Consider the following 72089-nt stretch of genomic DNA (forward strand, 5'->3'; position numbering starts at 1 on the left):
TTAAAATTAAAATGAATCTTGTATCTAAATTAGAAGAGAGAATCAATAAATGATAAGATAAAAAAAAATAGTAATTTTTAATAAATTTTAACCAATCATAAGAATAATATTAAAAAAGAGTGTTAGAGAGAGTTGTTGAGAACATTTTTCATATTAGTAATATGTTTTATTAAAAAAATTATGAGGTGATTTATAATTACTAACGCCTTTTCTCCACCAATTGAGTTAAATATGATAATAATTAATAATAAGAAATAAAAAAAAGAATGATTCAGAATTTCATTGTTGCTAAATTAATTAATAATAAATAGCTTGAAAGGCTTTCTTATTTGCGTTTGTCCTCCTACAGAGTTGACACGTATGAGGTGGAGCTGTTGTGTAACATTTTATTTTTAAATTATCAGAGCCTTGAACTGCTAAAAAAATAAAAACGTGTCAACAATTCTTTTGGTTTTGGGCACTCTTGGCCGGATGAACTTGATATACGTTTGCAAAAGGTCTAAATTACCCTCCATTGTGCCAAATCCAAATTATTGTTTTTTTTTGTTCATAATTTTTTAGACTGATTTTAGTTTTTTAACATTTTTTTCTTCCTATTTTTAGTCTCACAAGTAAAGATAATTAGTCAAATTTGTCTATAAAAATATAATATAGTGACAAATTAGTTTATTGAAAAATGAAAAATATAAATTTAATCATTAAATATATAAAAATGTGACAAATTAGTTTTGTCATTAAATTTATGTGATAATTTGTCATTAAGTTTTAATGTTTAATGATAAATTTAACAATAAATTATATTTTTTAGGATCAATTGAATATTAAATTACAAAATTTAAAGATCAATTTTGTCATTAAATTATTTGTCGGATTAATTTGCCTTATTTTTACATATTCAATGACTAAATTTAAATTTTTTTATCTTTCAAGAATTAAATTATCAACCTCTCACATTTTCAAAAATCAATGTGACTAATTATCCTAAAAAATTAAGAAATACTAATCACATAAGAAAGACCAGAGACTAAAAATAAAAAAAATTAAGAACTTAACTTGGTGAGAATTACTCCTAACTTATATAGTTTATCTTGACACTATTTTCATTCGATGTGAGACTTATGTCCTATCTTTTTTCATGATTATCCGTCATGTGAGACTTTTCAACACACGTCTCTATCTAGGTGTAATCACACCTCCCCTCACGTGTCTAAAGCGTGACAAACATATGAATTTATTTATAATAGACTCTGATACCATGTCACAAAAGTGGATTTTTCATCTTTGGTGCTATTGCTGTTTAGAGGCGTGCAAGAAGTTCGTGTTCCCCCTCTAACTTCCACTTCTGAACCACCTTCTCTCTTTGACAGAGCCACTAGATGCTTCTTTTTCTTCCATTCTGTTTCTAATTCCGATGTATTTTCTTAATTTTTAATTTTTGGATTTTTCTTCTAGGTTGTACATCAGTTATATTTTTCCTTATGCGCAGCGTGTTTGGATTGCTTGGAACTATAAGGTTGTTTCCGTGTTCTGTCCTATTCCTCTTTGATGAATTACCTATTCAGTATTCAACTTATTTTTTATTCATCCATTAGTTTTATGACTAAGATTGTGCAACTTTAGACGATCAATTTGAAATTTACTCTCTAATTTATTGTATCTTGAGACATAGGTTGTTCTCTTTCATGATTGATTTGGTTATACTGCAGGGACTATAAGACAAGATGAAACTGGTTCTTATTGACCTTCAAAATAGGTATGCTTGGTATAACTTCTTGCACAAGTGCTATTGTCCCAAATCACCAATGTGGACTCTTTTTTTGCTTAAAATATATCGTTTTCATGCTATGAACTTATGATGTCATTTGCATACTGTCCATTGTTTGTTGTGTTGCTATTGCATTGTAAGACTTGATGCTTAAATTGGTTTGGTAAGGACACGAAAGATATTGACTCGGTCCTACTCGAGGTATGCTGGATATTGATTTCGTAGCCACTGTACTTTTTGAGGTACTAGAATCAGTAGATCTAGTGAAATTGATCATGAACCTGTTTGTGAGTGCATTATTATTTAGCGTAATGCAACCAAATCTGAGAGACAGAAATCATATCCAATCAAATATATAAATGAGACAAAATCGAAGTGTCATCTTATGATAAATAATAGGAACGCATTTTCTTACATACACTTTCCATACACTTTACTAAAAAAACTTCGTACCCCATTGCTCGGAGGCTCTTCGCTATGCGAATATCAAGCAAAATTCCTGTGAGTATCACTCCGCATGTAGTGAGTCTTACTCTCAAACTAGTGGAAGCCACATGAAATTCAACCAATAAAAAAAATGTATATGAAAGACTATCATTTCTAGTTTAATACACCACTACTTTCTTTCATTTGTTTTTGTTTTATATTTTCTATCCAAGAACCACAGATCAGTACTTACCATTAAGCACATCTTGTCCAAAAGTGCATTGGCCAGGATTGTGAGGTTCATGAGAAACTTTGGAAATCAACATTTTCTTAACAATTAGCTTGGAAATTGCATTCAACACATTCCTGTAAGTTGATTTAACAATTTGCTCGTCTGGGGCAGGACGAAACTGCTGAGTTTGTCTTATTTGCTTGGATAATTTGTTGTTCCCATTGTACTTGTTTTATAAGTATTTAAAACTGAAATAACAATAATCATACTAGAATAGAGTTTGAATAATATGTTAATAAAAATAATAAATTTTTTAAATATGTTTATCACGGATTTAGACAAATATATAAATGTGATAAGTTGTCTGCTGAATAGAGAATAAGTTATGATCAAGCCAAATTTTATTGTCTAGTTGTCTAGTAACTGAGTAAAATATTTTTAAAATAATTTTTCAAGTAGTTACTTGGAAAGAAAAGGATGATAGAAAATGTTAAAAGAATGCTCAATATACCGTCGAGGAGAGAAGTAGAAACATTTGATTTATACTGATTAACTCAAATTAAGTTACATTTAGTTCTTTTATATAGAACAGGAAAGGGTGAGTTCTACTTCAAACACAGTATTTATTTGTTATGTATGTAGTATCAAATGAAATCACATCTCCAAACAATGAACATTTTTTCTAGAAGCACCATCTGCCCAAAAAACACATTTGAGTTAATCTTCAACATCCACTTATATGCAAAATAACATGATGGATTCAATTCACGCTTCTTGTTGAAGTTATCAATAAATACATATGCATCTGAGTTTTTAAGAGATGTCTTTAGATCTCTCAAATAATTTTGTAGATCACTTCATGTGCACCCAACATTTTCATAACCACCAACACATCCTTTGATTAAGTCATGTGTTTTTGAAGGCCCAATACTTGCTCTACCATATGTATACAATAAATTCTTATGAACAATACTCATTTTTCTTGTTGATCTAAGAAATTGTCTCTTAGTGGGTGATGCAAGTTGATGTGAATGACCTTCATAGAATTGAGCAAGCTCATATTTACCCTCCTTTGATAGTTTGAATCCAACATAAGCATCACATACATGTCTAATAAGACGTTGTCTTCTAGTTTTAGTTGAACCACCATCTTTTGCTTTATCTAGGGTGTAACTTTCTTTGTGACAAATAAAATACTTCCAAATCACTATTTCATTATTTTAGCTACTGATGACGAACACACACTAAATTCGACACTAATTGCATAATTAGTGTAAAAAAAAATTTCATCTTTCAAAGTATCAAATAATTGTTCAATCTTTGGCTTTGACTCTTCGTCACAATATGACAGTCATTCATCTCCTTGTAAGAAATAAAAAATATTTTTAAACATATTTTGATACTCTACTATCAAACTACATGTTGATAAAAGCATAGGGCTCAAATAGAAAATGTACTAATCATTTCCGATATACTAATTTGGAAGGACATCTAAGACAAATGCTGGGAGTCTCTAGATCGAAAACAGAAAGAGATATTGTGCAGGTACTTTGGTGTTCAATTATTTTTGGTATCTGGAAACGTAGGAATATGATTATCTTTTATAATGCTCATATGGACACGATAGCCCTGGTTGAAGCAATAAAATATCAAGCATAGTCATGGAAGCAACACAAACTATGGAGCTTTAATTGTCCCTATGAATTATGGGCAAGGAATCCCGAGGCTTGTATTGGTGGGAATGATTAATGGTATTGGCAATTGCCATGTGAAGAATGATGAAGGGAATGGTATATGCGGGTGTCCTTCACAAATCAAGTTTTGGTATTGTGGTGGTCTGGTCAGGGGAAGATTCATTAAAATTACATTAAAAAAGTTAACATATTACCTTATATGATTGTTGCGTGAGTGTCCTCTTCCTCCATGGCATCAACTTCAACTTTATCATTTTGATTATCATTGATACTTAATTAAATGAATAGAAGAAAACAGTACAAATATCAAAATTTACAAGTAAAAACTAAATATTGAGAACTAATATAAATCAATAAAAACAAGAAATTACACAAGATAAATTAAAACAAAAAAAAAAGAGTGAAGAAGAATGTAATGATAAATTAAAACAAAAAAAGAGTGAAGAAGAATGTAATGAAAATTTTCTAAAATTGTAGGGCTGATTAGAAGGAAAGGAAATGAGATTGAAAGACAAGAGATCATACCTTCTCATTAGTGAATACGTTCAAAGAGCAGAGCTAAGAAGACAAATAAAAATTGGAATGAAAAGGAGAACAAGAAGACGTGAACCCAACAGAATTGTACCACGATTCAGCTCAATTCCTAAGCCGCAGTCTGCATGAAGCAACGTGAATAGCAGCAACAACAACGTATCATGAACGTAAGAGGGAGAGAAGGACACGTGATTTACTAGAATTTGGGATTTTTAATCTCAACCCTTGATTCTTTTTAATTATATTCTAAATTATTTTTTTTTTCATTTCTCATTTGAAACATCCACACACATATATATGTCTCACATCTAAAAATCATTTCGATAGCTGTTTTTTTTTCTTAATCCGTTTTGATAGCTTTCTTTTAAGGCATAATGATACTCACCTACAGAAATGACAAAAGGAATCCAATAAAGAAGGTATGTTTATGAACAGTTGAAAGAAGCAGTAGATATATGATAAAAAGCTTAAGGAATCGTTAGACAATTTACAAATTTAGAAAATTTACATCATAATTAAATTAAAGTTGCATAATTAAATGTTATGTATATACTAATGTTATGTTTTTTAGAGTGAAAATGAACTCGAGTTCTTTAAACAAAATTTTAAGTTTGAATTTTTTGAATAATTTTTTTGAAAAGAAAGACCTAACTATGAGTAATTAGTCAAGTTATCTAACGTAAATTAATTATTAATAAAGTTAATAAATATTTGGTTCTTATAATATAATAAAAAAAATTATATACCTACTTTCAATTCTCTAGAATTGTCACGATGCAAAGAGTGGAAAATCAATTAAACTCTAATAGTGGAAACGACATAAGATGCAGCAGCTCCAGTGACAAGATTCGACCAGATAAGAAAATTGTCTTAGGAAACTTTATTCTCATTTCTCACCCTATTTGGCCAACCAAAAAGGAGAATTGATTACACCTTTATATTAAACTTTTGTAATGGGTTTTTGAGTTATTTAAAAAGAGAAAGTGAAATGTCTATTTTTTTGGTATAACATTAACACAATTCGTCAGGTAAGTATCATATGAAAACTGTTATTTGTAAAATTTCAATTGAAAACAAATACAGAAAAAAGAATGACACAAACATATAATTTTTTTTTAAATTATTGGTGTTAGGGGATGAACAGTTTGCAAATGCAATTTTCAAGAAGTTGGTGAATTTCACTTTCTCCCTGTTAGGGGTCGTTGAAAAGAAATTAAAGATCATTAGTTTACAATTGTGATAAAAAAAATTCTTCTTGGAAGGTAAGAACTAAGAATGAATAATGTTGATTGACTCGTTGGTAAAGGAACATCGATCGCCTCCCACCTTTTAAAATATGTTCACTATCTTTTAATGACGTAAATGGTACTTCAATGATATGTTTATTTGACACCTAAATCTTCATGATGTAGAATCTAATATTCGTGTTGTGACTTTAAGATAGCGTCTTCAGCATTACTGAACTGAATATGTTGTGTTTTACAAGTTCATGTTGAATATGTTACAGGAAATTTAACTAATAAGTATGATACTTCCCAATGGCTGTTAACTTGTTATTGATAATTAATTATCATATTTGATGATCAATTGTTTTGACGCAAATCAATTTTGAGTTAAGATAACCGGTTATCATCACGCAATTTCTTTTAATTTTTCTCTTTCCTACTTCTCACATCAAACATGTTATTTTCCAATCTATTTTCACTTATTTTAATTCACTTTATTTTTATTTTCTATATTTTCATTGACTTTATTTCTCATCTATTTTTTCTTTTTTCTTTTAGCAACCACAATGAGATATTAGTGTAAATATAAAACAAAACGTCTTCTGAAAAATCCCGCATTCAATTTTAAAAGAATACTAAATTAGCTCTTAGAAATATTTTATTTTTATGTGTCCTTTGACAATAAATACGAACTATTAAGTTTGAAGTTGTTCTGTTTTATTTGGAACCTAAAATTTAGGGTAGATTCTGGTTATTGAATTTGTTAGACGCAGATGGTTAGGTTCTTGGAAGATAAAATTAAAATTTTATCTCTGAATTTGTTAAAATGTGTGTGTGACAAATTAATTATATCTGTAATTTTTTCCATTAACTCAAATGTTATGTGACACTTTTGGATGATTATCATGTGTTAAAAATTAATTTTTTATTTGGTTTCTCAACTTAATAATTTATTGTGGTTTTATACTATATATAAATTGTTAGTATAATGATAATAAATGATATTTTTTTATGGTGATAATAACTATTTATGATGCTAAAAATTAAGTAAAAAATTATTGTCAAGTATAGAAATAAGAAGTATTATATTTTATAGTTGAAATCACTATTAATTTATTTATTATATTTTATTAACTTAAAATTCTAACAAATAATATTATATCAATAACAAGTAACAATATAATTGAATTGAAAATAAATAAACATATAAAAATTAAATTAATTTTTCATAAGAATCAAATTAAAAATGTGTATTATGTAAATATATAGATACTAGTAAATAATTTATTTTTAAAAGTCAGTATATTTATTTAATTTAGGAGGAAATTAAAAAATAAAGAGATGTAAAATGAACTATTTTATTCAATCAAAATTTAAGATGAAATTAGATATTTTTGTTTTTTCATCTTTTATTTTATTTTATTTGGTGTATTTCAACATTACTAATATAACGAGTGAATTATATTTTATATTTTTATTTTGTAGGTTGTATATATTGTATACTTTAACTTGACAAATGACAACTACTTTTTTCAATTGAGAGTATAATGAGTGAATTATATTTTTTGTTTAATTTTATAGGTCATATATTTTTAACTTTAATTGATCATGTTCTCTAATATTCAAAACAACGATGTGAAAACTTCAAAAGGGTATAAAAAATGATTTTAACACTTTTATTTTTAATATCCTATTATACTTAATTGTTATAATAGGTCAAGTTTTTTTTAATATCTTTTTGTCATCAATATTATTTCATTAAATATATTAATTAATTAATTAATCTAATATAATTAATTTAATATTCTACACATATTAATAACATATAAAATAATAATTTAATTTGAGTAGAATATCTGATTTAAAATCTTACAAAATCTTATTAGTAATGTTCTAAATTTAACACTTATTATTGTGATTTAATTACTCATAAATTAATTTCATATTTATAGTTTAAATAATAGAATTACAGGAAGAACATGAGTTAAAGACTTAATTAAAGACTTAATTGAAAACTTAAAAGTGTTTTCAAGAAACAAAATAATAATACCTGTTAAGTTCAAATATCAAAATATTAATAAATAATTAAGTTCAACACTAAAATGACAGCAAGTCCCCTTCGCAAAAGTTGTATTATTTTTAGCATCTATCAGAAAACGATTTGCGTGGGTGTAGGTGAAAAAATTAAGCTAAAAAACTCATTCATTTTTTCATGTTTTAATTCTTTAAGCTTTAGACAAAAGTTCTGAGTAACTCTTGTCCGTTTATATATAGGAACCGTGTTAATTTCAGAGGCCAAGCTCCCAAAAGACAATTTGTACCATTGGCTATTGCTTAAGTGAAATAATCACTTAAAATTGTTAACCAGTATACTAAATACATTGATTATAAAATTTAAAATAGAAATATTTTATTAAAATTATCATTAATAAACTTTTGTTATGATTTTCAATACAGTCCTAACATGAATTACAATAAAAAAAATCTATTTTAAATTTCTTTACTATTGTCCTTAAGATACTGAAGATCCATAATCACATTAAAGATATTTAGTGCATATACTAGGCCCACAAACTTCTTCACACTTCATACTAATTTATCTACCTAAAGGTTTTTACTTTTGTACCACTGTTTTTTTTTTTAAAACAATATCATTCCCTTTTTTTAACTACTATTTTAAAATTAACCTTGTTTAATATTAAAAGTTTTATAAATTACTTTCAGAAATTTAATTCCGAATTAGTTTATAAACCACTTCTGAAAATTTAATTCAAAATGTTAAATTGTCTTTTAAAAATTTAATTCTGGAACATATCAAACCCTCTTTCAAAATTAAAATTTGGAAGTGATTTGTAAAACATTTCCAAAATTAAATTTCTAGAAGGGAGTTTATAAATAATCACTTTCAACTAATTTTTCGAACGTTAAATTAATAAATTCTAAAATTAAAATTTCAAAAGAAATGACATGCTCTTCTTATTTAAATAGAGATAATTTTAAAACAATAGTTAAAATAAGAAGTGATACCATTATATAAAAAAAAAAGTAGTGCAAAAATCACCCTACCTAAATAAGTTTATGCACAGGCTTTTGTCCTTTATGGTCCATGAAATAGATAACATATCCAAAATAGTTTCACACGCCGTTCGTTCGGCAATTCTTTAATGCACCCCATTTTTCGTTTGGTACACCCCATAATTAAAAATCGTGACCCCAAACAGACGTAAATGCCCTTACTCCCTTCACTGAACCCTTTCCTCTCTCTCAGCCAACCCTAGCTCCCCATTCCATTGATTGCGTTGTACCTGGTGGAACCGTGGTCCACCTTTGTTGTACCTGGTTGCACCAGATCTGGTTGTGAATCTGTGGATGCCTCAACAACGTGATGAAATCTGATGACGGTGGTGACTGCATGCCTCGAAGTCGTGCGTGCGGATCTGGGTCTTGGAGGTGACGGCGAGCACAAGAGGGGTTGTCCAAACACTTAAAAAATAAATGTAGCCAGCTTCAACGAATCCTAAAAAATAAAGCACTTAAAAAAATATAGGTTACAAATTATGTAATCCATAATGCAAATATATTACCGATCAATTCGTTACATTACATGTTTTTTTTTATAGTAAAACGCATTGACCAATCTGTAATATATTTGCATTATGAATTGATACACATTGACCAATCCGCGATATATTTACATTATGAATTGATACACATTGACCATCCAATCCATAATATATATTTTTATATTACGGATTGCTGAATTCAAAATACAAAAGAATGTATTATAAATTGATCAATATTCAATTTGTAATATATTAGAGGTATTTTGGTTTGTAGGGAAGTCGAGATGAGTGGTTGTGAGCATAGCCAAGGGCATGGATATGGGGTGGAGTGGTCGCACAATCTTGGTTTGAAGTGGTTCTGTGGTGAGTGGTGGTGGTCTGCACACGACTGATGGAGGTGGTGGGAGAGAGGAAGAAGAAGAATAGAAGGGGAATATCTGAAAATTAAGGGGTACCAAGCAAAGAATGGGGTGCATTAAAGAATTGCCCGTTCGTTTATTTATTAGCATTGACGTATTTGTATTTTGTAGGCTCAGGAGTACAGAACATTGCCGATCAGATTTTGTGCTTCATTTAATTTTAATATAGAATAGTCATATATCACATATACTAATGTCTTCGATGATTTTCAGTTATTCACTGATTTACTTTTTGTTGGGTATCTAATTGTCCATTCATTTGATCCACGGAATATGAAAATTTCCACTCAATCATCTACACTCAAATTTTGAATTGAACCCTCAGTTTTTTTCTTAAGCACAGTTCTAAGTGTCAAACTTGCTTACAGTTAAAATGATAAACAAACCCTCAACATTAGTAAATAAAATCACATTAGTATTAATAAAGGCCGGAAAGAAAGTGTATTTTATTACTAATAATGGCTACCGTTACTTTAATAAAGAGGCCTAAATATTTAAATTTTATTTATTTATAGTTGTTTCAGACAAAAATAATGCATTTGGTCCCTCTACAAGGACTAAATTACATGATTTTTGTATTTTATGAAGGTCTAAAAACAAATAAAATTTAAAAACCAAAAACATTTTCAAGTAATAAAAAATGAGACAGGAGTTGAATACTATTTTCCTAGAGAACTGGCTTGTCTATGGAACGGCCAAAGGTTAACGAGACGGTCAAGCACGGATTTAGAGAAATAGCCAGAGAATGCTGCAGGTGTTGCTGGAGGAAAGTCTTCTGCGGGCATAGCAAATGGCCGAATCATCTCCTCCATAGTTTCTAATGTCAGATATGATCCTATTTCTTGCAGCCTCTCTGGACCCATTATAGGCAGTGTGTGCTCCTGATGCAATGAAGTAGCTGCACTACCTTTCTTCTGCCAACCATATATATTAGCTGTTGAAAACACAAGTTCTCCAGTAACGTAATGGAATTCACATGGATTGGATATGATTACCTCCAGGGGAGATAAATCGGCACCACGGCTGTAGGTCAGCTCTATGCGGTACCTTTTAGGATCTTCTAAAGCCACCTGCGATTTTAAACTCAAAACAAAGTTCAATAAGTACATTACATAACTCAAGACAACCGCTAATGACTCTCAAGGTAGCTTTCAATTGGATAACTAGTTATTTTATTTCCCAAAACAAGTCAATCTCGTGTTAAGCTTCAGGTATTACATTAATACTTGGTTCTATATACCCTCATTTGCACTCAGCTGAACTCCTGAGGGAACAATCATTTTGCATAGTTCAGTGCAACACTTAAAAACGATGATCAGTGTTATAAATTTTGCACTTAGGAATCATCAAATGGCATCCAGAGGTCCATGTCAGGCATGGTAAACTATACTACTAGAAACTAAGGAACTGCAATAACTTAACCTATTCATGTAATGCCAAACACTTACGAATAATTAGTAATTCTACAGGTAAATGGCCAAAATGACTCACCTCTGTGTTCTCGAACATCCTAAGCACAATATGGCTCATATAGTCAAGCTCCTTTGTTTTACATAGTCTCTCTAGAGCATTACGGCAAACAAGACTCTCTTCTTGAAGGGATTCTTCCAAATTACAATAACGAAGAACATTCATGAGAGAATGAATATGAGATTCCTGTCAACAAAATACGGCAAGTGAAACAGAGTAAGAATAACAAATTTACAGAGCAATTCTAAGCCACAAAATCTTGTGAATCAGTCTGCTTGAGTGTATCCATTTAGATAAATGTATTTGAAGTTGAGATTTCAATATAACTAAATAACTTGACTAGTTAAAATTAGTTGTCATATGATCTTTGTTATTTTTGTTCTGTTTAAGATACAATATAATGAATCAATACAATATGAACCAAATAACTTCAACCAAATGGATTCATACTACGGAGACATCATGTAAAACAAAAATTCTGCTTAACTTCAAAGTAAGAATGTCACTGCAGAATTTCAGAACAAGGACAGGAAACATCTTCAGAAATTTTTCTAAAACAATTTGCCTCTATATAATAAAGGAAATAGAATTATAGGAATATGAGTGAAATTACCCTTTTGTAAGTGTCACATGCCAATTTTCCAAAATGCTTAAGCCTGTTTGGTGATAGCCTAGCAATGATTTTATATACCTAAATATCTCTAACACACCCTGTCAGGTAAGATACCTTTAAGCTTGAAGCTTGAATAATGCAGAGGCCCAATATACATCGTATTAACATTTCAATTTAATTATGAAGATGGGGGCAGCAAGGATTGATCACTTGATCATAAGATGCCTTTATACCATGCAAGACCAACTCTCCTAAAAGCTCAAGTTTTTATGAGGAGACCCAACAATGATTTTATATATCTAGACATCATGTATAAATCTCATCCACTATAATAAGTTTAATATTAAGATTTATAACTGGGCTGCCTTTTCATCTTGAGAAAATTGTGTAGATAAATTTATAAATATTTGATAATAAAATGATTTCCATATCTTCACCAAAGAGGAAATACAAAGGCATTTAAAGAATGAACCAAGCCTAAAAACATCTGCTAAACTTTCTCCCAAGTCCTAGTTAGTATCCCCCAATTTTCTCCTAATTAATATCCCTTAATTTTTTTACCTAATTAAAATCATTCACACAAGGTATAGGTGCGTGTGGATACAACACTTACTGATGTGAAGTAGAGGCGTGTTCGCACATGGCGCTCAGGTGTCTTCACATTTGCATACCTGGTGCAAAACAATAAGATTAGAATAGATCATAATAATGTAGAAAATCAGATGAGGACCCGATGTTCACTTTGGATCTAAACGATATTTGGTCTCTTTATCATCATCATCATCTTGATCTATTTCATCATTCTTATGGAATAGTTTTGACTTGGCCTCTGCATCTTCCTTCTCAATATTTATGGATAATGAATGGTCATGGTTATTCTTCAGCTCAGCAACAGTAATGGCTTCCTCTCGAGTGTTTCTCAGATCAATTAAAAGTTTTCCCAATAACCGACGAGCAATCTGAATTGAAACAGTAAAAACAATGTAATCAGGTGGCTAGACTTTTAAGTACATATGTAGAGCAATGCATTTAATTTGTGTACTGAGTTCAGTTATTCATCAAACAATATAAACTGCATGAAACTGAAGATGAAGTTATAAAAGGTTTCTTACTTCTCTTTGGGGATGGAGGATGGTAACAACATTTAGATCATCAATGTGGATATAATATGACTAAAGAAAGTTATGGTGCTATTAATTTTTATAATCAAGGAGTCACAACATGGTATTGTGATAACCCTAATAAAGCAGAAGTTGAACCTTTTGAGGTATTTCTCTAATTACTGGAAGAAGTAAATAACAGATTCCCATGCTTATCATATCTAAGACATTCAACCCCTGCTTGCTTTTGCAGTTTGCACAACATTTCGAAGATTCAAATTAAATAAATTCCACAAGATTTATGAAACATTATGACTTCTGCTTTCTTCCTTTTCTTCCTCAAAACAGAAAGCATAAAACCCAGAATGCTAGAAAACACGGTGCCAGGGCTCAGATAATCTGATCCTGAAATTCACAGTGGAACAAACAGAAATACATTATTCACAAAGAATATCAATAATATTTTAAGTGTATCATGGGCCTTCAGGGGTATGAGAGAGATCTCTGGAGGTGTCTCATTTACAATTAGCATCTGGAGGATGCTGAAGTTTTTAGAAAAAAATTTCATTGCAAGTTTTTGAGATTCAATCTGGTATTCATATCAAATTGGATAAGAATGACTCAGTGGATGTCAATGATGATATTGAATTTTGATTTCCTTATCTTGTTGGCTGGTTGTATGATTTTGCAGTGGCCATACAGAATAAAATATTATGTAGAAGGGAAGACTAAGATAACAGTATAAAGATTTGTAATGTAAAATGAAAATTGAGATTATCCTTACAACAGGAGCTTACCTTTGAGCCAATCTTCAGCTTCTGCTTTGGACTAATTCCATATTCATTTGGAATTACACCATCAGCAAGCATCTGCAAACAAATTAGCTGAGCAATTAGGAAAGCAATGAGATTGAACTCATCAGTCAATATACAAAGAAAAGTAGTACATATAGGGGTTTTATTTCTGCAGGGAATATGTTAAGTAATAAATTCTAGTCGTTTAATTATATAGTTCCTTTCCTATAGGTTAAACCCAACACTGTTCGGAATTTGCTTGTGATAGGTTTACTGTGATGAGTGCTCACAGGGCACTTATGGCTACTGCATTCTTATTGCTGATAATCTGATTTCCTGAAATAGCAAGAAACAGATTGTTGCAAAATCAATTGGAGTATCAAAATATCGAGCCATGGCCCTAGCCACTTGTGAACTAATCTAGCTCGAACAGTTGCTCAAAGAACTGAGGTTTGGGGAAGACCCTCATATGTGACAATCAAGCAGCCCCCATATTGCCTCAAATCTAGTATTTCATGAGAGGACCAAACACATAAAGAAAGGTTGCCAAAAGATCTTATCCAAAGGCACCACCACTGCATTATTTGTTAATTCAAATAATCAACTAGAAGATGTCCTCACAAAGTCGTTGAGAGGTCCTTGAATTAGTTATCTATGTAACAAGCTTCTTGCATATATGCTTTATATGCTCTAGCTGGGAGTGTTAGAGATTAGGTAAATATTTTAATAAGGGATATTATGAGATATTGTGAATTGTATTTATAATCCATCATAAATAAGAGCTTCCATTGTGGAAATTACACACAGAATTCATTCAATGTATTCTCTCTCTCTCTCAACATTACAAATAGATCATCAAACCTCATCTCTCTCTCTTTGATCTCGATTTCATTCTCTCTCATCTCTCTTCAAATCAAATCATTTTTTAGTTGGACAGAATTTTCCCTAACACGCTTCTACATACCTGAGCAACTTTGAAAAGCTCATGAAGTCCTTCTAGATTAAGATGTGCATTGTGCAAGAGATCATATCTGCAATAAGTAAACATTAAATTCGTCAGAAAAGAATAAAAATCACATAGTTTAAATGAAACCTCCAGGGCATCTAGTGGGACAAGGCTTGGTTGTTGAATCCTTGTTATTGTGGTGATATTAAAGATTTAACTTCAATAATTGAAAAGTGTCATCATAAAATTGAATTCAAGGATCATATACCTTGATTCCTATTTGCTTATATCTTTACAAAAATTTTGTCATAAACATAATTTTTCATTGTAGAGTTTCAAGCCAAAAGATAAGGTGCATGCACATTGAGAATTGAATCTTTTTATCATTAAGGTTTAGGTGGTTTAAATGCAAAGTGAAAGATTGTATTTTATTAGATGAACCTTAGTTGAATGAATGCATTGGAAGTTGTTTTTGTTTCAACTTCCAAGAACTTATTTATTATAAGAGAATTTGTAAAGAAACAACACATGAAGAGAGAATGTGTGAGAAGAGAGATTGTAAAACAAAGTCACTTTGTTGAGAGAAAAATGTTTGTGTGAGTGTTATCATTTCTTGTAACCATTGAGTGGGATACTCGGGTTTGTAGATTGATACACTATTTGGGGTGAGTTACAATCTTGTAATCATTTTTGTGATAGTGAAATACTTTTGAGACGGTTCCGTGGATGTAGGCAAGATGTGTCGAACCACGTTAGATTCTTGTATTTGTTATTATTTTTTTACAGTGTAATCTTTATTGTGTTCTCACGATCTTTTGTGGGTATGAGTAATTTTATTTGTGAAAGCGTTGATTACCCAACACCCATTGAAATCTATATGAACAAGCTCCCAGAAATTGATAGTCATGAAAACAGCTTTTTTTAATTTATTTAAATTACATCACACAATGATAGAGTTCCGACAAAGAATCATAATCTACACCAATAACTGCAATGTTGCACAAATATTATTGTAGAGTTGGAAATGAGCTACTTATCATAAAAGCGTAAGATAAAAGAGATGACTTACTTGCATGAATCATAAACACCAGGAATTTGGGTGATATCAAAGCGTCTGTGCATGTAAAAACATTGTCAGTGTGTGTCTGCTGATCCAACACACACACATAACCAGAAAAATAGAAGTCCATTGGCAACACATGTAAGGTACAGGAATTCATGACATTGTAAGTGAAATTGTCATTGGAAAATGTTATCTAAAAACATTTAAAAACATTTTAATCAACGAAAGGCAAGTCATATATTCTAAATGATTTTTTTTTTCCACTTATTTAACATGCTACAAGATACAACTAACATTAAAACAAACTATATTATTATGGACAGAAAAAATGATTTAGATGAGATTATTTAATAGTAAGATGTATGTATTTAAAAATAATTTCATCAATGGAATAGGGAAAAATATAGATAATGTCATTATAAATTATGTAATGAGTTTTAACTTCCCAAATAAGAAATAATTAGTTTCAAAAAATTCTGGTGTGATTTTGGTCATGTATGTAACTAATTTTTCTGTCTAATATAAAAAATAAGGTAAGGTTAAAACAAAGCAACAAGATTAAGCCAAACAATGGAAAATGCTTACTCCTTGCGTTCATTATACAAATCCGTTTCAAGCTTTTTCCATCGAGCATACATTAATAGAAATCCTTCACTACCACAAGGTAATCCAGCAGCTATTCGGTCAACATCAATATTTGTCTTACCAAGTGCTGTTGCTTGGTCATAAGGAGGAATTACATCATATAAGCTTCTTTCTGCAAGTTTCTCATTTTCATCCTGTGCAAGTAATCTTACTTGTTTGGTAACCTTCTTAGTCAACTTTACCTATTGACAATGTGCATAGGAAAATTGAGAAATTAAATAAAACATGATTAACAATTAGCCATTTTGCTACACAGTAGACAGGCTTTACTTGCATTTTCACAAGAATAATTTAACATTTTATTGATAGAAGAAGAGGCAATTAGAAGCAATAACTAATGGTGAGAACTCAGGAAAATTTTAATTGTATCTTAATTGTACCTTTATTTTCAGGATCGCTGCTAACCAAATCGGTAGTGATTTTTTTTTCTATGATTTCTTGTAATCATTAGCTTTCCTAGTTACTATAATTAGGACAACGATTTAGGCTTTCCTAGTTACCGTATTTAGGACAATGATTTAGACTTTCCTAATTATCGTAATTAGGACAATCATTTAGGTTTTCCTAGTTACCATAATGATAAAATCAATTAGAATTTGTTATTTTCTTTTTACTCAGATTTTTTTTTTTGAGAAAAATGTAAATTATATTAAACCTAAAATGATACAACAATAAACGGGACATACCCCGCAGCTAGAGAAAATCAAAAGCCCCCCTAATACAAGAAGGTCTATATCAAGATATTAAAACAAATGCAAGAGGTGTGCTTGTCTATATATAAGAAACATAATCTTGTTAATAACCTCTATTACAGAAAATTGAAAATCTTCAACAATCAGTTTGTTCCTAGATAGTCAGATGCAGTAGACTGTAATTACTATAGTCAGACAACAAAATTTTCCTTGAACACCTGATGTAGATCTGCCCCTAATTAAAGAGTCAATAATGCGCTGCAAAGAAGTGAAACGCCTGTGGAAAGGAGTCAAATCACGAATGTGAGCCCAAACTTGGAGAGATTTCCTGCAAGAAAAGAACAAATGAACATTTGACTCAGCCTCATTTGAACATAAAGAGCAGAGAGAACCCTTGTTCAAAAAAACAGCTTTGTCAAGAGTAAGCAGCCGGTTCCTTTTAGCAAACCATAGAATGAAAGACATCTTAGGGGGGATTGCTGGGTTCCATATAATAGAATACCAACTAACAGTAGGTTTGACACCTCTAATGTATTCATAGACTTTGTCAACAAGCAATTGTTCATTGGTGCTCCAAGATTGAATCCTCTTTTTGACCTCTTCCATACTTAGCTCTTTGGAGATAATAAAGTCCCTTATTTGAATGATTTTTTTTTATCAAAACTGAATCTGATGAAGAAGTATTGTAATTCCATACATCGCTCCCTCTGAAATAGTAATGGTGAACCCATCGAACCCATAGAGAATCTTTTTTACAATGAAAGTCCCACAGGATACGGGAAAGAAGCACAAAGTTCCAGTCCTTGAGATTAAAAAGGCCTAAACCCCCTTCTTTTTTCGGATAACAAACTACTGACCAAGCAACCAAGGACTTGTTTTTGCCAATATCCGCTTTACCCCACAGAAAATTACGACATGAAGCGTTGATCCGGTCCAGAACAGATTAAGGCAAAGGAAAAATCCCCATTCAGAAATTCACAATTCCTTGAATAACTGCTCTGATCAACTCCAGCTTACCTGCATAAGATAAAGACTTCCTGCTCCATCCCTGAATCAGGCCAGTAATCTTGAAAAGTAAGGGAGCATAGTGGCATACATTTAATCTAGATGATAAAAAGGGAACACCCAAGTATCTAAAAGGGAAGCCACCCAAGCTAAATCCAGTAAGCTGTTGAGTATGAGAAAGCTTATGAGGCCTAATACCGACTGAGTATATGGCAGATTTATCACAGCTGATGGAAAGCCCTGAAACCCTACAGAAGTACTGAAGCTTGGCAAACATAGTTGATACAGAAGGGATATCTCCTCTAGATAGAAGCATAATATCATTTGCAAAAACCAAATGAGATAGCTGAATACCTGCACAGTTGAGATGAAATTTAAAATTGGCATCATCCTTGAGGCTGCTTATATCTCTGGAAAAGAACTCCAAACAAAGCACAAACAGATAAGGGGAGAAATGATCCCCTTGTCTAAGACCCCGCTGCCCTTTGAAGTGGCCATAAATGGATCCATTGACTGCCACACTAAAGGAAGTGGAAAAAACACATTCCATGATCCAAGTACAGAACTGGACTGGGAAGCCAATGGACTTAAGTATCCAATCCAAGAATTTCCAGGAAATGGAATCATAAGCTTTATGCAAGTCAATTTTCAGGAGGCATCTCGGAGAGGATCTTTTCCGTGCATATTTGCGCAAAATCTCTTGAACTAGGAAGATGTTGTCCGTCATCTTTCTGTTCTTAATGAAGGCAGTTTGAGTTTCCCCAATAATAGTCTCAAGCACTGGGGCTATGCAGTTTGATAAAATTTTAGACACAATCTTGTATAACAAATTACAGCAAGATATGGGTCTAAAATGATTAACCTGGGAGGCCTGATGATGCTTAGGAATAAGCGAAATAATAGCATGGTTAATCTGCTTTAAAATTTTTCCAGTTGTAAAGAATTCATTAATCGCCTCAAAGATATCATCACCAATGATATTCAAAGCCTTCTTGAAGAATAAAGCATTGAAACCATCTGACCCTGGAGCTTTATTGTTATCCATCACAAAAATAACATTCCAAACCTCTTGCTTAGAAGTAGGGCAAAGTAAGGCCACAAAGCAATCGGTGGGAACCTTAGGATCCCTGTTGCAGATCGAAATGGAAGGAGTTTGGGTCAACTCATGAGCACTAAACAAATTCGTAAAGTGATTCACAAAAGCAAGGGCAATTTTATCTTGGGAGGAAGTGTTATGCCCATCCTCTAGCCTTATGACAGCAATAAACCGGCTGTGTCTGTTGCGCTTGATTAAAGCATGAAAAAATTTGGAGCATTTATCAGCTTGCAGGAGATATCTGTTTTTGATGAGCTAAGCGAACTTCATAGACTCCGCTTTTCTAAGCATAATGGTCTGTCCTCTAGTGTGATTTGCTAGAGCAAGAAGGGAATGGTCCTGAGGATTTTGCTTTAGAGAATTAAACACACTGTTATATTCAGCCTCAGCTAACTCCACTCAGTTGGAGATGTTGCTGAACTCCTGCTTAAAAACATTCTTCAAGGGAGCTTTAAGAGCTTTCAATTTCTTACAGACCTTGAACATGCTACAGCCATGAATATTTTGCTTCCAGCCATCTGCAACAATTCTTGAGAAATTTGGATGATCCACAATAGCATTGTTGAATTTAAATGGAGAATTATCTCTAGGCACTACCAACTCAGTGGTGACAACTAGAGGAGTATGGTCTGAAATAGAAATAAACTCCATAACTTCATAAGCAAAATTTCCAAAGGAATTGAACCATACCTAATTACATAAAGCTCTGTCCAGTTTGCTCCACACCCTGCCATTAGTCCACGTGTACAAGGGGTCATGAGAGTTGATGCTCCCCAACCCCAGGTCAGAACAACAATCAACAAAATCTTGCAACTCATAAGCATTGGGCTCAGCTTTATTGAAACGGTCGGTGAGAGACAGAATGGAGTTGAAGTCACCAATGAGGAGCCAGGGACAATTCATATTAGCATTGGTACTATTTAGATTTATCCAAAGAGATCTTACCACAATGGAGTGAAGACCGTAGATGAATGAAACTTGAAAGCGCTTGGCAGTGGTTTTACAATCAATAGCACAATGAATCAATTGGGCATTTGACTCCAAAACAGAAAGATGGATCTTATCCTGCTTCTAGAGGATAAGAATTCTGCCAACATTATGAGAAGTGAAATTATGGATGAAGTGCCAGTCACCAAACTTTCTTCTCATGATTTCCTCAATTGACCTTATTCAACTTAGTTTCCAACACAACCATGACGTTAGCATGATGCTTCAGAGGCAAATTAAAGCCTCTGATGTTCCAAGAGGCAATGATCATAGATTTGGACAGAAGGAAGCCTCCCTGACCCTAGTTACAGCTTTATGATTTCTTCCTCTTTGGACATCAGCGTGCATATCCTCAGTACGGGTTGTCTTTATGAGTTGCACTTTTTTACCATTTTTCTGGTGTTTTGTTTTCACCTGAACAAACCCCTCTTCTATAGGATCACCAAACTCAGTGTTCCCTGTTTCTTTGAGGTCAGAAGAATTATGAAGGATAGGAACATGATTTGCAACCAGAACATATTTTCTGTGTGTGAAGAGGGACAGACAAATTAGTCTGAACAGTCTTTGGATTATCAGAGGGGCCTGCTGTATTGGTATGTGGGGGCATTGCTGAATCACCCACTTGTGGCTGATCCAAGGTGGGGGAGGTTGTGATGAGAGCAGACTTATTCGCAGTGACAGTTTTACAATTAGTGAGGCGGTGCCTAATCATCTTGCAGTGAGTGCAAAAAGAAGGTCTATTTTCATACTCAATCTTTTGTACAAAAGTATTCCCTGTAGGAAGTCTAAATCGCACTTCATCGATGAGCTCCAAAGAAGCATCAACCTCAACTAAAGCTCTAACAAAAGAAATAGACCCCTTAGAAGCAGTAAGATGGTCAGATCGAATGGGCGAACCAATCTTGGACAGGATTTTCCCTAAGGCTTGAGGATTTCAAAGCTCAGAGGAAGATTTCTGAGTTTAACCCAAACAGGGATCTTGTTGAGCTCCTCATTGCCAAAGTCAAAGAAGGCTGGCATAACCTTCAACAGTAAGGGTTTTTGAAATATGAAGTAAGGGCCTGCAGAGAGGACTTAGTTCAAATCGTCCTCAGACTCAAATTTAAACACCAGCCAACCACTTTCATGAACTGAGAATGAAAACTTGACTCCCCATTTTTGGCAACAATCCAGCAGAGCTTTCTTTCCTGGGAAGCAATCAGCCACATAGCCATTAAGGCTATGTCCCCAAGCCTCTTCCAAGGGTTGTAAATCAGTTTCTTCCAACAACACTTCATCATCAGAGGGTGGAAGGGAGAACTTCATTCCAAAATCTTTGGAAGGGTTTCTGTTATCTTTGAACAGATTGACTCAAGGAGTGGAAGCCTTATTGTCGTCTAGCTGCGGTGATGACTTAGAGCCATAGGAGTGAGATGAATCATCATCAGTAGTTGAATCATTGTCCCCTAAGGTGCAAGAAACCTCTGGGGAAGATTCAGATTCAGCCCTGCATTCCGACAAATTATCAAACACTTGGTGTGCGACATCATCAGTTTTTGCAGAACTTGTCTCTGCTTTTTTTACCAGCACCTTGCCTACAAGATTATCCTGTGCATTCTGATTTGCTTGGACAACATCCAAGCAACCAGCCAGACCAGAAGTAGCAGATGTTTGGGATTTACCTGACCCTGAGGTAATACCCTTCACCATAATTTGCTTTGCAGCTGAGTGCGATTGACGACTCTTGTTCTTCCTCATCGGGAACAGTTCAAGCTGGCTATTGCAAGTAGTAACGAACTACTTCATAGCCCAAGATGAGAAAAAGTGATAGGGCACGCGATTGGAAAAAATAAGGAAATGTTTTGGAGACCGAGACAGTCAGAACTCCCAAGGATCGAAGAAGGAACCCTAGCGTTTGTAGAGAGCAAAGATCCACTCCGTCGGTGGCCAAACCACTGGACAACACCCAAGGACGGAAGGAACATAGGTTAATTCAATGGCTTCTTTTTTGCACGCACACTTTCTGACAGATATCTTTATGTCATTTTACTCAGACTTTACTTGTATATAAATGTACATAACTATGTGAATATTAGTGGGAGAAATAATCATTTCTTCCATCTCAATATTCAGAGAACCGGATTGTTCCCCTAATTTTATCCTTCCCTCCAAATTATGAGGAAAGTGGTTTAAGGAACTATGCTTGAGAGCAACATTTACAAAACATTACCAAATTGGCAAGTAATTCTGATGCATTGGGTGGCAATCCTGCTCCATCAACCATCCAAGGAAATTCAGGTGATCCATTGCTATCAACTGTATTTGCATTAGATGTAATAATTTCATTCAACCAAGCCTACAAAATAAGATAAAAGGTATATTAACATTCTAGTGACATCCCCAAATCTTACTAAAGTGTATGAACCGTGAAGTGCTTAAGCACTAAGCATCAGTTATTAGAAATTTGGACTTGTCATTTTGTCACTTGCAGATTGGCCCCTTCTCTAGTTAATTTTCCAGTAAACAACTTGAGACAAAGATCCAATGTTTTTATACAGTGTTATATATGTCAAACAATAAATTTTAGACACTTGGCATAAAATAAAAAGATATTAAAATTTCTTTCAAATTTTGTCATCTTTACAGAGTTGTGGACCTTGTGGTCTCATAATGCTAAATGTTTTCATCAGAGGTTCCCTCCCATACATAGCCTTGCAGAACTCCTATTTCTATTTTTTTTCTCTTGATTGTTGATAAATTTTAGGATTTATCCCTAATTCTTTAGCATAATTATTATAACTATTTTATTCTCAACATTCCAAACTATGTAATATTAATGACATCTTGTTTCTTATGCCTCAAAAAGACTAAATAGTAAAATAATTTTCATGTTAAGCAATTAAACATAAATGAAACATATAAAATATTAGATGAAATTACAAAGTCTGGTAACAAGTTCTCCAACTCTTACTCGAAAAATAATTTTATGAATTTGCAAAAGAATCATGAGCAAAATTATTGATCAAATTTGACTAAACGGTTACTCTCCAGTAAAGGTGAGGCATGCCATTTAGATTCACCCATCACCAGCGGCTATTATTTAGCTCCTCAAGACCACAAAAATGATAAACCTAGTCCAAATTTGTTAATGAATTCTGTTGGTTGTGGGATTCAATGCAGTAAATGATAGAGAAACAAAACGAAAAACAAGTATTGCTTCCAATATCCATCCATCTCTTAAATGTTGAGCAATAAACCTCTATATTTTTCCAACCACAATCCACTTTCACCACTATTGAAATGCCTATAATATAGAAGGCAATATAAATATCCAGAGAGATTACAAAGTACAAACCTTGGCTTCTTTCATTTCAGAACTTGCATTTTCAAGCCCATCCAACATGGAGTAGTCCTTGCTAACAAGGGAAACCTTCAAAAAAGATAACCAAATCAGTCAAACATATTCGATAAAAAAACAGACCAAATATTTTTTTCAGGGGAAAGACCACAAACCAGGATTGGAGTTAGCTGCCCCTCTAGGTCAAGAAGACCTTTGGCAAAAGCAGCTGCAGACATCTGTTTAATATGGGTCATGAAAAAATGGCTCACATATGATGCCAAAGGACAAATTAGGCTTATAAACAATGCCTAGACATCAAACACTTCCAAAATGTATAAAAATGTAGCAACCAATAATGAAAACCACTTAGCCTTCTTATGATTAAGGTGAGCACAACTTTAGGCCATACCTGCACACGACCCTCATCAGAGCTGTAAATCTTGAGATCATGACGGTATGTACTATGGAGGCGAAGAAGCCCTGTACCTTCTCCTGCAATTTTAAACCACACAAAAATTTGCCTTTATACATACTACAAGACACTGTCAAGTTGATGTTACATGTAATAAGAATGCATGATCCTGTATGAAACATATTTTACACAGACTAAAACACAAATAAGTACTAGGATGACCAATTTCCTTATTTTTAGTCAATTACTTGATGTAATTTCGTAAAAAAAAAGGAATCACTGTACAGTCTAAATATCAACCATATTCCTCATATTTCAACTATTTATGTCATTTGCTTGAAGAAAAGCTATTTGAATTTTACCTGGATACATTTTATTCCGAAAATATCTTCCCAGTTCTTCTGCCTGCAAAAGGAGAAAGTAATTCATACAACTAGGAAAGAAGCTTTTAAATGAAAAATTATTTTTTATTCTCAACAATAATAGCAGTATAATAAAATTCAGTGTCAAACTGCGCAGAAACATTTGTATCTTATATGTCTGTTAATCAGAACCTGCTTTCTGCCAGCATGTGTAAGAACACCACCATATTTAAGAACCATAAGAGCTTCAACAGGTTGTTCTTCAACTTCACCATTGCCTTTTGTCACTTTGACCCACTTTAGTGGCTTTAGTTGAACTTTCCTATAGATGCCAGAGAAATGTCCTCCCTGATAATGTGAAGAAAAGGAAAAGAAATGAAACAATTTAAGACTTTGGTTAAAAAAGATGTAAAAATAGCAATTTTACAGGCTTTAAAAGGACACTCAAGCGTATCAGTATGAATTGGCATGTCTCAGCTGACAGACAATATTCTGTATTATGCACATCAGAGAAACATCATTAATTTCATTTTTGATGATTGAAATCCCAGGTAGGAAAGTGTTTCCAGTTTTTCTTATTCTTGCCTAATCTCAACAAGTCATGGGCTTCAGCCATGTAGGAAGGCATTGCATCAGCCATATAGCTTAATCAATATTATGGAAAAAAAAATTATTCACTCATAAGAGCATGTGTCCCAATCTCCAAAATGACTATGAATTAGAAAAGTTTTCCAAGTAGAGCTGTACCTGACAGCTAATATAGAACTGAAATTTCATTTAACATCTAAAAAGTAACCCAACCAAAGGATTTAAGTTAATGCAGAGAAGTTATAAGAAAAATTAAATTTATGATACAAGGAAATTTAATTTTCAAATTTCAATTACTAGTAGGTTCATAATACAAAACATATTCATATCATAGAAAAAACAGTGTCAAGAGAATTAATAACCTCCTCAAGAACTGCTTTAACTTGACGAAGCTTTTCAGCATGCTCAACATCTTCAGCCTCACTATCGCTTTCTCGATCTGGTCTAAATATATACAAAGATAAAGTTAATTCAAAACTCTGGATTAGCATATACATATATAGACTAAAAAACTGGTGGCAACTATTACTAGTACGTAGAAATGGCAAAGTATACATGTAATAGAGGTTGAGAGAATTTGAGAGAGAAGAGAAGAGATAAGATTGAGGAATGTGAATATTATTCAACACAAGTGTAATGTAATTATGAGTCTGTTTATATAGTTGTACTAACTGTCATACACTAACAGTCTAAACTACTAACTGATAACAGACTAACTACTAACTACAGTAGTTAGTCTATCAGTTAACTATTAGAAGCAAAAGTTACATTGTGAGTAATGTATACTCTTATACCCCCCTCAAGCTCATAAGGGGTTGGAAGAATGTCTTTCAACTACTCTGAGCTTGGATCTGAATGAAAGAAAGAAGATAGACCATGCTGATTTCTCAAAATTCTTGCAATCAGCGTCATGTATCTGCACATGGCCTGTGCTGCTCAAGAGCCAATATTTGAAATCAGCGTCACCAATTCTCGTAGAAGGCCATGTTGACCTAGCATGAACCATGCTAACTCAGCACAGCCCGTGCTAACTTCCACATTGCAGTTTTATTTTCCTTAGTAAAAACAGAAAACTGGAGGCTTTTTAGGTCAGTTTTTATTCAAATTTTGCCCAACAAGAATTTTTAAGAGAGAGAGAGCTACACCGGGGATAATTGGGGTCTTAATCTGTAAGGTTTTCGATCTCTTTTATTCTCAATGCAATTGTGTATGTTGTTTGGCTATATTGTAACCATAATTGGCTAAACCCATAGAACAAACTGGGATTATGATGTAGCTGTACCCATGTGCTATAGTTCCTTATTTTAATATCGTTCTTTGATGTTATTCATTTGATTGTGTTGTTCTACTGTTTTCCCTGTTATATTGGAATTCATCACTCTAATTCATAGTTAATTGCATGGTAGTGGTCATCTACTCATTTTTAACTGACCTGTAGAATGATAGGGTTCATAAAACTTACATGACCAAACTGGTGGCATGAATTCCCTTTTATAAACCTCTTGGTAATTCATCCTTAACCCTAAATTAAATCCCAAATGACCAATTGAGGATTAAGTTAGGGGGAAAGAGTATTTTCAGACGGGGCTGACAATTAAATTAAAAGGTATTAGGCAATTAATTGATAACTAAGGGTTCTTAATTATAATAGGAATTAGGAAAAAACGGGTACATAGAAACTCATAATCTGGGCTTGTCTTCGTTCATACATTTCTTTCTCTAAAACTGTTTGCTTAGCTTAATTTACATTTATTTGACACAATTGGTGAAACAATCTAAAACACATGATAAAACGCCAAAATTATTTAGTTTATACAAATTGAATTATTTAGGAACACAATTGATCTTTAGGGTACGATATTCAAACTTTCGAGTCCACGATAATACTACGTAGGATACACTTGCTTTTGTACAAACATATTTTACACATCATTGTTCTATGGATTCAAAGGATATTAAGAATTTTTTAAAAAATTGTATTTAGCTTCACAAGAGGAAATCTTCCTAAAGGAAGAAGATTTCCCATGTACAATTATTGGCTCTAAGCCCTATACCTGTTATGCCTCTTCAATGGGATGAAATTGACTTTAGCACTTTTATGGTGTTAGCCAATAGGATACTCAAATGATTCTCTCCTGTAGCATGATTGGCAAGCTTAGCTTTAATAACGTGCTTTTCAATTTGATATTCTTCACTTCATGTCTCCTTTTAAGAGAATATCTTGACTGCTATCTCTGTTTCTCCTCTTTTATAATAAAAATTATAAAATTCTTTATTTTAAGAGAAAGAGAAAAGAAAAATAAAAATATTTCTCTTACAATTTCATTGGTTAAAAGTTTGCATAATAACATTCATGTGAAAATAGAAAGTTGGTCAAACCATGTTCTAGTTTAAAGCAAAGAAACTATCAAGATAAAAGGTTTTAAGAATGTATCAGACCAATCACAATTTTTGAGATTTCATTAATATTGGGTGTAAAATTGGCAATGAGTTGCGTGAGACACTAATGCGATCAATATTTATGCAGGTGACCTACCTAGTGCGAGGCACCAGCATCCGTGTGGCATCTAACAGATCTTGCAGCTGAACAGCACTTTTAAGTTTTGTCTGCAAACATAAGATCAATAGATCAATCACAGAAGATTAAGATTTCAGTAGCTCAAATAAAAATTAATAAACACTACTGAAGGACTTTTAAGTTTTGTCTGTAAATATAAGACCAATAGATCAACCACACAGACGATTAAAAATTCAGCAATTCAAATAAAATTTTTAATATTCATTACTGAAGGACCACAAAATAGTATTACCTCAGATCTAGGCCGGCCACCATTGTATTTCAACATTAAGTTCAGCAGCTTTTCCTCAGTAATCTTTAGCTTCACCTTCTGTTTTGGAGTTCTATCACCACTGCCAAAAGAGAAGAGTATATAGGAAACAACACATTTAACTAACCAAATAAAAAAAGGGAATAGAACATACTGACGAATAACAGCAATTACACAACGCAGTTCCTCAGAATCTCCAAAACTGCCATTAATACCACTACCCTGACGAGTTAGTGGCTCAGAAGGTTGGACTAGTTCATTTACTTTCCATGGTAAAGTTGGCGGAATTGCTGAAGAAAGATGAGGTGCTTTTGCATCTAACAACATCTTCCGCAGAACACAGGCAGAATCATCATAATACCTTCAGTAGCAACAGAATGTGATTTTCACCAGCACAAAAAGTTGAGGAACAACGTATAGTATTTATTAGTATAAAATAAAATATTTGCAGAAAATATAGTTTGTATAAGAGTTTATTTCTAATCATCAGCACAAGAAAAATTTCTATGAAACAAGTTTTTTTTTTCTTTGCAGTGTGACAACATTTTTATAAGAGTTCCAAATTTCTAATCTGTCACAGTACACATTGAAAAGGGGAATTAATTTTTTTTTGGTGAAATTGAAAAGGGGAATTAAGTTTCCTAGAACCAACTTTCATCACTTAGTAATGACTATGACACAAAAGGAAAGTACATAATAAAAATGTAGCTTAGATAGAATGGACTGGTTTGTTTAAACTTTAAAAAAATAATTTTAAAATAAGCGCTTTTTAAAAAAACACTTTTTAATAAGATAGGATTTGCTTCTCAAAATAAGCAGAAAATAATTTTTCTTAAACAGAAATAGCTTTTAGACGAACACACTAAGAAAACAGAAAGTTACTTATTTTATTAAAAAAAGTGTTTTTTTCAAGATATATGTTTAAACAAACTCACCCAAAATCTACATCATATATGTAATAATTATGGGGTAACATAAAGCGTGAGTCCGAGATTTGTAAGCAGAGTGTATAAGAGACGAAGAGACTTAAAGGTTCTGTCACCCAGATACCTCTTCATATTCTCTTCCCTTGGATTTAACTTTGGTTTGACAAAATTTTAGCCCATTGAGAAGCCAGGGCATGCCACAAGCTTTAGTGATAGCTTGAAAATCACCTTCCAAGGAGGGATAGCTCAATAATGCTTTAACATTTGGAATGTTTCCATTTCATTTTCTTTCCTTATTTCACTGAGTGTTATGCTATACATGTTCTGTAAAATGACCATATATGCATTCTTTAGATCAAACTATTATTTGTTAGAAAATATATTACAAATGATGGACAATCTCCAGCCTACAATTCAGCATTTGAGAAGTGATTGCCGAAAAAACAAGATTAGAGTACTAATTTGCAACATTCGTTTCCAGATATCAACTATATATGCATATTAATCCCAATGGCAACTATTAGAAATGTTTCTTTTAGCAAATAGGGGGTTTATTGGATGGAGTCAAAATTTAACACCCTATTCACATTGGTTATGACGATAGAAGTTCTCACTAATCATTCAGTGTAGCATTTATAATTTTTTCAAGCATTGGAGTCTATATCCTTTCCAATATTTACTAAGGATATATGGGAACAATTATAATATTCCCAAATCAAATATACATCTAATTGGGGAGAACCGAGACTATGATTTTCTGTTTATATAACTATTAAAGTATTTTGAACCATGCTGCCGATATCAAAACATATTATAGTATACCTACTGTGATGGGTTTATTTTTCTTTAGGCTAACTGTTGACAGCTGTTATAACGGCTGTAGACAACTGTATTAACTAACTAACTACAGTTAGTTAGTTGTTTAGTTAGATCTGTTATATTAGTAAGGTTCTATGTAAACAGAGCTGGTAATCATTCAACACTGGGGTTGAATAATAATATCTTCTTCATTTTCAAACTCTCTCTCTCTCTCAATATCAAACTCTATTAAAACAGCAATGCCAAAAAAATCTAATTACAAAATTTACTTGTATGAATTTTTAACAAAGCTCCATCCATTCACATCACAAACATATGAGCGTCCCTGACTTCTCAATAGATCAAACCCACAAACCTGCAAGCAACACAAATTTATAGTATCACATGAAGAGGATCGGACAAATTATTTTCTTTTAGTCACAGAAAGATTTCATTTAATCCATATTCTAAAGAGAGAATCACATGGATTAAATTCAAATTCATAAAACATTGTGCAAACTTCATTGACACAACCACATTTTACCTACTATAACAGTTAGCTCACAGCTTCACAGTCCCAAGACTTATAAACTTAGATAAAGTGAAGAAATAGAATATTAAATTCTCACTTAGGTTTCCTTGGAAAAATAAAATTTGGAGCTACAATATTTCTTCTGATGTAATCCACTGAAATAATAAGATTCATTTTCCAAAACATTATGAGGTATTCGATGATAGGACTTGTCAGGGAGGTTAAACTATCAGCAAAAGGATTTAGAACATATTTTCTAAGCTAAAGAACAAACTTCAGACAGAAGGCAAAGCTACTACAATAGATGAAAAAAGGAATAGAATATGGCGATTGACATGATACAATAGCAGTTTTAGCATACCACAATTCAATACAACACTAGGATTACTGATTAGTTCATAAATTGTACACAAATAAATCTAACAAACAAGGAGTCTGACACCCTGTTTCAGAAGAAAATAACTCACTAAAAAAAATTAGAAAACTATCTTTTATTAACGTGTATTTACCACATTCTTACAACATACCGCTTGACTGAATGCAATGCAAACATCTCTTGCCATTTCCTTCTCAGCAGGGGTCAGTAACACTGGATACCTAACCTGCCAAATGAGATGATAAACATGCTTCAATTCAGAAGTTAAATTACTGTTTCAAGCAAGCAATTCTGGCCTGCTTTGCAATGGCACATGTTTGTTCATTCTATTAAAAAAACTTCGTACCCCATTGCCCAGAGGCTCTTCGCTATGCGAAGGTATGGGGGAGGGATGTTGTACGCAGCCTTACCCTTGCATATGCAAAGAGACTGTTCTATTAATTCAATCAAAATTAAAACAACCATGAGATGTTCACATGATTAGGGAACAAACTTTTTTAACAATTACCAACAAAAAAGAAAAACCAATTTAGGCAACCAGAAAGAATCAAAAGACCCAAGAGGAAGATGGCGCCTGAAAGAATTTAGAAAATCTATGAAGGTTTAGTCTGTGCTTGGTTGAGGAGGTAGAGGCAGATAATTTAGAATAAAAGTTATATCACACTTTCATGGTACAAACTGAGATTGCAACTCACTTATGCCACACCTTAGTACTCTACAATGTTTGATCACTCCTATATCATAAAAGTTAGTTCAGAGTGATTTGCAACCCTTCACCAAGCAACACAAAATCAAAATCATTGCAATGGCCATCTTGTAATGCTAAATGTATAGGCAAGGACAAACAAAATGTAGATCATGAGAACAGAGAAAGAATATCTGAGAGAAGAGACGAAATCTACTTACTTCCTTCCCATCAAGATTTCTCATAACAACACCATCAACAACAGGAGACTTCCTTGCCTCAGCATGCGCATATTCAGGACCTACTGTATACACCTAAGTCATTTATGAAAATTCTAAGAGACCATTCTAATATGCTAAAGGATATGGACAAACATTCCAAATACATTTAAGAGAAAAAAAAATAGAAAGCATTATAAATCTCAAAACAGCCAAACCTTAACATCTGTCCCTCCAGTTGGCATAAATTCCTCATAAATATAGGATCCTTCACGCCTCACTCTTCTCACTTCTGGGTGAAATTCACTGGACCTATTGCCAACCTAAGATAATTTAATACCCAAAACAGATACCAAGTTGATTAATTATACATCAGACTATCAGTAATATAACTAATAAAAGAGTGGAAGGGAAACCAGAAATTATCAAAAATGCATGTTACTGAAAAACAAACTATGTCAAGGCTCAAGTTAGAAGGCATAGAAATGTTTAATTTTATATTCACAACAAACCATATATGGTTTCTAAGATTGTATTGCAATATTATCGTTGGAGATAGCATATCCACATCCCAACCAATTTAACCCTTCCATTTAAAAATAAATATAATTGAATAGGGTTGATGTTTATTACAAAGATGAGAACTAATAAAACCTCACCCTTGGGTTAGTTATTTAGGCAGGTAAACAAACCAAAACAGTAGTCACGATTTGAACAAGTCTATTGGAAAAAGAATGTCTTCTAGATCATATCATGTTAATAGTACAATATTGCACCCATGACCCACCTACCTATGGAGAGTGCCTAAAGCTCACCTTCCTAAATAATTCCTTCATACCTCCACCTGCTGAACTGGGATAATATATCATTATACTGTGGTTATCAGCTTCACAAGGCACAAAAATAACAGTTATTATTACATTTGAGAAATATATTTCCAATTGTGATTGTGTGTGTATAATCCAATAATAATTGCACAATTATGGCATCTTGGAGAATATAACTTCCATTCATTTAATATATGATACAACAAGAAAATCATGTTAGATAACTTGATTTGCAATGGAAAAACTAACAAAATTGAAAGTACTTTAATAAGTAAACACTAACATTAAGGTATGCCAAATAAATAACATGATGCAAATGGATTCAACCAGCATTTCATCATTATCTTATGTCCGAAAGTCATGATAAATTGGTAAAACGCAGAGCAAGGAAAAGGAATAGGAGATTTTCATTTTACCAACAACAATCAAAGTGTTTTTTGTTGGACTTAAGAAATAAAGACACTGAATTCTGAATAAATTATAGAAATCATCTGTTTATAGTCCAGATTTGAGTACAAACACAGGGTTGCCCCCAAACAAGGAGCTTCCTCCTTCAAAACATCAAAAATAACAATCAGTATAGCCAAGAATGCGGTCCATCATGATAGGACAAAAAACATTGAAATCGATAGACATTTTATCTTAGAAAAAGTCAACAATGGAATTGTTCAACTGACCTAGATTCCAACAAGACAGCAAGTTGTTATATTCTCACCAAAACAGGGATTCTTAGGACAACCTGTTTTGGGATTGTATAACATATAGGACCCAACTTGAGGGAGTGTACAAAAGGAGTTGATCCTATTGCAATTACTTAGGTACAACTGTGCTATTTTAGGATATTTTTGTATGTAGTTTATTTCCAAATAAATAGGATCAGGTTTTATTAGAAGCAGAAATTCCTGATTTTATGGGATTTATGTCATGGATCATAGATGGAAATCCAGCAATTTTAAACAGGACTGTAATTCATCTTATTTTTGCAATACCATTATATTACACATAGTTAAACGATAATGCATACATAGTCCACAACTGTAAAATGTTAGAATTTAGCAAACTATGTAAACAATTATTTACATCACACAACTTGTAAGCTATATCGTGTGAATGCTATCCCCCCATTGTTTCCGCTTGAAATTTAGAATATCACTTAGTTATAGCATGTTAGTTAATTTTCCATCTATATCAACGTCCACGTTAGGCTTTGTAGTAATATATTTAAAAAAATATATTTTTATTTTGTGAGTATTTTGTGTCTCCACTCCATAGGATATTAGGAATAGGATCACCTGTAGTTGAAAAAGAAAACTCAGTTTCAAATTAACGGTGTAATTTTTTTTTAACTTAAACTTTATTTATACTTTAATGTGTAAAATTTATTTTTAAACAAGTGAATGCATTGTACATTACATATATCAGTGGCTTCTTAGGGGAAAAAATCTGAAGAAACGGTGGCAAAGTAAAGAGTTTCACCCACACGAGAAACAAGCTTACCATCAACAGGCTTCTCCACAAATGGTTTAAAAAACCGCATGCCATGAACCTCAACAAAATCTTCTTCCTCGATAAAGTAATCCAGTTGTTGGTACGGGGCATCCCTAATTACAAGGGCATATCTTGGAACAGGGATTCCAAACATTTCAAGACGCTTGAAGCCCAAAATTGAACATTATTAAAAAATATTATATATCATAAAAGAAATAGCATAAAGCATTTTGACTGTAATTGCTCATACATTCATAACTAACAAGAATAGACAGAGATATGACTTTCACTAAGTTTAAATGCATGTCCCGGGGGAAGAGGGGAGGGACAGAAATGACAAACAGATCAACCCAAGCCCAAGATAACTTTAATGAGGGGATTTTTTTCTTTTTCCCTTATTTCTTCCTTAGCAACATTTGAACTAACACAAACTCAAACTTCAGTTTTTGTAGTTCTTGGTTTGGCTTCATGCTAAAAAACCACATATAAAGATCAGACTTCTAATAAACAATGACAAACAGGTCAGGCCTTAATTTTAAACCTAAGCCAGAACCTTGAAGGAAAAGTTAATATATACAGCATGTGGAGCAGAGTTATCAGCATATAACCAGACAGCACATTTGCAAAGCATTCAAAGCTAAAAAAACAAGGCTTCATCATACTTGAACTTTACATAGAATTTAGAGCACAACCTAACTGAAAAAAAAAAACCCGAAGAGAGAGAGATTGATTCCATCCATGTACCTCATATACTTTCCTTCTATCATGAAGAAGGTATTGGGGCTCCAGTTCATTTACTAGAAAAGGTCTGCATCACAGTGCATGAGTAGTTTTTAGACCTCTAAACCTTCTCATCCAAACATTCAAAGTAAAAATACAACAAAAATAAAAAAAGGAATATATTATTAGAGTAGCTAATCTTTTGCTTGTCTAGTCCTTTTGTCAACAGTTACATAGTTAAATTCAGTTAAAATTAGATAAAAGTGATAAAACTGATTCTATGATAAGAACCTTGGAAGAACCGCACCTCAAAAGCTAAGCATTGCAGTTGGAGAGTCCAAAGCCTTATAAACCCTACACCAGAATCCCATACTCCCAGTGTGAGACTCAAGTCCCATACCTTGCATTTGGATCCTAACATCCCACCACGCTCCATAGCCTCGGCACTCACATAGGCTAGTTGTGCACTAGCCCTCTAACTAATCCTAGGTGAACACTACAATAACTATGCCAACAGCACCACCCATGCTACTCAATTGTAGCTAAGAGACATGGTGAAGAACTCTAATACCAATTGATAAGAACCTTGAGAAAACCACACCACAAAAGCAAGTCGTTGCAGTTGGAGAGTTCAAAGCCTTATAAACCCACAAAAGAATCCCATACATCCTATGTAGGACTTAAGTCTCATAATTTGCAATTGAATCCTAACACTCTAACTGAATGCTGTTAGCTGCAGTCAGTCTAACTATAGATTGTTATTGTTCTCAGTTCAAAGATAAAGTTTAATAACAGATTACTAGTTCAGATTTATCTCTCTGTTTTCTCTAGCTATCTTACTCTTATTCTCATTTTCTAGGAATGTCTACCTTTAACAACTAACTTTATCAATTTTCAGAAATTATTGTGATTGCAAATATTTTAAGTGAGCTTCACCGTGACTGAGAAACAGAAACCAATGCAACAGTCAATATATGCAGTAAATTTGAGCAATAAGCCACTGATTCTACAGTTACACCAATTAAATAAGAATGATTCAGTGTGGCTAATTGAGATCTCTATCATATCCTTCTCCAGGAAAAGAAGATGACTTCATGATATTAGATTCAATATTGTAGGAACCTCCCATAAGAAAGGAGGTGAAAGTCAAACCAATAGTGGATCAATAATATCCTGTGGAGATTTCAAAATCTTCCTAGAAGTTAGAGGCTAACTCCAGGGACAATTAGTTTTACTTATTCTTAAGATTAAGAAGCAGCCTAAAAGTTTAAGAATGACCAGATTCTAACAATTGTACACTTCACATGCCTTAGGTACCGTACAGTAGAGTGGAAAGAAAGTGAAATAAGATGAAAGTTTTGAATTAAAGTAAAGTGTAAAAGTATGGGTCCCATCTCATTTTACTGTTCATTTCTTTTCTTTTCCGTTCTCTTTCTCTGCAAAGGAACGGAGCCTTAATCTGCATGGGTAGTCAGGAATAAGACTTTTCACACTCATACCAAACTTAGGTAAAAATTTCATGGTCAATGGGGCTGCCTAATTCTCCACACATCATGTGGAAAGAGACTAGCACAAAGGCATTACGGTTCCACTAGAATAAAAAGCCAGTTACAGGCTAAAAAATTGTGCACCACTAGCATCATATTAACAGAGTTCCTTGCATGTAAGAGTAATAACACCTCCCAAATTCAGCATCAGAAATAGAAATTTCCTTGAAATTTCCACGAGCAAAGCAGCATAAATAAATCTCATATCAAAAGTTATATAAACTAAATACACCAGAAAATAAAGGTTTTTGTTTTTTTAGAAGATAATTGTCAATAAGCTGGTATACATGTATTGTCCTATTATATTTATACAAGAATTTGACCATCATGGGTGTAACTGTCTAACTGATCATGGGCCTATAAGTAATTCTGGAACATTTTAGTGTTTCATAATCCAACGTTTTGACGATCTTACACTATATACAGGCTGATGAGTAACAAAACATATATACAACATTCAAATCAAATAAAGTTGATAAATAAACAAGCTTACTTTCTTAAAGCAGCATATGCCTCAGCCTTTTCAAGGGGATATCCCGAGGAATAGAAAGCAATCAAACAGTCACATACTGGCCAGCTGAAATAACACAATGTTTAAACATTAACAGCATGACTCTTAACATCTACAAGGTGAACAAAAATAAAATAGTTCAGGTATAACTTAAATGTTGTAGCGTAAATACAATTAACGCTGTCACGTAATCATGAAATTTTTAAGTAGTAAATTTAGATGCATGAGTTAAAAAATTCTAAACCGTAGCTGTAAAGCAACGTTGGCACTGTTGTTTTTAGAGTTTTCGTTCCTTTCAAAATCAAATTATGTAGGGATTTGTACAAAAAAAGGTCAAACACTTCAGCAATCTTAAACTCCAGTAAAAGCATATGTTATCACAAACATACAATACAATATAATAAATGCTTTACTGATACATGTTAATGAAACTTTTCACATACACAAAAAAATTCCATCATTTGCTCCTGGTGAAAACTGCAAAACTAAGGGAGTGTTTAATTTGTTTTCCTTTTTATTTTTCATTGATATGTTTTCAGTAAAAATTACAGAAGTTCATCCTTGCTTTCATTCCCATATGTTGTCTTCACAACCGTTTGATCCCTATTCCCTAGGTTGGATGCATTATAATAAAAGCAGTCACTTGAATAAACACGTGAAACTTTATTTCAAACAGAACCACAAATATCGCTCTCCAAAATGTAGAGTTCAAGCAAGTTTCCAGCTCATGAAATTAGACTATAATACCTCTCTATCGGTTCTTCAAGGATCACTTTGTCCCCAAAATGTATGACCTACAAATAATACAAAATATTAACCAAGAAGAAAATACACAAGAAACAAATTGAAAAACACAGCTACTAGCTCTGCCATTTATTTTACAGAAAGTATAGAAACAGACTAAATAGTCATTGACGGAGTAAATTTGTTGAATTTGTAACTACCTAAAAGTCAATTTATTGATTGACAGTAAAAAATATTTTGGCCTAACAATACATAAAAATTAAACTCATAGAAATATATATAAAAAAGAAAATTAAGTAAATAATTTATGCATAGATACATAACCTTATTATACATGTATTATAAGTTTATTGGTTTTTTTAATTACCTTAGGGGTGTTTGACAGGGGAAAAGTTTTGTCATGTCCATAAATTATGATTCTTAAGAACCATGAATCCTCGGAATAAATAAAATTTATCTTGACATTGGAAATCTTTAAATGATTTTTCTAAAAATTAAATATTTACGCATATTTTTATCAATTATTTTAATTATTTATCATATTATATTATTTAATAAAAAATAATATGATGATTTGACTGTAGTAAAAGAAAAATTAAAATCAAGAAAATAAGATTCTTATATCTCTCCTGAGAAATTTTAGTAAGAAACTAATTAAAAAATATTCCAAAAAACATTATTTAAAAAAATATTATTCTTTAAAATGGATACCAAACATGAAAAATTAAGTTTCCCACCTATAATTCCCCGAAACCCAAAATCTTCTCCTCCTCTTAAAAGTCATACCAGTTTCTCATTGGTTAATAATGAAAATAGTGAATAGATATTAAACACTAAAAAAAACATCATGAACTAAACATATAATAAGTATTCATTAGTATGCGTCAGCAATACGAAAGAAATGGAATAATCCAAACTCTGCCATTTCCAGTTGATTCATGAACAAGCCAAAAATCCACATCAACAGCGAAAAAAACATAGCACTGAAAACGCGAACGCATTCACCTACCTCGAATTCACCAAACGCTAGTAACCGTTCAAAAATCTGCCCCATAGGCGCCGAGAAAACCTGCAAAATCAAACCCAAAAAAAAATGAGAACAGAAAAACAGAGCCACGGAATCACGCGCATTCTCCCGAGTTCGAACTCACCGCAACGCAAATACCTCCGTTTACCGAAGTACCGAATCACCGAAACGCACAAAACAACAAAATCGAAAACAACAACAACAACAACAACAACGGTGAAGCACGATTAAGCGTAAAGAAAGAGAACCTCAAAGTCACATTTCACCTTCTTTTCCATCACGCAGACGCCGATTTTGATCTTCTCCGCCACCACCATCACTGCGACCGATTCAGCTTCAGCTTCAGCTTCGCTTTCTCCGAACCAATGGCGCGAACGTGAGAAATTGTGAACAAAACGGTCTCGTTGTTGTAACTGAATCCCGGCGCATTCCGCGAGAGAGAATGCGCACGTGAGAACCAAGAAAAATGGCGGAAACTGTTTGAGTGTTACAGAAGACTGAAGAGTGCGAGCGACTCGGAAAATATATATTATATATTTGAATAAATGAAAATTGGTTCGGACAGCGAAAAACTGAGTCTTAAAGGAAGCTATGAGAGGAGAGAGAGAGAGAAAAAAAATAGTAGAAAGGAAAAATGTAATGTTATAAAGAATGTTGTGAGCACTGAATAACAGCCACTGGCACATTTGTTTAACTGTAGCGAATCGTATTCCCTTTAGACAAGGAATGTCATAAGAAAACTAATTAAAAATTCCTACTAATAAATAAAATATTTTATTATTAAAAAATTACGGAAAATAATTCTCTACTCTATGTTTTAAAAATGATTATTTTGATCTTCTTATTTTTTTTATAATTAATAAATTTCATCTCTCTTTATTAAACCTAAGATGTTACAATGAGGGATGAAATTCACTAATTATAAATAAAACGATAACCAAAATTAATTGTTTTCAAAATAAAGTTTAACGAACAATTTAATAAGTTTTGTTAATTTTTTTATCTTTTATTCCTCAACTAAAATTTTAAAGATATTTATTAGCTTTTTATTTTATTTGAGGATTTTTTTAATGAGTATGGGAGATGATCTGTTAAGAAAAATTAATTCTTTAAATGAATTTTGAAATATTTTGATAAATTAATTCCTAACTTCAACAAGAAAATAGTATGTTCACCAAATATTTATTAATTTTCTTTTATTTAACGATATTTTTTCATGTTTAAGTGATGTGATAATGATTATTATCTTTTTGTCTTGTTAACATATATATAATTTTTTATTCATAAGAATTAAAAATAATGTCACCATTTATAATAATTTATATATTTTGTTTAATTAATTGACACATAATTATCTTCATGATTGATTATGTAAGATTATATATATATATATATATATGATATTTTAAATATGAATGAATTTCATATAGATATTCTTAATTAAGAAATTTAAAATTATTTATTCACCTACTACACTCGTGTAAAATTTATTTAAGAATATTTCCAAATATGTGTCACTTACGATTGCATGGACAAAAGATTTTTCATCTAAGAAATTCTTAATTAAGAGGAATAGGAAATTTATATTATTGTGCGAACATCGAAGCGTCACTCTTTTTGTTGATTTGGGTGGGTTTGTTATGGACTTATGGGAATGGACATTTTGGGATGCTGGAATATGCAATGGAAAGGAGGGTGGTAAATGGTAAAAGGTGAACAAGTTGAATTGGATTTTGGGATTTTCTGATAAAGTAAAGCCCAACTTTTACGTTTCTGTCTTGCTGCTTTCTGCGTCACTATCCTAGAGTGAGACTTGTTACAAGTTACAACAATTATATATTTTTTTCTTTTAAATTTGTGCCAGGGACTAATATTTCAGATACAGAAAAAAAATCAAAAGATTGAATTCATGATTATATATTTAAAAAACATTATCGAATGTGTAGGTTAATTAGTCCGAGATTCCTTTAACTTAATTACTTATGTTGAATTTTAATTCCAATAAGATTATAATGAGAATTTTGTCACACACCCACGTCCCACTCCTAAAAAAATACATATGTTTTGTACTTAAAAAAATGCTTAAAACACATAATTATATGTGAATCAAGCTACAATATTAATGTTACTGGTTACAAGAATTATATTATAGGCGAGGGATGGTCTTTTTGGATAACCTTAGAGCTTAATATTAGTTATTGGGATAAGTAAGACACAAGTGGAACGTGATGTTTGAGCACCAAATATTTAGGGTCTGGTACTAGAGGCCCCCACAAGTGAGATCATTGACTAGAGTCTATGGGCTTCCCAGTCCTTTCAACCAATTTGCTCTTTGTTTTCTTATCATTTTAACATGCCATATATCTTGTCAATTCTTTAGTATTTATTTCATTGCAATTTTTATTTTTTTTTATTTTTTTTAAAAATTAAAACATAAAAAATATCATTATCATTACTAGTTGAAAAACAAGTACTTTGTGTCTCTATCTTTATTTTTAAAAAGAAAAGGAAAAAATAATTAAAGAAAATAGTGATAATAATTTTTTTTAGGAGAAGTGACAATAATTACATTTTAAAGGTTCATCAAAAAAATAAAAGCAATTATATATTAAAAGGTAATTTAGGGATAAGAAATATATATACCAAAGAAAGTAATTACCTTTATTAACAATTATAGATTATAAGATTAGATGATTCCCTTACTCTTTATAGTTATCTCCCTCTTAAGTTTTAATTCTTTTATAAGAAAAGTACAAGTTTTTCTTCCTCCACACATAAGATAAGGCTTGGTCTTTATCATTAACATCAAATAGAACTTTCCGGCAGTGATCAACCATTACAAAAAGATTGTATAGAGACTAAAACTTAGAATTTTTTTAATGTAGAGATTAAAACTCAAAATAAAAATAATTATAGAAATTAAATAAATAGTTTGATTAACTTTATTATAATAAGAAGAGTGTGTGTTTCAATAATACAATTTCATAAGTTCAAGCATGTTGGAATCCTCATTGGTAGAATTCAATAACTACTATTATTTTCAATTTGGAACTCTTATTAATTACTTTAATAAAATAAATCTTGATAATTAAAAAATTAAGTCATGATTTACCGATCAATTATATCATTAATTATTTCTTTATTTCATATTTAGGTTACAAGAAAATTATCATGAATCTAATTATTTTTGTTGCTTCTGTTATTATTGCTAGATTGGCCATAGGGCTTGCTCTTGGGTTTGATCAAGGCAATGTTGCATGGCAAGTTGTAGAAGGGATTGCACGACAACCACAAACACAGGGAAAATATGAAGTAGTTTATTGCTTAGTTTAATTTTTATGGAAGCTTTAATAATTTATGGACTGGTTGTAGCACTAACTTTAATGTTATTGTGATAAACAAGTCATCTTTTATTCTTGTTAACTTAATGGTTGAGTTACTAAGGAGATCTAATTCAATTGAGTAATATATATGAATTATTATATATTTTTTAATACCTAAATTTGATTCTTACTAATTAGAAGAAAAAAAAACTCAATCATACTATTACAAGCTTTAACTGCACTTATTCTTGAAAGAATCAAAGAAATCACCATTTTAATGTGTTGTATTTTGGTACTTAATTGACCTGCTTGTGTGTTTGTTAATATATTAATAATTTTTATCTAAACTTCTTGGTGATAAGTTTAATGATAAGTATAATTCTTGGATTTTGAGAAAAGTATAATTTAGGCTAAAATTTTGGTTCTTTATGTCGTATTTTTCCTATTTATGTCATTTATGTTTAAAAAATCATTTTCATCTTTTATATTTTTGAAAAAAATTACATTTTAATCCTTTGTTCATTTTCTGTTAGTATATCAATGTTTTAAATTTAAAATAATTAATGTAACACATGACAGTTAAAAATCATATGGGATTGTATGCGACTATTCTATCATTTTTATGTTATCATTATAATAATTTTGGTCTGTATATTTTGGAATGTCAATTGCTTTATCAGTTTTGAACTTGAAAAGTCAAATATTGAATAATTACTAATAAGTGGTAATGACTACTAAATGCATTCTTGATAGTAAAATGTCTATATATAACACATGTGTTTGGTCTCTGAACTCATATCTTTTATTTTTGTCTGATACACCATCTAGAGAGAGTGAAAACTTGGAAGAATCAAAACAAGACAACTCTTTCATGGCAATGATTATAGGTATATTTTGATTTTGTTTTTCCGCACTTATTAATTACCTGTGTTTTCGTTTTGTAGTTTCTAACATCACAAGTTTGATATTTTAGTCTTACATTCGATATCAGAGCCTCAGTTGCCTCTGCCTTGTCCATTTTCGATTTTTGGTATTTTTTCGATCTAATTTCGTTTTTGGTGTTTAGAGTCTTGTTTGTTAAAAATAAGATTAGAAATATTTATTTTGGTTGATTTCCTTATTTTTTTGGCTTTTGAATCATGTAAAACGGTGCCCAAATGAGTGAGACCCAACTGAGTCTGTATATGGGTTGAATTTGACCCACACTAGAGGTTGAAGATGATGAATAGTGTTTTTGTTCATAAAAAAAGGAACCCACAACTTACAGGTCACTGAAATTCACGTGATATGTATTCGTTTTTCATATGTTATATTCTTAAGTGTTTCTGTTTACCTTTGCAATTTATGGAGTTTTAATTTATTTTATGCATGAATATATTCTATAAAAAATTTATTATGAAATCAAATGAATAATATTATGTTTCAATTATGAAATTATATATGAGAATTTTATTCATCTTTGTATTATATCTTGATATTAAAGTGTATAATATGATTTATTCTCATATGATTAAGTTTTATGTTTAAGTGATCTTTATAATTTTGATTAATTATGGATTAGCCACAACATCAATAACTTGATTAAAATTATATATTAAGTTGTTTAAAGATCATATAAGGAATTAGGCATAATATTGCGATTAATTATACTTTATATAATCAATTTTATCTCATAGGAATTTTTATTATATTTGTATAATTAATTGGGATAAAATGACATATTATTTTTCATGGTTTACCCATAGGGATCATGAGGTAGGTATAATTGATTAGTTTTTGTCATAAAGTAAATATTTGCGGGAGAAAATCAAATTATTTTCATGCTATACCCATAAATCATGAATTTGAGTATGTAATTTGATTATTCTATCATAAATTTTAATTGTTTCTTATTGAATTAAAAATTTACCCCCACAAACAACTTTTATATCACAAGATTCAATTTTCTGGTATATTTATATTGATAAGACATATAATTAAGATTAATATGCCTCAAATTTTGGCATACACCTTTGGATTTTTGCAGCTTCTCAAACTATTAGTTTTTCTTATATTCAATGTGATGTTCTCGAATTCAAAGGAGATAACTATAAGATATGGAAGGAGAGAATTCTTCTGCAATTGGGGTGGATGGACATAGAATATGCTATAAGGAAATACGAACCACCTACAATCATTGATAAAAGTAGCCCAACTGTTATTACGCTATATAAGCGGTGGGAGCGATCTAATCAGCTTAGCATGGTGTTTATTAAGACCAAAATCTCAGCTGAGATACGTGGTTATGTTAACCAGCATGAAAAGGTCCGAAACTTGCTTAAGGCTATTGATGACCAGTTCATCACTTCAAATAAGGCTTTAGCAAACACCATGATCATGAAGTTCTCCTCTCTTCGGCTCACCAGTGTGATAGGTGTGTGTTAGTACATAATGCAAATGCAATATATTTCAGCTCAACTTAAGAAACTAGAGGTTGATATGTCTAAGTCCTTCCTGGTGCACTTCATTTTGAACACCCTTCCATCGGAATATGGGTTGTTTAAGATTTCCTACAACACACATAAGGACAAATGATATATCAATGAATTAGTGACCATGTATGTTCAAGAAGAAGAAAGGTTTATAATGGAGATGGATGAGAGTGCATTGCTGACAAATGCTTGTGAGAAGAACAAAGCAACTAAGTCTTAAGCTAATCAAATGGGGAATGGTAAAATACCACCTCGAGTTGATATTAAGAAGGTGACAAAGTGTTTCTTTTGTAAGAAGAAGGGACACATGAAGAAGAATTGCCCCAGATTTCAAAAGTGACTTGAGAAGAAAGGTAAATCAATCTCCTTAGTATATTATGAATCTAATATGGCTAGTGTTAATATTAACACCTAATGGATTGATTTTGGATCTACAATCAATATTGAAAATTCTTTACAGGGTATGCAAAACCTAAGGAAACCAGTGGAAAGTGAGCAAAGCACATGTCTACGAAAGGTGCTAAAAGGAGTTCAAGCATATTAGAAATAATTCATATTGATATTTGTTGTCCAGATATGGATGCACGTGGTCAGAAATATTTTATCACCTTTATAGATGATTATTCACAATATATGAATGTTTATTTCCTTCACAACAAAAATGAAGCATTGGATGCCTTCAAAGTCTTTAAGGCTAAAGTTGACAACCAATGTGGCAAGCAAATAAAAATAGTGAGATCATATAGAGGTGGAGAATATTATGGCAGATATACTGAGAATGGACAAGCACCTGGTCCTTTTGTAAAGTTTCTTCAAGAACATGAGATTGTTGCCCAATACACTATGTCTGATTCTCCAAATCAGAATGGTGGGGCAAAAATAAGGAACCGAACATTATTGGACATGGTACTGAGTATGCTTAGCAACTTCAATCTTCCTAAATCCTTGTGGGCTGAAGCACTAAAAATGGTAGTGTATATATTAAATCGTGTTCCAACCTAGGTTGTACTAAAGACACCTTTTGAGTTGTTTAAAGGTTGGAAACCGAGTTTGAAACATATGCGCGTTTGGGATTGTCCATCTGAGGTGAGAATATATAACCCACAAGAGAAGAAACTTGACCTGAGGACTATTAGTGGGTATTTCATTGGATATGCCAAAAGGTCTAAAGGTTATAGGTTTTATTGTCCATATCATATTACTAGGATTGTGGAATCAAGAAATGCCAAGTTTCTTGAAAATGACTTGATCAGTGGGAGTGATCAATTGAGGGACTTAGGTTCTGAAATTGATCATATAGAGTCTCAACCTTCTGCATCAAGTGAAAATTTATGGTATAATCCCAAAACTTTTGATCAAGCCATGAGTTATAAAGAGTCAAATTTATGGTATGATGCCATAAAGGGTGAGATGAATTCCATGCAGGGTAACAGAGTTTGGAACCTTGTTGCCTAATAAGGCAAAGACCATTGGCTATAAATGGGTCTTTAAGACCAAAATGGACTCATTAGACAACATTGAGAGACACAAGGTAAGACTCGTTACTAAATGATTTACTCAAAAAGAAGGAATTGACTACATATAGACTTTTTTTCCTATATTTAAGAAATATTCTCTTTGTATTATCTTGAAATTAGTTGCTCATTTTGACCTTGAGTTGCAATAAATGGATGTGAAAACAACATTTCTTAATGGTGATTCAGAGGAAGAGGTTTATATGAAACGACCTGAAGGCTTATCCTCTAGCAATGGTGAGCATTTGGTTTGCAAGCTTAATAAATCTATATATGGTTTAAAACAAGCCTCTTGTCAGTGGTATCTTAAGTTTCATGGGATAATTTATTCATTTGGTTTTGATGAAAACCCTATGGATCAATGCATATACCTTAAGGCCAGTGAGAGTAAAATATGTTTTCTTGTTTTATATGTAGATGATATTTTACTTGTAGCCAATAATCGGGGTTTGCTACATGAGGTGAAACAATTTCTCTCTAAGAATTTTGACATGAAGGATATGAGTGATGCATCTTATGTCATTGGCATTAAGATTCATAGAGATAGACCTCGAGGTATTTTAGGTTTATTACAAGAAACCTATATTAATAACATTTTAGAGAGATTTCAAATGAAACATTGTTCACCAAGTGTCGCTCCCATTGTGAAGGGTGATAGGTTTAATTTACCAATGCCCAAAGAATGACTTGGAGAGGGAATAGATGAACAACATTCCTTATGCTTTAGTTGTTGGAAGCCTTATGTATGCTAAAGTATGCACAAGGTTTGACATTGCTTTTGCAGTTGGAATGTTAGGGAGATATCAGAGTAATCCAGGTATTAACCATTGGAGAGATGCAAAGAAAGTGATGATGTACCTTCAAGGGACCAAATATTACATGTTTATGTATAGATAGACAAACAATCTAGATGAATTTGGTTATTCAAACTCAGACTTTACTGACTGTGTTGATTCTCGCAAATCAACATTTGGGTACATTTTCATGGTGGCTGGTGGAGCTATTTCGTGGAGGAGTGTTAAGCATACTTTGATTGTTACTTCTAACATGGAAGGTGAGTTTGTCTCTTGCTTTGAGGCTACATCACATGGTGTATGACTTAAGAGTTTCATTTCTGGGCTGAAGATAGTTGATACTATTTCAAGGCCTTTGAGAATTTTCTACGATAACTCAGTTGCTATCTTTATGGCTAAGAATAACAAAAGTGGAATTCGAAGTAAACACATCGACATTAAGTACTTAGCCATTAGAGAAAGAGTAAAAAATAAGAAAATGGTCATTGAGCATATAAGCATTGAGTTGATGATCGCTGATCCTTTGACTAAGGGCATGCCACCGTTTAAATTCAAGGATCATGTAGAGAGAGTGCTACTTGGTTCCACTCTATGATTGTATACATACAGAGTTGAAACTTTTATATTATGATATTTTCTCATATTCAGGTCACATTGATTTATTTGAGAAAAAATATGTTTTGGACCAAGAATAAACTTTGGGTTTATTTATTGAGTTTTATTACCACCTTGAGTATACTACTTGGGAAATTGAACATGTTATAAGAGGAACTATTGCTAAGATTCATATGTTCATTTCTTAAGAAGATTGAGCATTGACTTATTTTAATCAATGAGTCAAAACGTTTAGATCAAGTGGGAGAATGTAATAATTTTGGTCTGTACATTTTGGAATGTCAATTGCTCCATCCGTTTTGGAGTTGAAAAACCAAATATTGAATGACTACTAATAAGTGGTAATGACTATTAATTGGTGGTAATGACTACTAAATGCATTATTGATGATAGAATGCCTACATATAGCACATATGTTTGGTTCCTGAGCTCATTTCTTTCATTTTCGTTTGATACACCATCTATAGATAAAGAGACTGAGAGCTTGAAAGAACCAAAACAAGACAGTTTTTTCATGACAATGGCTGGAGGCATATTTTGATTTTGTTTTCTTGCATTTGTTAATGACTTGTATTTCGTTTTGTAGTTTGTAACATTACAGGTTTAATATTTTAGTCTTACAATCATATGAGACCAAATGAGACAAATATGCATGAGATTATGTTAAGATTAAATTTTAAAATAATTATACATTTTAATATAAAAAATATTTATTTTCAATCATTATTTTAAAAATAATATTATCTAATAGCAAGTGTTTTACCAAGAAATAATGTTTGTTAAAAAAAGTCAACATTGTCTTCTTTTTAATAATCATTTTTAACTGCAAAACACTTATTAAATTATTATGACTATTCACACTTATTAATAATGTTTGGGAAATAATGTTGTATATATGTATCAAAGAAAAACAAGATGATGCTATATTATTATAATTATTCACTTTAGAGAACATGGTCCTTGAGAAATCCTAGAGCCAGATAGAGACTCAAGATACCTCAACGAGTCTTTCTATGTGTGACCTAAGTGTGATAGTGGAGTATCACACTTGCTTATGCTATGTGCTTTTCGATTACTCTCACGACAATTTTTTTATGTGTTAGAGCATGATGCTTCTTGTGTTTCTCCTATGTGTGAAGGTGTGGTGCTATTTATCACACCTTACTCGTGTTAGAAAGCTCTAGAATCCCATTAATTCGTATGGGTTCCTTAGGTTTGTGGATCGAGGGTCATGACACCATGGCATCACAACGTAATAGACAACTTTCCCTTAATCATTCTTATCAGTTCAAATCCCTTTATTAACTTGGTATTTCCTTAGAGCCTAGCCTTATTTTGTGAATATCAATTGGTCTCCTTAACCAGATGGTTCACAACACCTCAAGCATTAGGATTGAAAGGCATAAATGCTTGATAAAGTTGTCTCCTTAGTTAGATGATTCTCATCCCTTCAAGTGTTGAGTTTGAAAGGCACATGTGCTTGATAAGGTCAACATACCTAGCCAGATAGTTAATAAAAAATTAATCGTCGAGCATAAAAGGCATGGACACTTAATAAGGTCAACCTTTCTAGTCAAATGGTTCACAACCCTTTAAATGCCAACCTTGAAAGGTATGGACGCTTGACAAAGTCAACCTCCCTAGCTAGATGATTCACAATCCCTTAAGCGTCAAGCCTGAAAGGCATGGGTGCTTGATAAGTCAACCTCCCTAATTAGATGGTTCACAACCCCTCAAATGTCAAATCTAAATTATGTGAGCACTTAATAAAGTCAACCTCCTTGACTAGATGATATATAACCTCTTAAACAATAAGATTGAGAGACATGGGCTAGAGGTGACAAAAATATATATTACAATAGATAAAATCTGAAATGAATTGAAATTGAATAGTTAAATAGGTACTTATAGACAATTCAATGAATTTTTTCTCTACACATTTATTAATGGGACAGGGACAAATTCACGATACTTGTTCATGTGGATACATGTTCGTATAAATTACTTGAATATCATCACACATATAAATAAGTTACTTAAATTTTAGTATTCTGATCTATGTGTAGATAGATTTCAAGTATTTTGAATACATTGTAGATTAGAACAATTATTTTATGCTTCATTTCTTGTATTCATTAATTGATGTATTTTGAATCAATAGTTTATTAATACAAAAGCTTTTTTTTTAATAACTATCTACAGATACCCACAAATATTAATCAAATTCATAGGTATCCACTTGACGAATACCCGTATGGGTATAAGACGGGAACATAAATTTTTTTATCTAAGGAGACAGACAAGTGATAGGAGATACTACCCATGTTCACCCGACCTTATTTTCATCCCTAGTGTGGGCACTTGATAAGATTGGCCTACCTAACTGAATGTTTTACTTGATAAGATCAACCTTTAAAGTACAAACAATGCAACAAATATGATTGCTTCCCCAAAAAAAGATATTTGTTGAAGAAAAAAAAACACCTTTAGGTTACTTTAAACAGCCCATTTTTAAAGAACTTTTCGTATTAAAATCTCATCCATTAAACTATCTTTATGCTCAGAAAAGGAAAAGTGCATCCAAAAAGAATGAGATAAAATGTACTACTTATCCTCGTTGACATCCCAAAAATGAAAAATCAAGTTGCCTACACAAAAGCATGCGACTTTGAAAATTTGCGTTTACTTTGAACCTAGATAAGAACCAAGTGCTAATCCACCGATAGTGGTTCCTGCAATAAATCCTCCCGACCAAGCATTCTGTACACAGAACAAAGGAAAATGCATGAAGTTGAGTCTTGAGTATACTACCAATCAATTAGTCATAAAGTTGTTCTCCTTTTCTTTTTATGAAAAAAGTGAATGAGCCAGTGGTTCTAGGGCAAATTAGATCCTCAATTTATGCTACATTTCTAATGCTGTATATACATACTAAGGCATAATATCATATTTATAATTGAATACAATATAAAATTTTATTTTTCAATATAAAATACTTTATAATTATTTATGTCCATTGTTTTCCTTGTGAAAAAGAAGGCCACAAAAAGTTTCATTTAATTGCCAAAAATACATTGACCTTTAAATAGAAGACTTCTTGAGCACTGTTTATCTAGCTTTTTAGACTTTTCTTCTTAAAAATAAATATAAAATTCATAAACAAAAGCCACACACAAACTTTCGTAGAAACTATTTAGTGAAATTCTACTAAAAAAACTATCCGTATAATGAGATATTTCCTCTCAATGTTGACGAGCTTTCTTTTTATGCTGTATAGTATAATATATAGCATATAGTACATAGTATATGCTACGAATAGTTTGGGAGGAAAAATCAAAGGGCTTACGCTATTTGAAGAAATACGTCAAATGTGGGGCAACATGAAAGCACAACAAGAATATCCAGTGACAATTAAAGTTGAAGTGAAACTTCCAAACAAGAATATACCACGAACCAAAATAATGTTCCATGCCTCCATGGTATGGTAAGAATTCAAAAATCCAGCGTATGGCATATACAAGATTATATTATTAATAACTTATGAAATTATATGTCTATTAAGCCTTCATATTATTATAATCACATGTATTTACCTGGAAATTGAAACCACCAGTTACCCCATCAACATTCAGTATCTGCAAAATAAATATTATTGCATTACCATACCATAGAGTTATAGTTACTTCATGATAAAAAAATAAAGAGTTATAGTTACTTCATGATAAAAAAAATAAAGAGTTATAGTTACTTCTTCGAGACTTCAAATAAAAGACACAAGTTTTAAAATCAAGCTAACTCTCCAGCAAAGAAAAGACGTGAGCAAATTTTGCCTTCCATTGTATTAAGCGAAATCTTGAAGAAAAAAAATCAGTTGAATTATACTTCTAATTAATGGAAGTGTGGGGAGGAAGAAGGAAAAAAGTGAGAAAGAAAGAGAACCTCTGATAAGGGAACACCACCAGCAGTAACAAATTCATCCTTAAATTGACCCTCTGTTAGGACAGAAAAAATGTTAAATCAAGGATACATGAACAATAGTTTTTTTTTTTTGAAAGGCAATACATGAACAATATTAAGCAAATTCATCCTTAAATTGTCATTAAATTATTAGAAGTGATACAGGTACAAAGTATATATTATATTTTGCGTCTCTCTCTCCTTCATCCTATCATTTATTACATTTTAAATTCAAATTTATTTTTCTTTTTTCTCTTTCTCTCTCTTAGTTGTATATTTTGCTCTACAATTTGTTGTACAAGTATAATTTCTCGTAAATTATATTTTCTAATATCAAAGAAAGGATAGGAAATCTTACCTTTCCTGTAACATCAAATATGCAGTCCTTTAACAAAGAATCAATGGACATCAATGAACTATTTGAAATGGAAGCCCACAGAATATCTCCCCTTAAACCCTACATATGATGAATATTTATATAATTTGTAAAGGTTTTTTAGCTAAAGTCTACAATAATTAAAAAAATTAGGAATCGCTATAAGACCTTTCGTTCCAACACATAGCTCCAAAATCTTTTTGTTATGCCAAATTCAGGAGGACAGGAATTGAGTACTTCTTGTTTCTGCAAAGGCACAAGCAAAACAACTTACTGCAACCATTTTGAACACAATTGGTTGCAATTTTATAGTGAATGACATCATAGTTGAAATTTACAGGGAAATAGTCTTTTGATCAAACTGCTTACATTAAATTTAATGCCAGTTTCTGAAATCAAGTAAAAAAAGATTGTAGAGAGGAGAAACTTATAGCATGATTGTGTGTGGCTGTCTTGATACAACTCCATACTAAATCAACAGGAGATATTAGATAGAGTAAATCTGAACATGCAATCCCATTTGGCAGACTCATTAAACATTCCAATTTCCAACTATTAAGCTAAACCAAAATTTTCTTCTCCATAAACACAGTTCTGTAAAATGTCAAGCAAGATAAAATGGATCTATGCCGTATATATATATATATATATATATATATATATATATTAATTGCCTAAGAAAAGATCAAAAGAAACTCAGTGACTATATCATATAATCACCTTCCGCTTCCAACTTAATACAGCGTAATATAGGTTTGTAGAATTTTGCAGAAGCACCAAAGCAATAATTTACCGCATATTGAAGCTTGTGATGAGAAAGAACTGACTTCAAACTTTCTCATGCAGAATTGCAGATCAGGGATAAAATCCACAAAAAAGTTTGCCTGCACCCAAATGATAACAATATCTGTAAAAGGGAAAATGGAAATGTTTGAACACTTCAGAATAGAAAAGAATTCACTTGAGTGAAAATGATTTACAAATCCTACCAAAAGTTACTAATATTAGAAGATATTACACATGAAATGATTTGTAAATGAATTCAAATCCTAAACTATTATCTCAAAACCAGTTTCATACAAGAATTCAATTCAATTTTATAATAATTTTGAAGATTTCAAACACAGTATGGGAAAAGATTTTCCTTTACCTTTGTAACCTGAACTGAACAGAAAACGAGCACCCCAAGCAGATAACCGAAGAACAACCGGCCCACTAAGCTCCCAATGTGTAACTAACATGGGACCAACCTAAAATTTCAAAATATTATGTTTGTATGTTTTTCACTATTTAATCTGTGGACTGTGGTAATAACAAAACATACCTGAGTAAGGTGAGGTATATTCCTTTGGACACTACCCAATTTTAGCCTCACTTTAACTTTGGGGAATGTAACCTGACAAGTAAAAAAAAAAATATAAAGGACTAGAAAAGAAACAAAACAGAAAAGAAGCTCATGTTAATTAGAAACAACTCTATAATCACTAATCAGCAATAATGAGTTTGAATCGTAAAACCCACAAGCATGCTTCTCCAATCATGTGCAACTCCATTCTAAGCATTTCTGAATCATGAAACAGGTCTAGATGATATATATAGTCAAGCTCATTATCTCAGAAAGGAATTGATGCCTGAGGCCAATAGATACATTCAAAATATGGATCTTCCAAACTTATGATCAATGGAAAAGCTCCACCAGATCAAACTTTCCAAACCCTTCAAGCTTCCTGATCAGACGATTTCTGGCATATCTGCATTTAAAATTTGTATGTCCAAAATCCTAATCTTATGAATGGCAGCTGCAGGAAGTTACTTCCAATGTTCCATGATCATTTGCATCAAAATCACAAGGAGTGGAGCTGCTGCAGTGATGCAACCTTCCTTATTTGCTTCTCACTACAAATTATGATGCATACTACCATTAATCCTGTCTTTAACATTAAATATTGAACATGTCACCTTCACAAGGGCAGTAGACAGCACTGGTTACGAATTATGAATTATGATGCATACTACCATTGGCAAAATGATCATGTTCAATAAGGTATGCTGCAACTTCTCACTCAAGCATACATCTCCTCCACTCTAGACACCATTCCAAAACATCTCCCCTCCATAAGCCCACCATCTCAATACACTCATTTTGTTGTGTGGAGATATTGAATAATCTTGGAAATTTCTCCACCAAGCTCTCTTCCCCCAACCAATTATTAAGCCAAAATCTCGTTTGATTCATCGGTCCTAATTTCCACTTAAGTCTCCTATCAAACCACCTATTTTGACAACCCCCTCCATATACTAACTTTAAGTCATGCCACCACAATGATGAATGAGATTATGTCTCCTCTCTCAAAAGCCATTTCCACCCCCTCATACTTAACAACACACTCTGTCCCAACAAATCTTTCTTTTTTCCTTATCACTCCCAATAAAAAAATTTATTTGAATAGAGATTAATTTTTGTGCCACAAGAGAAGGGATTTTAAAAAACGAGAGAGAAAAGATGGGAAAAGACGTCAAACAAATTCTCCCAAGAAATGACAAGTTCTTGTGCTTCCAAGGGACTAATTTCTTTCTACATTTGTCAATGATAGGTTTCCATGTTTCCACTCTACTAGGATTGACAACAATTGGGATACCTAAATAGGTGAAAAGTAGGCATAAAATGCGACAAGTTAATAGCTTTGCAAATCTCACCACATCATAATTCTCTACCCCTAAAGCAACTTTTAAAGAAATTCACCTTTAGCCCAAATACTATTAATAACCAAGACATTGTTCAAGGTTGTTTCCACTAAAAATAGTGTATCGTCTGCATATTGAAGCAAGTTCACCTCCACCTTATTTTTTCCCACTTTGTAGCTTGAGTACATATTTCTTGATGTTGCTTCTCGCATTATTTCAATAAGTCCTTCCGCCACCACCACAAAGAGAAAAGAAGTCAATGTGTCACCTTATCTAAGCCTTGTTTGTAACTTGAACTCTCTTGATGGGCTACCATTCACAAGGATTGATACCATACTAGAAGATAATCAATTCATAATCCACCCGATCCATTTTTCTTTGAAACCAAGTCTTCAAAACATATATTCAAGAAATTTCCAACTTACAGAATCGTAAGCCTTTTCATAATCTACCTTGAACACAAGATAACTTTTCTTTTTCCCCCTACCTCATCAATAACTTCATTGGCCACCACTACCCTATGCATAAGATTTCTACCACTCAAAAAAGCTCCTTGATTTTTTTATCTATTACTTCACTAAGAACCTTCTTCAACCTATTTGCCAATATCTTAGCAAGAACTTTGTACATGCAACCCACTAGTGAAATTGGTCTAAATTCATTCAAGCATTGTGGATCATCTACCTTAGGAATAAGGGTGATGGAAGAAGCATTACTCCTTCTAGGTAGCATTCCATTTTGTTGGAATTCCTCAAGAAATCTTTCCACATCATCCTTCAATGGGTACCAAAAGTGCTTGATAAACTTGAAATTTAGGCCATTCGGTCTTGGGCTCTTCAAGTTACCACATTCACACACTGCCTCTTTGGTCTCCACCTCTTCAAACCTTTCGAGAAGCATTGTATTTTCTTGCTTAGATACTTGTTTGAAAGCTACTCCATCAAGCCTTGGTCTTTACCACCTCTCTTCACTAAATCTTTTTTCAAAAAAACAAGATGCTTCTTCTTTTACTCTACTAGGATCATCAATCCATTCTCCACCAATTTGTAGGCCACAAAGCATATTTTTCCTTTTCCTCTAATTCACCACACTATGGAAAAATCTTGCATTGCAATTTCTCTCTAGGTTTCACTTCATTCTAGCTATTTGTCTATAAAGGGATTCGTTGTAGTTAGCTACTTTTCAATACTCCTCTTGTAATTCTCACTTCTTCCTCATTTAGAAGCACACTTTCCCCTTTCACTTCAGTTTCATTCATTTCATGTTGTATTACTTCTAGTCTCTTCCCAAGGTGGTCAAAATGTTCTTTATTCCACTTCTTCAATCCTTTTAATTTCTCTTTTAAAATAAAGGTTCCCCAACCTTGCACATGTAAGTCACTTCATGCCTCCTCCACATATTTATCATTTTTTTTTATCTTCAAACCAACACTCCAATACCTTAAAAGGTTTAGGTTCCCAATCCACCTTAGCATTCTTCAATACAATTGAACAATGGTCCAAAATGTTTCTCTTTAAGACATGTTGTGAGCATCCCGACCATTTGTTGATCCATTCTCTATTTACAAAAATTCTATCAATTCAACTCATAGCTTTCCCATTAGGCCGCCTAACCATGTATATCTTCTCCCCAACATAGGAATATCCTCCACTCCCAAGTCTTCCATAAATTGATTGAATTCTCTTCTTTCACCCATTCCATCATATCCTTCACCCTCTTATCTTCGTTCATTTGCCCTTAACGCAATTGAAGTCTCCTGCCACACACCATAATTCCGCATTACTTTGAGATTTTTTAAGTGTAAGATCTTCCCACACTCTTCTTTTTTTAACCAAGTCACAAGGATAATACACATTGGTAATAGCTACATTACACCTTTTTTTCCTTCCGAAATCCCTCCACGAAAATAAAACCATTCCCCACTACTAAATTTGTTGCTTCCAATGCATCCTTATTCCAAATGCATAATAAACCACCAGTTGTTCCAACTGTTGGACTAAAGAAGAATTCAAATACCTTATCTCCCCACAAAGCATCACAAAGTTCTTGATTGATATCCTCTTTTTTGTTTCTTGAATACAAAGAAATTGTACCTCTTCCTTCATAACCAACTATCGAATCACCCTACATTTTGTTTTCTCCTCGAGCCCTCTCACATAATAGGTTAGTATTTTCATTAATTCACCTCTTGATTCCCCTGTTGCTAACCTTCCATCTTGAAATTCGTTTCTTTCTTGTCTTTCTTCTCCAATTTACTTAGCCTTGAAATTAATTGTTTCTGGTTTCTTCCATGTGATTCTCCCATTCCAAGACCCATTTCCCACAATTTATGATAGAGGGTGTTGTCTTGAATTCGAGACCAAGACTATCTCCAAGAATAAAATGCAAGAGTTTTACAAGAGTATGGAAATAAGTTTTTTTCTGCTGCCTTTATTCATGGCTTTACATGCTTTTTAAATACAAATACTGCCAGTTATGGGCAGTTTTAGAAACTCCTATACAAGGACATGTGACAGCCTAATATTTCCTAGTAATACTATTACAAACTGCTAAGCATGCACAGCATACATGTCTAACATGAAAGCATGTTCCTTTTGGGTCGTGCTTGTAGCGGTTGATGCGGTATTCTATCAATTTATGAGATTCAATAGGATCTATTCTTAACCAGAATATTCTATTACGATTCTTAATATCAATGTTGCCGGATAAAACAATGTCGGGGATTGTTTGTCAATTTTACTTGAAATGCTCCTTGAATTTTGAGGTGAAAGACCTTCATGTAGTGGACCTCGTATGACTTCTTCCTTAAATTATGTAGAATCTGCATTAGTAATCAAATTCTGGCTATTCCCACGTGTTTCCCTCTTAGCCAGTGGAGTAACGCATCCACCATTTGGTCCTTCAATAACAAAGTCCCCCCCTTTGCAACCATTATTCAATCTGTAGTTAGGTCCACCTTCACTATTTTTAGAAATTGTAACCATTGTATCATGTTTGAAGCCCAACCCATTCTTAACATCCTTACTTATTGCACCCCTACTTCTTCCACACAATATCCCCCTTCCTTATCCGCATTTTTGTTAGTCCCAAAATGAATATTTTTTCCTTTGCTGATAACAATAACTCCATCATAGTGAAAGTGTTTTGGTTTTTTTTTTTTTTATCATTTTAATATTTTTTTTCTAATTTTTAAATAACCAATGATGCCCCTTTTCCTTTTTTAAATAAAAAAATATGATTAAAGTTGTTTTTAGGCAAGTAATCACGAAACCAATCCCGCCAGCACCGTCACTTCTATCGGCGGAATTACGTAGACGCAGATTCCGGCAATCGTGGCGGAACACTTTTATAAAAAAGACCCTTCCTGAATATTGTTTAAAAACAGACATGTGAAATAAACATTTTATAAAAGTAACCCCTAACATCATTTTGCCGACTAGTGCAACCCACTTCACCTGGGCCACCTTTGCTGCATTCCTTTTCCTTTTCTTTCAATCTCTTTATCAACATCATCTCGATTAACACTAAGCATTGGAGATCTTGAGCCCTCCCCCATTTGAAATTTCTAGACCATTCTTGATCCTCTACTCTGGTTCCTTGAGTCACCTCTTCCTTCTTGATTCCATTCAAAAGCACCATGTCATCCCCGAGATATTTCAGTTTTACTTCTCCCATACCACCCACAATATATACTTCATCTAGTCGGTCAAACAAAGATAAACCTTCCACTATGATATCTATAGTTTGTTTGGTTAGTACCTCTCCTCATCGCTTGAGCATAATTTCTGTCGTTGCCACCCGCGGCAACCCCCTGTTGCTTAGTATTGATTTGTTGGTTCTCAGTTTTTTCATTGTGTCTTTCATTTCTACTAACAATAGGTTCAATCATTTCCCTCCTCACTGTTTTGTCTAAACACGGAATGTGGACTCTCATTTGAGTATCCCTGATGCAAATTCTGTTTAGTCGAGCTTAAAGTTCCTTTGCATTGTTGACATTAAGAAAAGGCACAAACCCATACCAATAGCCCCACTTATCCCTTCTATTTGGGACAAATACTTCCCAAATCTTAAGAATTTGCTCCACAGTTCTTCATAACCACAATCATCTTGGAAGTTTGCAAAGTATGCATAACCTTTTTCCCCTTTCTCTTCTCATCCCCTCATACCAATACTTAAGTGAATAGCTGTTGTGACATATTGTGCCAAGTATGCATAACCTTAACTTAATCTCATTGAAAGAATATGTAAGGAATAAATGATGATATGTGTTTGTGTACATCTTGTTAAAGTAAATAGTGTTTTTACAAACAAGAGAATTTGAATAAACACTTCATAAACATAGATTAGATCCTAGGCACATTGATCCATCTTCAATTACACATAATTTCATAGTGATAGATGTGTTGGCTTGCCTTAAAGCTACTCTACATTGATACCTTCCACTTCAATTCATGGTTTCTAAATTGTGTACAATAAATATTTTTTTTTAAAGAACTTTTTATTATTTGTTATCAAATAAAATTAATATGGATTGTGTTATGTAATACAATTTTCTTTTCTCGTACAAAATGTTATGTATTTACACCTTGACGTTTTATTAGTTAAATAATAATAAGTTAAACAATTAAAGGAATTAAATAATCCAACATAAATTAACCATGTTTGTTAAAATGTTTGTTTCATTAAAAAAATTTTATTGTTCTGAATTTCCTAAAATCTATAAAATAAAGAGTGGGATTTAATGAAATCCATGTCAATTAATATGTCTCATCCAAAATTCTTCCAACACCAAATAAAATAAATAACATGTGTACAATTATTATGTATAATAAATTTATTAAATTTCAAATAATTAAAAATCATTAAAAAATTCTATTAATAATGTAATTTTTTACAATAATCATGTATACCCAGAAAATATTATGCTAAAATTATTCAATTAGGTTGCTAACATTACAGAAGGCTAGACTCTCTTTTTTTTTTTTTGTATTTATAGAAATTTAACTTTATAAAATTATTGGCATAAACACGTGGAGAAAAACGATAGAGAAAGCAACATTGAAACCACATAGGGTCCCACAATACAAGTATAATAGTCATACTAACCTATAACTTCAATTACTTCTTTCAACTGTTTAGCGAGGAGCACGGAAACACAATGAGAATAAAGACTAACACCTGGAAGCAACAAAAAAGGAGTCACCAATTTTGGATCGAATCAAAGCATTGGACATTTTTTATTTTCATATTTTGAGCAACCAAATGAAACCAAGAAAGTGAGAGAAAACCAATCTCAATGGGGATATCGCAAGCCATGGACGCTCTTCGACAAAGAGCAGTGTTTGTGAAAGAGTCACTTCACAAGAGTCAGACCATCACTGATAACATGGTTTCCATTCTCGGTTCCTTTGATCATCGCCTCTCCGCACTCGAAACTGCCATGCGTCCCACTCAGGTGTTATGCACAATGCATTCTTATAATGACAAAATATGATTGATAGATAATCTTGTTCTTTAAATATGTTATCATGAATTCGATCTTTAATTTATATATATTAAAAAATATTTATCGTAAGAGATCAATCACTTAAATATATCTTATTAACTATAAAAAAAAAAAAACCATGATCAACATGAGATGCAAACTATCAATTTCAAGAAAATAGATTTATGCTACCTATTTATGTCATTTAGCATTGCAATCATGAGGTTGATCGATCAATGTTGCTATTTTGTCATTGTTATTGTTCTTTTATGCTCTTCACCTTTATTTATTTTTTTCTTGAGTAGAGTGTTGTTTTAATATTTTTTTTCTTTGGCTCATGTTGTGGTAGATAAAAACACATTCAATTCGTAGCGCACATGATAATATTGACAAGACTCTAAAAGCAGCAGAGGGGATTTTGTCTCAATTCGATCAAACACGAATGGTAAGTCTATATATTTTTCCTTTATTTCCAATTAATTTGCATCTTGCTACAATAGGTAGACAAAAAATTTTATCTACCAATTTTGATAAAGAAATTGTAGCTTGTGATCTAAACTATAAATATGTGGTTGCAATTTAAGTTGCTATGGGACATTATTATTAAAATGTCAAATTTGGTCTATTTTTAAGTTTTTTTAATGAGATAATGAGAGCTTGTGGGGCTTTGTTTCATGTTTATTGTATTTTTTTTTTTAATGAAAGGGACAAAGTCCCTGAAGATCAATTAATAACCATGAGAAAACGCAATAGAACTGACATTCGTCATAACAACGTTTGAAATAAAGTACAGATTGACCTCAAAAATCATTAGTTGCATATCTAAGGATAAACTATTTTTGAATGAGATAATGAGAGCTTGTGAGGCTTTGTTGCATGTTTATTGTTTTTTTTTTAATGAAAGGGGCAGAGCCCTGGAGATCAATTAATAACCGCGAGAAAATGCAATACCACTTACATTCGGCATAACAACGTTTGAAATAAAGTGCAAATTGACCTCAAAATTTCTTAGTTAAAGTGTGGAGCCACTCAAAAGTACCCCCACCAGCCGAACAAAATCCTTAATATTCTGAACCATACTAAAACAAAGATGATATGATGGACAACCATGGGTTTTGACCAAAAGAGGTTATTAAATGGGGTATTTTTTGGATTAATTCTCAAATCAGGGTAACTCGTAGGAATTTTTATGACTTATTGGTACGAAGTCTTAAAAAAAATTTAAGACTTCAGTCTTTTTTTTTCCAATTTTTTTTAACAGTAAATTCGTAAAAAATTCATCGACTTTAATTTTTTTTAATTATTTATATAAAGTTGTAAATTTTTATTTTTTTATCATACCGTGGTACATAATAATATTTGGTATAAGTTCATTTTTTTCTTAATTTTATTTAATATTTTTATATTTTATTTTATAAAGTATTATTATTTGTTAAATTTAGAAACAAAAAGGAATCAATCAGTATAAATTAATAATCAAAAAACAATTCCTTATTCATTTTATCTAATTATTATTGGTTAAGAAAATATTAATTAATGGCTAAGAATAAAAAATAAAAGTCATTGGATTATAAAAGAATTAGTCATTTTAATTATGATTATTATTTGAACGACTCTAAAGTCATAAATTGTAAATATATATATATATATATATATATATATATATATATATATATATATATATATATATATATAATTATTTTTAATTTAAAAAGAGTTAAACAACTAATCATAAAATCTAAAATTATAATTAAAATGATTTTAAAGTTATTCAAAATTAATTTAAAAATAAAAAAATTAATCAGGACTTTGGAGTCGTGAAAAATTTATGATTTTATATAAATAATTAAAAAAATTAAAGTTGTTAGATTTTTTAGAACTTCATTATTAAAAACAAATTAAAATCGTGAATTTTCTTACGATCATATCTAAAAATCATAAAAATTCCTGCAACTTATCCTCATTTAGGAATTATTTCAAAAAATACTTCCATTTGATAAATTTCAAATAGAATTATCCTTTTTTAGTCAAAATCACGACAACCATGGCTATGGTTAAGAAGAGTACTAGCCACCTGCGAGTTAGACTCTACCTTAAACATCTTGAACCCTCTGCTCCAAGTCCAAGCTATCTGAATGCAAATCATAACTTCTCAAAGCTCAGCTGCAACATTCATGTTTATTGTTTAGTAACTGAGTGAAATTGTCTATAAATATATATATTTTAAGCATCTTTAAAGCAATTCTACAAATTTATAACTAAGAAACACTATTTAATTCATTCGATTTTATTTACTCCTTGATTTTATAAATTAAATATGCAATATATTTTTCTACTTAGAATGACCATTCTTCTTTGTCCCTAGAAAGTGAGGACCATTTGATCTTAAAAGTGTTGCCCCTAAATTGCAACATTTATTTTAGCTTACCTAGTTTTTTTAGAATTAATTATATAATTCATCTCTTAATTATAATTAAAAGTTTAATTTGATCCTTTAATTATTTAAAAAATTAAGTCCCTCAATTATTAAAAAGTTCAATCAGGTCCTTTAATTATTTTTAAAAAATTCAATTAGGTTCCTCAATTTTTTTAAAAATTCAATTATATCATTTAATTGATCCCTCAATTACTAAAAAGTTAAATCAAAATTTATATATTTCATTATACAAAAGACCTAATAGTATTGTTTTAAGTAATTAAAGGACCTAATTGAACTTGTAGATAATTGAGGGACTCAATTGAAGTATTTTAAATAATTGAATATTTAATTGAATTTTTTAGTAATTGAGGGATCCAATTGAACTTTTAATTAAAATTAAGAGACCAATGGTATAATTAAGCATTTTTTTTACATAAGAATTACCTTAGAGATTGAAAAATGGCCAAAATAAAGAACATTAATTTGTATACATAAATGTCAATAAGGAAAAAAATTAATATTTTTTTATTGAAGGATAACTCAAGTTGCATGTGTTTTAAACTTTCTTTGACTTATTTTAAAATTAAATAAGTTGTATCAGTAAGCTTGAAGAATTAATTAAAGAAACTCTGATTTTTAAGTATATGAAAATTCTTTCAAGCAAATTACGTATGATAATTCATCTATCGTGTTATTTGATGTCTAGTTACCAGGTAGTTCAAAATTAAAGGTTCTAATAAGGTAATATTTTCTTTTATCGCATGTATCATGCTTTTCCATTAATTATTCCTTTTAGTAAATAATAATTAACTTGCATGCACTCATCAATTTACTTTAGAAAAGTTTATGTTGTAACATCTCGAATGAATCCTACCATAATGAAAGAAATTCAAAGGTTGTATATGTACGAGATTGTGTAGTTGAGTATGCATTAAATGAACTAATTGGTACTACCTATACCAATAAGATGCATATATTGTTCGGTAGTCTATCACTTAAAAATTTCATAGTTAAGAGTGTTTAACATGGAGTAGTTATGGGTTGGGTGATTTTTTGAGAAGTTTCCTAGAATGCGTATAAGTGAGGACAAAACACATTAAAAAATCTCATGTTGGTATGTGGGGACAGTCAATGATCTTGAGAGTAGTTGAGTGGTGTTAAAGCTGGTTGTCAAGGTCTCAGAAAAGGCTACTTACAAAGGGTTCTGATGGAGGACTCTAATTAATAAGGATGTTAAGTGAAGTATCACCGTGTGAAGTGTCGTAGCGTGAGAGCCGCCGATGAGTCAACAATCAGGGGACATTATAAATGGTATTAGAGCATATCTCTCTCCCAATACGGTATTATCTCTCTCTCAATACGGTATGGTTCGAGGACAAACTAGGCATAAGCTAGTGGGCATGTAACACCCCGAACGAATCATACCAGAATGAGAGAAATCCAAAGGTTGTACAGGTATAAGATTATACAATTGAGGATGCATTAAAGAAATTAATTGGTATGAAATAGTTATGGGATGAGTGATCTTCTATGAAGTTTTCCAAAAAGCTTGAGTGAGAATAAAGCATAGTAGAAAGTCTTGTGTTGGTTTATGGGATCAAACATTGATCTTGAAAGCAGACAAAATTGATTGTAGAAGTCTCGAAGATGACTACTTACGGAGGATTATGACAAATAAGATGTTAAGTGAAGTATTACTGCGTGAAGTGTTATAGTATAAAAGCTGTCGAAAATCAGGGATATTACATATTTGGTATTAAAAATATGTTTATATCTTGAAACTGTTTTTTTGTATTATTTTTGTTGTATAGCGTTTTAAATTTTTATTGTTTTTAAGTATAATATTAATATATTATATGATAAGAATTTTTTCAATTAAATAAAAATAGTATCAAATGCTAATACTTTTATGATTTGTATTCAAATTTAATTATTAGGCCGAGGCTAAAATACTACGAGGGCCACATGAAGATCTAGAAAGCTATTTAGAAGCAATTGATCAGTTGAGAGCAAATGTTCGTTTCTTTAGTAGTAACAAAAGTTTCAAAAGTAGCGAAGGAATCATCAACCATGCGAACAACTTGCTTGCCAAAGCTATGACAAAGCTTGAAGAGGAATTCAAACATCTTTTAACAAATTACAGGTTGGTCTTTTTAAATTTGAATTTCTACTTTTCTTTTCAATATACAGGTTTATATGTTTACATTATTTTTCATTCTTATCTTATTTTCATTCCTTCTTAACAATAACTTATGCATTCTAATGATCAGACTTTGTTTCTAGCTAAAGGCTTGCATACTTTATTAATGCTTCTTAATCTTTATTCATGCTTTTTGTGATTTGTTCTGATGTATATCATCAAGTCCTTTTTTTAATCACATTCTCAAAGCTAACCCCATTAGTAACTTAAGTTTTGTAGACTTACAAATGTTGTAAAAATTGGTTGGGTCATCAACTCAGACGAGACACTGATTTAATGGATCAATGGTCAAATGGGATGGTCACTAATTGACCTGGTCAATGGTCCCAAACTTTTTGGAATTTTTTTATATATTGTCTTTGTGTTAGTGTTATAATAAGAAGAGTTACAGAATAATTTTCGATCGATGATAACTAGGAAGCAAACTGAAAATGCATAAGGTGGGCTGGGCAACTACACAAAACGTGGGGCAAGCACTTGCAACTTGTGACTGTGAATTTTACTTTTAATAGGATCCACCAAGCTTATGAAATATGAATCATCGTTATGTTTCTCTCTCATTAAAAATTATCTACACATTAATTGCTTTCATCAATTTTTTTTTACAATGTTCTAAAATTGAACCTCACTGTTATGTTTCTCTCATTAAAAATCATCTATACGAAAATTTCTTCAATAAAATTTCCTATAATGTTCTAAAACTATATATTAAAAATTATTTATATTTTAATTGTTTTCAATAAGATTTTCTGTATTGTTTTTAAACTGTTTTTAAAGTTATTTATTAATAAAATATTAATGATTTTAAGTCATTGAATGAATATAAAATAAGACTTTAATTGAAATTAATTTTTTGTTATTTTTGTTGTTGTTCTTGTTGTTAATATTATTATTATTATTTTAATAATATAATCGAACATCACTTTAGCTTTTCATGCAAGTCCTTTTTTTATTTACAATTTTTTTCTTCAAATTTTGCTATGATTTGGAAAAAACATGTATAATTTCTTAAGTTCATCAAAAAAATTATTGAAACTTTTATTAATATTTTAGCATATTATAGAATAACTTAATTTGTCTTGCAAATTTTTCACAAAATTAATTTAAACATAAATATTCTAGTTTTTTTTATTTAGTACGTACTGAAGTCGTTAAAAGAGCTGATATTATAAAAAAAAAGTTACATTTAAATTATATATTGTAAACTTAATTATGTTTTGTCTTGGTAAGTTCGGCCACTAGATCCAGTATATACATATATATATATATATACTCTAAATTTAATATTACTGTCATGATAAAGTACCAAAATAATAAAGAAGAATGTCATTTAGAGGATAAACTGCAATAATAATCATTAATTAAAAAATCAATGGTTGAGATTAAAAATTAAGTTTAGATTTTATTAAATAAATGTTTGATTTTTTTACACTTTTTAATTGTTAATTTTCGAATAAACAATTGTAGGTGTATTTTATCTTTTAAAGTGCACTCTTTCATTGAGCTTTGAGACCTATGGATTTTCAGATTCAATTCATCTAATTTTTTTAATAAAAGAAAAGTACCCTCTCCCAAAGAAACAACTATGAAAATACAAGTGTAGGAGGTCGGAGATTGCTCAAACATCAGCATGTCCCTCCATAAATATGAACAAGCTTAACAGTCCATTGCTCAGCCAATAGCTTCCAGATAGCAGAAACAAACCCTTGCTTGCCTCCCTGAATACTCTACCCATTGCCACTTGCGAGTCATCCCACACCTCCATTTTACAAGAGCTAACTAAATCCATTAGCATTCAATTCCTAAGGAATATAAATCCTCTCATTTAAATAAATAACATGGACACACAAAAAACTAACCAAGATTATTTAAATAATAGCAAGTCTTATTATAATTACTTTGTGTGTTTTTGTTTTTTACATGCCAAAAATTTTGGGACAGTTGAGAATTATGCCTGCATAATTTTTTTAAAAAAGGTTAATTTTATATATATTATTGAGAGAAATTTGTGCTCTTTTTTTTTTAACAAGGCTTATATTAAGAAACAAAAATATTGGGAAAAAAAAATTAGGTAGTGCTTAATTTAAGTGTTTATTTTTTGTTTTCATTTTCTAAAAATAATTTTTATTTTCAAAATTTAGAAAATATATATAGAGAAGAAAGTATTCTAAGGTGTTACCACATTTTAACTTTTTCAGAAAAAAACTAGAAATGATGATTTGTTATTTTTAGTTTTGGACTTGTTTTTAAAAATATTTCCAAAGAAAATATTTTTTAAATTTTAAATAAATATATTTTCATTCTTATTTTCTGTTGTTTTTTAAATGAGAACTAAAACCACTCAAACCAAATAGTCTCCCTAATGTTCAAAAAATTTAAATGTTTTGAATTTAGAGCGATGTGCTCTCTTTTCATTCACTTGGGCAGTGTGCAAATTAACAAGTATCATGCTACTTGAGCAACATAACATCTTTAGTGGGATTCTTGAACTCAAGAATCTATTTTCACCAGATCTACCACTATACATGCTTTGAAAATCTTCAGCATGGAGGTTGGGTTCCTCCTCATGAACTCTCAAGAACTTCCCTCATATAAAAAAAAAATATTTTGTAATATCTCTCTCCCTAACTGATTAATAAAATATATTTAAGTATGATCCATTGTAAAACTTATAAAAGTGGCTCAAGAACTTAAAGTGGGATCTACCACTAGAGCTAAAAAAGGAAAGATTTCTTACATCAACAAAAACTGATTCAAGAACCCAAAATTGGTTCTACCACTAAAAATGCTCCAAGTGCAATACAAGAGAGACAAAACTTTGAAGAACATCATTTACCTTCTTTGATTCTCTGGTACAATTAGTTCTTCTCCATTTTTTCAACTTTTTTCTTTCTATATTTCCTTCACCACAACCCAAATGACCAAAACTTGAGAAGTCACTATGGGTGCCTCTATGCGATGCAACGACAACAATAAGTCCTCCTCCTTCGTGCGATGCAACAACACTGACAAGTTGTGAGATGCACAAAGGCACGTTGGAGACGAGAACCAGATGGGGAGACAACGTGGTTTCACAGTTTCAGAAAAAGGAATGTGTTTAACCTGGTCTGGGCCACAAAATCGATCTGGTCATTGGTTTTAACCAAAATCGACCAAGTGGACCGGGTGGAACCTAGCCGCATGCATGACTGGTCGAATTACCAACTCGAGACAATCTAAGCATCGACTGATCCAAATCGATTTTCACAGCATTGCTTAGAATTTGCTTCTTAATAATTTGTTGTCATTGAAACTTCATCACATGAGGAGCTTTACCTTAAGAATGTTAATATTTACTACTAATTTGTATTAAATGCAAAAAACTAAAAAAAAATTAATAATTTTGGTATGAAATATATGGGAGAAACATATATAATTCTAAAAATTAAAATCATTAAGGGTGACAACTTTTTTGCTTTATCACAGTGTCACTACATTGAGAAATTATTTATTTAAAAAGATTATTCATTTTAATTGTTTTCTAATTACTAAACATTTGATTTTTGCATAAAATTAGAAGCAAATAAAGGTTCACATGTGAAAGCCCGTAATGCAAAGGTCATTGGTTGTTTGATGTATGTCGTCGCATGTACAAGACCTATCTTATGTTGTAGTAAGATTAAGCAGATACATAAGCAACCCAAGTAAATAGCATAAGCATGGTGTAAATAGAATACTAAAGTATTTGAAAGGGACAATAGGTTATTATTTGACATATGATGATAATCCTTCAATTTTAGGTTATACAAATGCTAGTTGGGTAAGTTAGATAGAAGATCATGTGTTTACAAGCAATTGAGTCTGCAGTAGGGGTGTTGTTTCTTAAGGATCTAAGAAACAAAAACACACACACACATATATATATATATATAGTATGATTCTTGTAAGAACACTATGAGAATAACTAATAATAACCATAATATTAAGATTAAAAACAATAGACGGTTATATTAAAATATTTAAAATTTCAAATTAAAATCTAATATATTATTAAATCTTTAAAAGATTAATCAAACAACAAACAAATCTATAAAAATCTCAATTATCACTTCTTAACATATCTCAAACATCACTATCACCACTACCATAATCGTCGTCACTATCATTATCATCGTAAGTTGCAATTACCTCCGCTGCCATGACAACTGCTATCATCGCTGCTGCCATTGTTACCGTCAATAGCGACAATGACTATCATGACGGCAGAGGTGGTGACAGTGATGGTGATAGATAAACTATCGTTGAGATATTTTAGGATGTAATTTGTTTAGTGAATCTTTTAGAGATTAATGACTATATTAGATTTTAATTTAAATTTTTATGTATTTTAATCTCAATCGTCTATTATTTTTCAAATTTCAAATTAAAATCTAATATATTATCAAATCTCTAAAAGATTAACTAAATAACAAACAAATTTATAAAAATTTCTATTATCACTTCCTAAAATATCTCAATTAACTCATTTGCTACATGAGTGAACTTAAAATGTGCTTGGATAACATACTTTTTCGGTTGGATATGACTAGACTATTCCTCTAGTCCACCAATTAATCATGAGTCTTATTTTCATTTATATAATGTTCAATCTTCTTATTTATATCTAATGTGAGACTTCAACAAAAATGTTCTCATAGGATCGTGTATATATGTAGGGGATTTAATTTTGATTGGGGAATATCCATTAATTATATGAAGTTTGAATTAAATATTTCATATCCTTTGACGAAAAGGCTAGCATAAGATGTGGCGTTGAAAATAACCAAAGGGATGGGATTAAAGATCACAAAACCATTATCACCAGTGGTGAAAACCCAATTCGCACTTGAGTAACATCAAGTATTAAGTTTAATAGTGAAAGTACACTATTATAATTATTGCAAGTACCATGTTGATACCATGGTTCAAGCATTTTTCTCTCCCTAGTTAGTTCCCTGGTCTCTTTGAAACAGGTAGTTGAATTGTGTGATGTGTTTTTCTGCCAATAACTTTAGAGTTTCTCACATCCAACATGAGGATAATTCTTGCGCAGATAAATTGGGGAGTTATGAGTTAACCATCCAAGGCTATGAGTGGTGGGATCTTCTGCCACTTTTTCTTAGATCAGAATTTTATGCAAATGGAATAGGCTTTCCCACATATTGATTTAGGTCGAAATTTAGTAATAGGCTTTGGTATTTGTCCTCTCATGGTTGTTGTTTGCGTCTTTATTCTCTTTTAATAATATTTTGGGGGGTTGCTTTTGCATAGGATTTGTTCTGTCTTATTTTTTTTGCCAACCTAGGTGGGATCAATGTTATAAAATGATGATGTTTTGGTACCTTAGTATTTTATTAAAAAAAGTACTTGATACCATGTTATATTCATCCCAAGGTTTGTAAAGTACTTGATTACCATGTGTTTAAAAACAAAGTTGAGTAAGACATGCACTCTTGTTCAAATTAGGGATGGAAAAAACATCCGCACACACGAATATGTGTGGATAAAATCTGCCACATAAAAAAAAATGGATATCTTTAATAGATATCTGTAAGCAAATATCATGATACATGTATTCGCGGGTATCCGTTACTTGTTAGCATTAAAATACTTAAATATTATTTTTTTTTACTTATATTTTAATGTAGTTTTGTTTGAGTTTATATTTTAGAGAGTATTTTTTTAGATAACTTTGTTTGGAGCTCACAAAATAATTTTTTATTTTTTAAGAATTATCCATTAATATTTTTAATTGTGTAGAATATTTGAATAATTTCAGTTGTAACTATTAAAATTACTTATTTAAATAAAATATTAGAATAAATAAAAAAATATAGTAAAAGTATTTTTAACATATATTTTTAAGCTATTTTTGATTTTGTAAATATCCACAGATATATGTGGGCATTTGTTTAAGTAGCACTTACGCGGGTAACAGGATGAGCATGAGGCATGTATTTATCCAGTGTGATAGGTGACTATTACTCATACTTACTCGTCCCATTGTCATCCTTAATTCAAATGAGATAGTTGGTCCAAAGTTTGTTTCCCACATTATTTTGGATGAGTGAAACTATGTCTTATTAAGTAAAGGTTCAAGTGTAAAAATTAGTTTTACCAAGAATTTGAGATTTCAGGGGAGATAAGAATTTATGGATGTTTAAAATGGCTAGCTAGGAATTGAGAGAATTTTCAAAATATGACGATTGTATGTCTTCATGAAAAGTTGTATTGGTTCATATTGAAATTTATTTAATTTAAATAAAAAAAGATAAGTCTAATTATAAACAACAATTTAGAAGAAGAAAGTGACTCTTTATATAAGACATCAAGTGAAATATGTGACTTTTCATGGAATGAAAATAATTGAATACATGTGAGTCTTAATAAAGACAAAGTGTTTATAAATATGAGCTTTCTCTATGCGTAAAGCGTTGTATTTTTTCATTCTCCTTGTTCATTCACAAATTCATTTGCCTTTGCCTTCATGCCCACGAGGCGGAAGCAAAATTATCATTTTGTAAATACTGTTGTTGTCATGGTTTGAGTTTTGAAGTGCATCATCAAATCCAAGTTGCAACCAAGTCTTGTCATTGGTGAGGCGAATTAAACTTGAAGGAAAAATACACAGTCATGTCACACTTTCCATTTACTCTTATAAGATCCTTTCCCACCAACATTTCTTTAAGGATTACTATATCATGTGTGATATTTTATTATTGAAATAACTGAATAACAAATGAAAGATGTTTTGGAAAAAAAAGGGCTATAAGTAGGAGAAAAACACTTATCGTTAAGTGGGATTCATTTTGTTTGCATAACTTACTAATGCGTAAAAATTGCTCTCAAGGGAAGCACACCCAACAAAGCAGTAATAGTGAACCAAAAAGGGTAGGAATCTTTACAATTTTTTATCCTTGTTGTAGTCTTCACAATTTTCCCTAATTTGTAGCTCTCTTAGAAGTTCTCACTCATTCAGAGAAAAGTAAATTCGAAATAAAATAAAAGGTAAAAAAATGAAACTGTTGCCTCCTTATATTTATTGTTGAGCCTCCAGTGTCATAGGGGAATGCACGACCGTGCTTGATTAAGCACAATTTGCTTCAAAGCAGGTGCTAGAACCTTGATTTGGGGTATGGTTGTTGCACAATCGTGCTTTGAAAAGCACAACATTGCTTCATTTTCGAAAGTGGTGCCTGGTCTCCATTGCATGCCACTGCTTAGAGAAAGCAAGGCCGAACTCCTTATTCGAAAGCAGAAACCTTCCTTTTCCAAAATAAGCACAGCCATGTCTCATGCTCTAAAGCGAAATTTAACTCCTTTTTAGGTTTTTTCTCCTCTTCCCGGGCTCATGTCCAACCTGCACCAAAAATATGATATTTTATATAAAATCATTCATAACCAGTGTCAAAAACATCTAAATGATGCAAGAAACCTCATGATAATTACAACCAAAATAGGGGTTATCACTTTCTTTATCTGTTAAATTTTGGGTTGTTTAATTGGCTAATAGCCTTAAAGGTAAATGCATATTATTTTCTCTACTATAGGAAAACGAATGGATCTTTTTTTACAAGAACTGCAATACAAACACATGCCAAATTATAATTTTCAATTGACTTAAATACTTTTTAAGTCCTTACAATTTAATTTTTTTTGTTTTTAGTTCTTACAATTTCTTTTTTGTTCTACTTTTTGTAAATTATGTTATTTTTGTTCTAGTTTTTTTTTTTAATTCGATTTTTTCATTAGGTATTTTCCTTAAGCATATCTCATTTTAGATACATGGAAGGTTTAGGGTCTTTTTTATTGGACTCTAAAACTTAAAACTTCTATCATTATAAAATGTTTAACAAATTAGATTTTGATTTCAGTAAACCTGTAGAACCTGATCGCCTTTTTGAGTGCCTACCAAACTCTCTAAGGCCATCAAATTCTGGGAAGCAAAGTGAAGGCGGTGGTAAAAACCATTCTGAAAAACAAAGTTCAGAAACAGTCACTTTCGCACTTCCAATTCTCATTCCACCAAGAGTTATACCTTTGCTACATGATTT

At 31.8% G+C, this 72089-nt stretch overlaps 2 protein-coding genes and 1 long non-coding RNA gene across 9 annotated transcripts in view; 2 read left to right on the forward strand and 1 right to left on the reverse strand.

Moving 5' to 3' along the window:
• The first annotated feature begins 1272 nt into the window (after positions 1 to 1272).
• On the forward strand, positions 1273 to 2708 carry LOC102667907 (uncharacterized). Of its 2 annotated transcripts, XR_001384286.3 has the most exons (3): positions 1273 to 1314; positions 1453 to 1513; positions 1707 to 2708. It is a non-coding gene; the product is annotated as an uncharacterized lncRNA (long non-coding RNA). The 2 variants fall into 2 exon arrangements; XR_005888128.1 differs by lacking the exon at positions 1273 to 1314 and having other exon boundaries at positions 1334 to 1513.
• A 7547-nt stretch (positions 2709 to 10255) lies between these two features.
• LOC100817736 (inositol hexakisphosphate and diphosphoinositol-pentakisphosphate kinase VIP2) lies at positions 10256 to 38794 on the reverse strand. Of its 6 annotated transcripts, none has more exons than XM_006593605.4 (30): positions 38445 to 38793; positions 38161 to 38220; positions 37155 to 37201; positions 36390 to 36473; positions 34374 to 34437; positions 33639 to 33792; positions 32130 to 32200; positions 31533 to 31637; positions 31318 to 31410; positions 30563 to 30637; positions 29794 to 29879; positions 27934 to 28140; positions 27762 to 27861; positions 27488 to 27558; positions 25314 to 25395; positions 24556 to 24711; positions 24364 to 24406; positions 23999 to 24081; positions 23763 to 23825; positions 23605 to 23679; positions 22480 to 22605; positions 16431 to 16672; positions 15852 to 15896; positions 14801 to 14867; positions 13840 to 13911; positions 12684 to 12901; positions 12556 to 12613; positions 11351 to 11515; positions 10855 to 10929; positions 10256 to 10770 (listed from the first exon to the last, which is right to left on the reverse strand). In XM_006593605.4, the coding sequence occupies exons 1-30, from the start codon at positions 38493 to 38495 to the stop codon at positions 10519 to 10521; spliced, it is 3090 nt and encodes a 1029-aa protein (XP_006593668.1). In that variant the 5' UTR covers positions 38496 to 38793; the 3' UTR covers positions 10256 to 10518. The 6 variants fall into 6 exon arrangements, with proteins under 6 accessions (XP_006593668.1, XP_006593667.1, XP_040864630.1 ...); XM_006593604.4 differs by having other exon boundaries at positions 10256 to 10773; XM_041008696.1 differs by having other exon boundaries at positions 10256 to 10929; positions 38445 to 38794.
• Positions 38795 to 59073: 20279 nt separating this feature from the next.
• The window catches only part of LOC100779774 (exocyst complex component EXO70A1), an 18032-nt gene continuing 5016 nt past the window's right edge, over positions 59074 to 72089 (forward strand). Inside the window, exons 1-4 of the mRNA XM_003543620.5 lie at positions 59074 to 59368; positions 59748 to 59843; positions 63755 to 63960; positions 71910 to 72089. The exon at positions 71910 to 72089 is cut by the window's right edge and continues 54 nt beyond it. Coding sequence (XP_003543668.1) covers positions 59210 to 59368; positions 59748 to 59843; positions 63755 to 63960; positions 71910 to 72089 — 641 coding nt within the window. The 5' untranslated portion in view covers positions 59074 to 59209. The remainder of the gene's footprint in view (positions 59369 to 59747; positions 59844 to 63754; positions 63961 to 71909) is intronic.

The sequence above is a fragment of the Glycine max genome, chromosome 13 (assembly GCF_000004515.6).
Source record: "Glycine max cultivar Williams 82 chromosome 13, Glycine_max_v4.0, whole genome shotgun sequence".
In the NCBI taxonomy this organism is placed as follows: domain Eukaryota; kingdom Viridiplantae; phylum Streptophyta; class Magnoliopsida; order Fabales; family Fabaceae; genus Glycine; species Glycine max.

Coding starts and splice junctions, on each gene's coding strand:
- LOC100817736 (XM_041008696.1), bottom strand. CDS start 38,495: ATGGTGGTGGCGGAGAAGATCAAAATCGGCGTCTGCGTGATGGAAAAG. Junction 33,793..34,373: donor ATAGAAGGAAAGTATATGAG/GTACATGGATGG, acceptor TTGGGCTTCAAG/CGTCTTGAAATGTTTGGAAT. Junction 28,141..29,793: donor TTTGTTAAAAATTCATACAA/GTAAATTTTGTA, acceptor TTGCTACTGAAG/GTATTATGATGATTCTGCCT.